The 72,089-nt window shown below is 45.2% G+C and overlaps 3 protein-coding genes across 8 annotated transcripts in view; 1 reads left to right on the top strand and 2 right to left on the bottom strand.

The window, feature by feature from the left end:
* IQCC (IQ motif containing C) overlaps positions 1-7,713 on the bottom strand; it is a 10,151-nt gene extending 2,438 nt beyond the window's left edge. Inside the window, exons 1-5 of one of the 3 annotated variants that reach the window (XM_083173709.1) lie at positions 7,568-7,713; positions 3,701-3,878; positions 3,400-3,546; positions 2,832-3,324; positions 1,172-1,269 (exon numbers count right to left, since the gene is read on the bottom strand). In XM_083173709.1, the coding sequence (XP_083029835.1) occupies positions 1,172-1,269; positions 2,832-3,324; positions 3,400-3,546; positions 3,701-3,739 (777 nt within the window). In that variant the 5' untranslated portion in view covers positions 3,740-3,878; positions 7,568-7,713. Of the gene's footprint in view, positions 1-1,171; positions 1,270-2,831; positions 3,325-3,399; positions 3,547-3,700; positions 3,879-7,522 lie in introns of all 3 variants that reach the window. The other 2 variants (XM_083173711.1, XM_083173710.1) reach the window with 2 other exon arrangements.
* Positions 7,714-23,800: 16,087 nt separating this feature from the next.
* On the bottom strand, positions 23,801-54,330 carry TXLNA (taxilin alpha). 4 transcript variants are annotated; one of them, XM_083173713.1, is made up of 11 exons: positions 54,173-54,330; positions 49,276-49,456; positions 48,490-48,786; positions 45,645-45,736; positions 45,387-45,557; positions 34,624-34,818; positions 34,408-34,527; positions 33,235-33,309; positions 32,941-33,033; positions 32,574-32,669; positions 23,801-24,544 (listed from the first exon to the last, which is right to left on the bottom strand). In XM_083173713.1, the coding sequence occupies exons 2-11, from the start codon at positions 49,430-49,432 to the stop codon at positions 24,263-24,265; spliced, it is 1,578 nt and encodes a 525-aa protein (XP_083029839.1). In that variant the 5' UTR covers positions 49,433-49,456; positions 54,173-54,330; the 3' UTR covers positions 23,801-24,262. The 4 variants fall into 4 exon arrangements, with proteins under 4 accessions (XP_083029839.1, XP_083029841.1, XP_083029838.1 ...); XM_083173715.1 differs by lacking the exon at positions 54,173-54,330 and adding an exon at positions 53,915-54,160 and having other exon boundaries at positions 48,490-48,693; XM_083173712.1 differs by lacking the exon at positions 54,173-54,330 and adding an exon at positions 53,915-54,160.
* LOC146058975 (uncharacterized) lies at positions 40,887-43,060 on the top strand. Its single transcript, XM_083171151.1, has 2 exons — positions 40,887-40,952; positions 41,675-43,060. Exon 2 carries the CDS (start codon positions 41,676-41,678, stop codon positions 42,612-42,614), a length of 939 nt encoding a protein of 312 aa, XP_083027277.1. The 5' UTR covers positions 40,887-40,952; position 41,675; the 3' UTR covers positions 42,615-43,060.
* Positions 54,331-72,089: the final 17,759 nt, after the last annotated feature.

Here is a 72,089-nt window from a genome sequence, read left to right on the forward strand (position 1 = left end):
CCCAGACACTTTCCTCTCTGCAAAAGGAAATGCATTCTCAAGATATCCCACCCAATCTCTACAGTTCTAAGCGGATTCAGGAGGTCATTATAATTTATACTCACCCTTGCGAATCCGCAACAGTGAGCGATGGTGCTGGACTGCACATGTGTGTGAGCGGACATAGCGACTTGAATAGTGGCCGGCCCGTTTGCACAGAGCAGTGCGGGTGGGGGGCTGCAGACAGAGTCGCGCCCATGGGAACACCCAGCGTTACATGGGCATCCCCATAGTAATTCGCCTGTGATGCGGGTGCTGGGGGTTGGCAGCTGACATCAGCAGATGTCATCAAGCTGTCCACCCTCTTTCCGTACCAAGTTCCCACATAACTAAGTTATCAGAGAGTGACTTAGATATGCAAACGCCTTGGAAATCATTTGATGACCGGTGACCATTGAATAATTTTGTCCTGGCACGCAAGCTGCGAATGGAGGTTTATGCACAACATTCAAAATCTGCGTGCAGCATTTAGTTGACTCGCAAAGCTGCAAATTTCACAGTTTTGAGGGTAAATCAGAATGACCTCTTCATTCAACATTTTCTACAAGCACACAAACATGACACAATTAAGTCTGAGGACGGGAGGAATAAAACTCCTGAAACGTTGCTTACAACTATGGCTTCTTGGCTGTTGATTTGAGCATTGAGATGACACCCGAGAGTGCGGTACTATGGAATACATGTTTGATTAACTCCTACCAGCACCTGGGAAACTACTACAGGAGAGGTGTGTGCCGGCATATATATATATATATAGAACCCAGCAGAAACAGGCAGCGGCGCTCCACAAATTTATCAATATAAAGGCGCTTTTATTGATAAATTTGTGGAGTGCCGCTGTTTATTTCTACACATTTCTCCAGAAGGCACCCACGTCCATATGCACTTTATTAAAAGTGAGTGCCGGGATAAAATATATATATTTTAATTAAACATAGATCTGAATTTTAATTAGCACTTTCTAAATTCTCCTATGTAGAACTGTATTCTCTACTCCTTAGCATGCCTGCTCTCCTCCCAGCAATAAAAGCTGGATACTGGATCTAACAGCACTGCATCTATCAGACCCAGTTTACTTGGATGTAGCTTCATCTAGGCAGAAGGCGGCAGCAGGTCTGCAGAATGGACTCACATTTTTCCTACTGGCAATTGCTTGCTGCACCCACAACATCTCCATAGCTAAATGGCTCCTATGCTTTCGAAGCTCATTCACATTCTTCAAAGACAATTCTAGGAAAAAGTAAATAAAATGGCACAGAATTAATATAAAACAAACATTAGCATGTGGTTTATATATAGATAGATCCGATGCAATAAAAATGATGTGAGGTTGGAAGGCATTTTAGGGGAAGATGTGTAATGTCACCTCCAGCCCCTATCCGACGAACGATATCTATCACAGCCGCTGGGTAAGTCCTGGGCTATGCACACACTACAAAAATCATTCAGTGGTGAGCACCTTGTGAATGGATTTGCAGCTAATCGCTGATTCAATTACTGCATGCTTGCACGGGGTGGGGGTGGGAGTTTCTGGCAGGTCCCTGTGCTGACATAAATCAGTTGCTGGCACCGCTGGGTGAGTCTGGGGTGGGGTGGGCCATGGCATCTTGAGCCCAAACCTCACCCTCAGCACCGGCAACTGTGCGCCCCATGTCCCACTTGCAGCACCCCTGAGGCCCCTCCCTACTGTCTAGCAGCGACAGAAAGCCCGGAGTCTGATGGAGCCCACATCTGTGGACAGCAGTGCAGCTATTAACCCTGTACACAGGACTTTACAGAACATCCAAATAGTTTTTCCCCATTTTTGTATATCTTAAAGTCCAAGCCAAGTTTGACTTCTAAAATGTGTCTGTTAAACTGGGCATAACCATTTTATTCACTGGAGGAACTAAATGTTACTAGGCTTTTTATATAGAACAAAAAGCCTATTATTAAGGACTATTGCTTCTCCCTTGAAGCAATATAATGACCTTAAATGTTCCTAGATCCAGCACAGAGAGCTACTGGTAAACAGATGTACTAATAGAACAATTGGCTATTGTCTGTTATAGCTGATGTATACTATAGTGTCTAATTTCTTGCAGCATTATAGAGTTATTACTTTTTTATTTAAAAGTACAAGACCAGCCACAAAACCAACCAAGATGAATGTTCTAGGAAAAGGGTAGTTAACCTATGGCACTCCAGCTATTGTGGGACTACACATCTCAGAAAGCCCTGCCAGTGTGTTGCTGTTAGGGCATGATTAAATGTGCAGTTCTACAGCTGGAGTGCTAGAGGTGATCTAGCTCCAGGAGATGGCATAAGTTATGTGCATGGAGAAGAAGCTACGATCAAACTAAATGGCCATAATCGAAGGAGCATGCTCCTGTCACCATTAAGGGCTGGCTGCAGGAGCGTGCTCCTAGCGATTTATCGCCCCCACAACACAAAAAAAAACAAAAAAAAAACACTGGCAATATGGTCCCTCAGCAACCATTTTGCCAGCGATAATGGCTTAAAATCGCAAGGTTGTGGACGGCAGCGGGGAGCTCCGTCGGAACGGGGCGCGCGAGCGTCTCATGCGCGCACGCCCCCTTCCGACGGATGGCGATTCTATTGCTAGCTCTATCTGTAAAAATAGGAAGGAATTTAAAAAAAAAACAAAAAAAACACACACGTGCCTATTGCTAGAGGGAATCAGGAAGTACTTACTGCTTACCTGACCTGGACCAGACTGCTCTGTACCCCTTCTTATGGACTCTTGTAATTACATACATATAATATATAGCCTTAGCTCTGTTCTTGCTCACCTGTAGATAAACGTTTGTCACTCCATAACAGGTTGTCTCTTGTCCATTGCACATTTTTATCTGTAATCAATGACATTTCAGAAAGTGGGCATGGCTCCCTTTCAGGGCTAACAGGCTGTGGATTGTGATGCTCCCTCATCAGGTCGACAGTGTCTAGAAAGCCGTGTTCCCTTTCGGTGCCAATAGTCTCTGGAGTGTTATGCTCACTCTCCAGGCCAACAGTCTCTTGAGGGCATCCTTCCAATTCTGAGCCAAAAGACTCTGGAGGGCAGTGCTTAGATAACAGGCTCTGTACATCTTTTTCTTCTTCATGCAAAGACATAGGGATTTGTGTGCTTTTGGCCTGGAGACAGCCATGATCTTCACACCCTCCGAAAGTCACACTGACAGGTGCTTCTCTGTTTTTTAATTCTACAGAGTCTGCAGATCTTGTAAGCATGTGGTGTGGGCAACCACACTGTTTACATCCACAGGACTTTTCGTGGACTCCATTCTGAAGAACAAACACTTGAATTCTTAAAGCGAGTTAGGTCAAATAGAAGAACCTTAAACATATAATACTACTCACCACTAGCGCTGTGAATTTTGGGGAGGATAGGAGCCATTTGCCCCAGTGCAGTACAAACTCCTCCCCCTCTATCTGACACACCACCTCCACATAGTTCCGCAGCAGCCTCCGCAGCCTCTGTCGGGTCAGCAGACCGCGTATGTGTTTCTGGGGGTGGAAGAAAGCAGTAGGGTCAGTCACACAAGTACAGTATGGCAGAGACAGCAGTACAGCTACAGATCTCATGGCTGCCGCTGCCATCCGCCTGGCTATAGGGCGCTTTCATGAATCACCGTCCCCAATACGGATGCCCCACTATTACCTGCAGGAGCCTGGCAGCTGCTTCTGCCTCCTCCATCATACACTGTTGTTCCCTTGGCAGCTGTCCCAGCCACAGTAGGATGATCTAGTCAATAACTGAGTTTCCAATGAAGGAGCGAAACCTTATTTAAATGAGTGTCACAGATGGTGCAGCCATTTTGTAGCAGATCAATGCAAAACTAGAACAAAAATACAGTAGTACAGTGATTGGTCTGTGGTTCTCATGAAATATTTGGTGCAGCTTTAGAAATATCAGTGGTTATTGTGCTCCCATTTATTTTAATACTTCAGTTTAGGTTTTTTTTGTCTGGCTTAAGAAAGTTAGATGCTAGAACTGGAAATTGTTTTGTTCCAAAACATTTGACATTAAAATATATAAAAAAAGAAAAAGGGGGAGGGGCTTTAATATAAGAAGTGGGTGATCTCTTTATATAAGCTATGCTCCCAGCATCTAAACACTGCAGGGAGTTGTTCAAGGTTCAGTGAGGAGAATAATATGCAAACATTTTTAAATTGTGCATTATACACATAGCAACCCCGATGCATAATACCTGTACTGTGCATTTTTCTTTCTGGTTCTTATAGCATTTGTAAACTATTTCAAGCAAAAATTGCAATAAAGGCAATATTGTTCACTAAAATCAGGAAGAACATATAGAATTAGTACTTAAGTAGTATGTTACAAATACATCCTCTAGATCAGTGGGGGTACACTGCAGACCAATTAGGGGTACTGCAAATAATATTGGTAATGGCAAAAGGCAGTTACCATAGAGATGAACCACATTACATCACTTCCGGTTCGGTCTGCAGCATCTCCTCATGCTTTTGCCCAACCAGCAATCCACTGGGAGCGGACACAAGTGAAGGAAGCAGCATTAATCCTACAGGTGTTAGCGGGAACCCTGGAGACAGTGCACAGTCAGAGGCTGGACACAGAGGGACTAGATTCCCAGTCGCACACTACTCCTTAATATTAATAGTACTGTGAATATTTTAAATTGTGAGAAGGGTTACTCAAATGAAAATCCTAATCAAGGAGTATGGGAGAGAAAAAAAAGGTTGGGATCAGTACTTTTTATATAATGAAAAATTATAGAGAAGAAAACAAATGAAGTACAAATGAAGTACCATATTATTTTACCTAACATCCATCATGTTCATTTTAGGAGAAGACCCATTAGTGGTCTGTTCTCTTTAATGGCTCATACTGGGAGATTATGATCTGAAAGCAGCTCACTTTTGCTTTATGAGCTGCTTTCAGCGCAAAAAACACCCAATGTGTACTGGGCAGCGGTGAGTGCTGATGCGCGCACCTGCATCATCACCAGCCACTGCCATTTATCTGTTGGTGTTACCAGCAGATGAGCGACGGGGTGAAAGGTTTTTCATAGCATCCTGCTGTGGAAAGCCGTCCAACCCTTGAAAAATCACTTAGATGGGTGAAAATCACTCAGTGTGTATGCACCTTTACTCTCCAAAACTACTGGGACCTGGCAGCAGATTATTACTGGAGAGATTATGCAAATTTCCACACATCTTGCCATGCAGTAATAACTGCCATTACCAATCTCATGGATAAACTGGACACTTGGAATTGCAGGCTAAACGTAATTAATTGACAATCATACTGTACACAACAGAAAGAATACCACAGACAAGCACATGTAACATTTGGCAACTATTACATCATGCTCAATGTACATAGATGCTGCTCCGACAGTGGGGATCCTGACAGTCAGTATCCCGACTGCCGGAGCTCCGACAGGGGGGGGGGGGGGGGGTGACCGCAAAGAAGCCCCTAGCGGGCTTCGCTGCGCTGTGGGCCGGTGTTTTGCTACGCTGGCCACAGGTTCTATTCTCCCTCTATGGGGGTTGTTGACCCCCACAAGGAAGAATAGTCCCTGTGAGTCTGGATCCAGATGTCGGGATACTGACTGTTGGGATCCCGACTGTTGGGATCCCTACTGTTGGAGCGTCATCCGGCACCCATGCTGCACTACCCCCTTTTGGCTTCTTTGTATATAGAAGGCAACGATGACAGGAACAAGTCTCCAGACTGTCCATCATATCTAATGGGACAGGAATAGGTCGCCACTATGCTGCCCCTGTAATCATTTATATATATATATATATATATATATATATATATATATATATATATATATATACATATACATATACACACATATACATATACACACACACACATACATACACACACACACACACACACACACGCAATTTCAGAGATATTGTTTTGTATTGTTTTCTCTTGTACCAGTTATCTCTGCTAAACTATGCCTATCATTAAGGATAGATCTAGTAGGACACAAAAATGCCGTTCTATATTTTTAGATGAAATTACAAATAATATCGAACTGATGGAGGGAACAACGGAGGAATATTACGACTTATTAAACCAAATGGAGAAATTGGCCACCAGAGAACTAAAAGGGTGGTACGAATTAATCACATTAGAGAAGTACCTAGAGCAGTGGTGGCCAACCTGTGGCTCTTGAGCCTCATGCGGCTCTCCCCCTTGTAAAGTGCGGCTCCTGCTCCCACTGCTGCTCGCCGCCCACCGTCTGTCCCAGTCACCCCTGCTGCCGGTTCCCTGAATCCCTTCTCCTTCTGAGGGGAGGAGAGCACGCATCGCGCATCTCTCCTACCCCTTACTGTGCATCCTTGTGACTGGGCCATCCGCCAATCAGAGCTCGTGGTCCAGCAGCCAATCAGGAGTCGGCCAGTGAGCTTTGATTGGTGGGTGGCCCAGTCACAGGGAAGTGAGGGGGAAGGAGATGCGCGGTGTGCTGTGCTCTCCTCCCATCTCTGACATGACAGGACTGCAGGAGGACACCAGACTGTCCTTTCCCCGCCTGGCAGCAGCAGCAACAACAGTGAGTGCTGCTGATGGGAAATTTGCACTGTGGGGTCATAGCAGTTTGTGGCACTGTGGGGGCATACCAGCTTTTTGACACCGTGGGGGGCATATGTGTATCTGGCACTATTGGGGGCATATGTATATATGGCACTGCACTATTGGAGGCATATTTTTTTGGGCGCATGCGCCTTCGGTGCGCGCATGATGTCGGCTCTTTAGCTTGACTACCGATATTTTTCGGCTCTTTACCTCTGACCGGTTGGCCACCCCTGACCTAGAGGGATCCCTGAGAAGGGAAACTATGGTACGAAACATGTTGGATTCTCAATAAACCACGCTTTTGAATTTTGAAATCCGAGAGTGCCGCCTGATTCCGATAACCTGTTTAAAAGGACCATTTGGCCCATGCTGGAGGGCACCAGGTTAGAAAATTGTTGTTTCCAATAAGGAGTGCCGGACGTCATCTGTAATATATATATATATATATATATATATATATATATATATATATGTTTTGCACTACTGGTTCTCAGGTCTTGATAAAAGGGTTAAATCCCCTGAAACGTTGGCTATCAGTCTGTTGTGCTGTTGCTTTATTTGTTATTCTCTGAGTGACATCCACCAAAGGACATATTACATATATACTCCGGAACGCAGAGTGATGGGCGTTCCGGGGTCTTGTGTGGTCCGGTTTTTACTTAGTCCCGCAGATGAGTAAGAGCACCTAGCTCCCATCACAGGCAGCGCTTTCCTCCTCCTCCCGTGTAATCAGGTCGCAGGGGCTCGGGCGGAACATGAGACCGCACAGCTACAGACACCACCCAACACAGGAGGAGGGATACCTAGTGAAGGTGAAAGCCTAGGGGCTCGGGAGTAACCGGGTCATCAGCACGAACCGGAGATCCCCCTCCGGAAACATGGCTGCGGCTAGCGTCATACCCACTGGTGGAGTGTCTCGCTCTGTGACTCGTAGTCGGTACTCACAGACGTGCTGTTTATTGAAGTCCGGCTGTCAGGGTGCTGGAGCTGCTCTACGTACGCTCCAATCCCTCTACGTGGTCTCTGACGGTTCCGGCCGCTATGCCATTTCTGACACAGCGCACCTCCTGGCACCGCCCACTCATGTGCGAAGCCAATCAAAGGCCGGGAACAAGTATCTCAATTGGCTATACTTTGAGGAGGCGGGGAAAAATGTATCTCCTCCTCCCGCTACCAACAAATAGGAAACGTCTGTGAAAGCGCGAGTCCAACGCGCCAAGGATAAAGCTAAAGGATAAAGATAATTTTGTGACATAAAGGATGGCATTCGTTGTTTTCGCCATCGATGGTTGACATTGTTGGTGCAAATGGCCATCGATGACAGCTAAGTTTGTAAACTGGGGAAAATATAAATATTAATCATTATAAAAAAAATTAGGTACTTCCTCATCTTTGTGGCCACAGCTTACATACAGATACATTAGCAGCTTTCAGAATAGCACCATTGTCCTCTTGCCGGCTCAGTTCGCTCGGCACGCTTCGGGCTCGTGTCTCGCTTTGCTTGCCACAACTTTACTAAAAGTAATAGATGGTGGTGTAGACACAAGAGGGTGGCGTGGACCCAGGATGGTGTGGGTTACGCTATGTAAGTTCCGTAGCGTAAGCTGTGGCCACAAAGATGAGGAAGTACCAAAATTTAAGTTACCAGAAATTAAGTTATGCTGTTCCATCGATGTAATGAAACCATCAGGGTATCCACCATCGATGGATTCATATCGATCGACAAAACCGTATTGTACATCGTCCATAAACCGTTGATGGTCATTTGGTCATCCCTGACTAGGGCTGGACATCTGAACACCACCATCTTGATGACAAAGCATCCACCATCGCATCAAAATATTTATATATTTTAAAAAATTATGCTCTTCACATGTGCAAATAAACTCTTTTTGGCATGCGCAAATGTCAAATGTTTACCATCTGAATTTTTTTTTTTTTATGGTTGAGAACCATTTTCCTTTGCTAATTGTGATGCACTGGTCATGTTATCACTGACATCTTCTCAGTGCTACCTTATACCCCTTTTACACCCCCGCAAAACGCGGGTCAGTGGCAGTGTAAATGGGACACGCTGTGTCCCTTTACATGGGACTTCTACCTAGGTCCTGATCTGGGTAGAACACAGCTAGGACCAGGGTAGAGGGTGGTGTAAATGGGTATGCCGGGTCCTCTGACCGGGCTCCCATTTACATCAATGGGGGACGTGCAACCTGCGAACCACAGCGTCCACAGGTTGGACGGGGGGGGGGGCACAGACAGCCTGCGCTGCTGTCTGCTATACTCTGCAGACAGCAGAGGAGGAGGTGAATGGAAGCCTGCGTGTGGCATCCATTCGCCTCACGGACAATGGCTGGGGGTGTACGGGGGCTGGGGCAGCCCAGTAGCTTACCTTGGTGCTGGGCTACCCCCATGCAGAGTGGGAGGGGGACGCAGGATCAGTGTTTCCAGCGGGGATCACCGTGGTCCCGGCACTTGGAAATGATGTCATCTCCAAGTGCCGCCTCCGTCTAAACTACGGGTGAGCACCACAGTGTAAACGGTGTAAATCCTGGATCCTACCCGGCTTGGATCCTTCTTCCGAATGTCGTGCCGGATCCGGGATTTTTGGTGTAAAAGGGCTATTAGTTATAAGACTTTTATAAATGACTTCCCTGTAGGGACAGCCATCGCATATTTATTTATTTACATTTATATAGCGCATACATATTTCACAGCGATTTACAGTGAATATTTGAACATTCACATCTCTTCCTGCCCCAGTGGAGCTTACAATCTATGTTCTCTACTACCTGTACACAAAAACACACAGGCATTCTAGGGTTAATTTGTTGGGAGCCAGTTAACCTACCAGTATATTTTTGGACTGTGGAAGGAAACCGGAGTACCTGCTGAAACCCACACATGCACAGGGAGAACATACAAACTCTGCACAGTTTGTATATCATTGTGATTAGCATTGATAGTTTCCATTGGTAGGGATAGCACAAACGGTCATCGATGGCAGTATATTATGGATAATGCATGACCATTGATGGTTTTAACTATCGATGGTGATCCATTTTCTTTGACTGACTGGCCTGTGGGCCAATCAGAAACAGGGGTTGGGGTTTCATGGGTGTTGGGGCGGAGCTATGCTTTAGGATAAAAAACTATTCAGTTATGCTGTGCCATTGATGGAGGGGAACCATCTGGTTCTCCCCATCAATGTCAAAACTATTTTTTATCGGCCATAAACCATATCAATCAATGATTATGAAACATCCTTACTGTGTAGTAGTCTTACAGCACTTTTCTGGCTCCTCTTAAAGGGGCCCATACACCTGCAATAAATTATGGCAATCCTTCATTCTGGAGATGATTGTCACAATAAATCGTTAGTGTGGCTACCCCTACTGCCAATCTCAATCAAAAATGAATTGTGATTGCCAGATCAGATTTTCAAACATGTTCAAAATTCTGATTGATCAGGGTTTTGTTTTGCTGGGGTATGGTGAGGATTGGCTGATAGGTCGCCCACTTTGCAATACACAGGCTGGGGCTTACTGAGCAGAATGGCAGAGGGGAGCAGGGGTGGTGCGAGGGGGGCCAGTGACATCATCTACGGCTTCTGAATACCAAGAGTTTAATTGTGATGGTAGTTCAAGAGTAGAATAGGAGCACGTAGTAATAATAGTACCACCCACTAATTAAATCTTCTCCCTGTGATTAGGAAATGGCGATTGATTGAGGTGTTGTATGGGCATTTTATAGAGGTAACTAGATAATCGGGCGCATTCAGTATAAAATATATAGCACACTAATATAGTAACTTGGGAATTACACCTTTAGTATAGCTGCTCCCATATAATATAGTCAAATAAAAACACACCAGTTAAGCATAAGCATATAAATTAAGCAAATACAGGTTGAGTATCCCGTATCCAAAATGCTCGGGACCAGGAGAATTTTGGATAACGGATTATTCCGTATTTTGGAATATTTTAATATTTCAATGATGTATTTTGAAGTATCTTGCATTTATGCTGTATAAACACATAAAATAAACACAAATATATTTTATTACCACATAAAATACACACAAATATATTTTATTTGTTCAAAAAACAAGGTTTCAAAACATGAAACAAAATTTGTGTACTATCTCAGATATTGAATTTGAATGCCAAGCAATCATTGCCTTGTACATATATAGTGCCAGTTACATATCATGTCCTCAGTAGTGCTGTTACATATGTCCCCAGTGAGTTTTTAGCTAAACAATTTTTTTTTTCCACTTTCTGGAAAGTATGGTTTTCGGAATAATTCGGATAACGGATATTCGGATACGGGATACTCAACCTGTATATATTTAATAACCTGAACAGGTTCATTCAGTAGTTCATATACAATAGAATATAATTTGAAACTTTAAAATAAAACAATTCTTATATAGAGGAAATAATGACCATATATCATGCATCTGTATTAAGGGTCCATTTACTTTGTGGATGAAAAATAGGGGGGTGTGTGTGTGTGTGTGTGTGTGTGTGTGTGTGTGTGTGTGTGTGTGTGCTGATTAACCAATAGGCTCATTCAGCTGCAGCCTGGGGCACTGGGTCCTTGGGGGGCACAGCGCCAGTATAATAGATTGTGCTGCTATGGGAGTACTTCCTGGTGCTGCTGGAGTTGAGACCGAGCAGGGTCTCATGAGAACTCCCCCGGGAACTGCCGGAGTCACCGAGGTAGGGATGCCAGGAAGAGGAGATTCAGTTAGAGCCATTGCTGGCTACGCCGCCAAGGCTGTGATTGATACCTTGGCCACAATTGCCTGCACTGCTAGAGAAGGGGTAGGATACAAATAATGGAGTTTTTGAACTTTTGTAAGCTGGACTGAACATGAACTGTCACCACATTTCTCCAATATATATGCTAATAGAAAGTTTGAACAATCCAAATATCATCAAGGCACAGAATATGACAACAATAAAAATAAATCTTTGATAAAAGATGTGATGTACCACTCCTTTTAGAGTCAGGTTTCAGGATGGAAATTTTGACGTGCTGGATAATTATCCATATGAGTGTTCAGAACATGTAAAACAAAAACAAAGTGCAACCAATGTGAAGTATAATATATTCAAACAAATGAATGTATGTGTTCTAGTTGTTTTGCATACCAAACTCTCACAACTTTGAAGAGTTAGTACATTTATCTCGGTTTCTTTAAGTCCTTATAACGTAGTGCTGATTACTTCAGTGACGTACCCAACTTACAATTTTATGTGTTGGAGTAAAGTCCATAAAGGTTTCTTTGTGGATGATGCGAGGGACAGCTGGATCTCTTCCCTTCTTCAGCAATGTGCTCAGTTTCGGGACGTTAAGATAAAGTAAAAAATAGAAAATTAAAAAGTGTTTTTGCTTGTGGTGTTAATGGTGCAAATGTGCAATAAACAAAAAGAGGTGCAGGAGTTGGGCGGAGCGCTATGCAAAGCCGTCCTGAAAGCTGCTCATCTGCTGGTATAACCAGCAGACGAGCAGCTTTCCCGACGATGTGGCGGAAGCGCGCAGCAGCGCTTATCGCCGGGCCATACAAACTGGGCGGCTTTGAGCTGAAAGCCGCTAAAACATGCTGTTTTGAGCGACTTTCAGCTCAAAGTCGCCCAGTGTGTATGGGCCTTAAGTTATTGTAATGCATAAAAATGATCTTTCCTGAACAATCCGTGTTTTTACAGTTTGCAGAATAGCTGGTTAAAAGCTGACCAATGCTGCATATACCATTTTGTGCTTGTACCCAGGGCCGGTGCTAGGCAGCTGCCTAGGTCGCAGAGATCTAGGGGCCACCAACAAGTCTCCCGATCATAAACTTTTGAGGAAGACATCCTTGTTGTACTAAATGCAGTGGCAGCTGTGGAATTTCCAATTCTGAGAACGGCTGTGGATTGTCGCGCTCCCGGCCATATCTCGATCATCCACGGCTGTATCTCGTGGCCATGCCCCCTTTTCGGTGTTCGGCAGGTGGGACATTGAATCCCGCCTGCCAAGATGCAGTCGAGTGGGCCAAGAACGGGACCGGGTCACTACTGTTGGGCCGGCCCGACAGTCGTGACCCTGTATTGAATAGTTCAACCCAGTATTGCCTTATGAGGAATAATGTTCAACTGAGACTTAATGTACTAAAGTCAATGTAAAACTTTACTTAAATACTTATTTAAATGTACTTTTTGCAGGTAAAATCATTTTACTCTCAAACTGAGAATGTCTCCCTGGTCTTTCCAGGTCTGAATTGTAATGTACTGTATGAAAGAATTTACATAATCACAGAGAAAATGTTCTGCTAAAAACAAACAGAATAAATATCAGGTTGTAACATTTGTACCTTAAATCATACTTGCCAACTTTTGGTATTTATTTATTTATTATTTATTTATTCCACAGCGCTTTACAGAGAATATTTGAACAATCACATCAGTCCCTGCCCCAGTGGAGCTTACAGTCTATATACCCTACCACATGTACACACAGATATTCTAGGGATAATTTTTGTTAGGAGCCAAATAACCTACCAGTATATTTTTGGAATGTGGGAGGAGTACCCGGAGGAAACCCACTCAAGTAAAGTATTTTGCACATTTTTGCTCGGCTGCAAATCCTTCACTAGCCATACACATCTATTCCGATAGCGTGCACATTAATTCGGAAAGTGGGATTTAAGTATAGCGGGTCGGCATCTACCTGTTCACTGGCCGCTGCATATTGGCTCAGTGGTGATCAGGTCTGAATTACCCCCATTACCTCGTCTCCTCTTTAAAAAAAAAATATATATATATTACTGGAATGAAATTACTGGCAGTAGGCAAACCAGCAATTTGGGCATATGGTTCCTCATTCTTTCATTTGAGGAACATAGTCAGAATTAAACACTTATGGGGTTATTCTGATTCACTCGGAAAGGCTCAATCACTCTCTAATGGACAAAACCATATGCACTGCAGGTGCAGTAACCATAAAAAGGACTCAATACACAAGTCTGACTAAATACTACAAGTCTGTATGAAGGACAAGTCAGACTAAATTCCCCTTGAGCTTCCCGTCAGCTCCCCGGGAAGCTCACATCATTTGGCACTTGATGTACCATTTCTACATGTGATTTATCACATGTAAAACTCACAGGGAGCTGCAGCAGCAGCGGGGGGCAGGAGAGCCAGGCAGCGATGATTGGTGGGGCGGGCAGGGGCAGGTGTCGGGCAGCTGGCAGCAGCAGGTGCTGGACGGCAGAGTAAGAAGCGGTAGCAGAATTGAAAAATAAAAACACTTCAAAAGACATTTGACCATTGATTAGCTGAGCTCAATCAATTGGCCATTGATTAGCTGAGCTCAATCTCAGCCAATCAGCGGCCTCGATCTGGGTCACTGCTGATTGACTGAGAGCAGCACCTGCCGCTGTCTGCACCTGCACATAGGTGTGTGCCGGGGGTGCTTCACCCCTGGCACACACCTAAGGAATCCGGTAGATTTTATGTGCAGGCGGTTTAATCTCCAGGGTCCGACCTGATGTGGTCAGATGGAATGTCAAACATATCCGATTTGGGCCAAATCTTTCAGAATCGTAATCCTATTAGTGTATGGGCACCTTAACTCCCATTCTCTACTTCCTTCACTGGAAATTCATCTTCAAGATTAATTGTTACTTGTGTAATAGCACGGCACCCGTTACATAGTTAGCGTAGTGTCCCTTTCATAATCAGCGTAGTGTTTGCGCGGCCAGCGTAGTTAGCGTATTCAGTCAGAAGTAGCGTAGTGTTGCCGCTAGCGTAGTAAGAGTAGTCAGCGTCCCTCTCAGAAGTAGCGCTTCGGGCTGGCGTGGATAGTGGGAGTTTGAAAAGGAGATTCTCCCTGAAGTGGACACAGGCAGGGTTGCCGTACCCTGCCACCATAATACTGAGACGCAGGAGTGTCTGAGATGCACCTGCGTCTCAGATAGATGGATCACCTCTCCGCCAGCGCCCGCATGATCCCCTCTTCGCCAGTGTCCGCCAGCGCAGGGTATCTGACGGTTACCGGCGCTGTGTGAGAGGTGCTCACTAGGCTTGCCATGGACAGAGCTGGGCTGTCACGGAGTCACTACGCTAACTACGGGATCCCGACAGTCATTTACCCGACGTCGGGATCCCGACTGTTAAAACACCGACAGACGGGTTCCTGACCGCCACTGGCTATTCTCCCTCTATTCTCCCTGCATAGAGGGAGAATAGAATAGGTGGCCAGTGTAGTGAGCCACTGTGCCCGCAAGGGGTTTTGTTGCGCTCACCATGCTGTCTGAGTGCGGCCAGTCAGGATCCCGACGTCGGGCTAATGACGGTCGGGCTCCCGACTGTCGGAACCCTATACCACACCCCTCTGGAATCCTTCAAAGACTTTTATGTTTACTCAAGCATTTTTCGTAAATACCTTAAATATAATTTATGAAAAGCTTTTCTGTACTTCATTGATTCTGTACTGTATTACATTCATTCTATCTGTTAAGCACCTTCAGCCCTATCGGAGAAAGAGCCCTATATAAATAAAATTATTATTATTATATTATTATGAACTCTCTCTGCCTGTGCATTTCTTTGGGGGACAAGTAAGTAACTGCTAATGATAAAAATAGTTTCTTTCTCTTTATCAGGAGATTTAATATTAACACTGTGAGGAAAATTAGAGTTAAGGCCCATACACACTGGGCGATTCTAAGCTGAAATATCTCACTTCAATCATTTGAGCTGCTTTCAGCTCGAAAGCCACCCAGTGTGTACGGCCTGGCAATGAGCGGTGAGCGATGATGCACACTCCCGCATCATTGCCGGCTGCTGCTCATCTGCTGGTATTACCAGCAGATGAGCAACGGGTTGGACGGCTTTCCATAGAGTGGAAAGTCGTCCACCCCTGGGAAAATCGCTTGGGCAGGCGAAAATCGCTCATTGTCTATGTACTGAGTGATTTTCAATCCAGTATTTATTTTTCCCCATCATCGGGGTGCATACACGCTGGGCAAAAAAGCCCAGTGGGTATGCACCTTTAGAGTTTTTTTTTTTTTTTTAAGTTTGTTTATTGGTAGATCACAGTACAATAAACAAATAACTGAAAAATTCAGATTTCCCCTAAAGTGTCAGACCTCGTCACATGCAACTATCTCCCATTATTAAACAAACTCTCTCACGTGACTAATGATTGGATGCTACTTGACTTGACTCTCCACCAGTCTCCAAACTTTCAAGCGTTCCCCGAAAACTCACCTCTTCAGGCAAGCCTATCATATTTAAGTTCTACATGCATAACCCTCCGAGGCACTTATGTATTATATAGCTTCCCTTCTGGACTTGTAACTGCTATGCTATTACTGGTGCCTGTACCTTGTGTTTCCCCCTATAGGAAGCTTGCAGCAGGGCCCTCCTACCTCCAGGTCTGTCTGTTGTTGCCCAGTTTGTCTTATCACTGTCTACTATTGTAAATCGCAACGGAATCTGCTGCGCTATATAAGAAACTGTAAATAAATAAATAATAAATAAATAGGTCAAATATCCGCCCTAAAGATGGTTCTACTTCCTAAATTGCTATATCTATTTAGGACTATCCCTATACTCCTCCCGAGCTATTTGCTGGCCAAATTTTATTCTAGGTTTATACATTACATCTGGAAGAGGCAAGAAGCCCAGACTTGCTAGAAGTAAAATGTCACTCCCGAATTCAGATGGTGGCTTGTCCTTCCGTGACTTACACTCCTCCGACCAGGTAGCATGTAACCTAGTACCCCTAGGAGCCTGGTTCGTGTAGGACAACATTAAATCATGGATCCACCAGGAACAAGGGTTACTTTCGCCTCTCCCTCTAATTACTATATTATGGCTACCCGTCCCGAAAGACCGAAATCCATCTTATCCATCATGGTTGTCATTCGTGTTGTGAATCACAAGATCTCTCTCCCATCATTAGAATTTTCCTTGAAAGGGTTAGCGTTCTTAATTCCTGACCTATCATTAGAATTTTGGACTTCTCAGGGAATCACTTCATTGAAAGAAATTACGATAGAGGGCATCCAAGTTACTTTCGCTAATATTCAATCTAAATTTGCTATACCTACCAAAGATTTCTATAATACCGCTAGTTAAGACAAAGGCTGCAGAATGTCTGTAAGCCAAAGCATACGTTGTCGCCGATGCCGAAATATAAATTTTACAAACTTACTAGAACAGACTCTAGAGGTGCCATCTCTTGGTGGTATAATTTATTGGTTGGATCTCAAAAAACCCACTAAATTTAGATCCCAAACTAAATTGGAATTAGATTTAGCTTGTATCTTTACAATGAAGGAATGGCATTGTCCCAAATCTCTGTCCAATCTTCTTGTTAGTGAATTGTTTAGGTCTCGGCTCGCTGGTCATGCTGAGTTATGGATCTATCATCAAGCAAGATATAAAGAAGAGAAATCAGTCCTCTAGTGCCAGACCGTCTAAGGCACAATGCCTCAAAAGTAGAAAAACCTTAAGAGTTTTTTTAAGTATGAAATGCATTCATTGCATTTCCATGATGTGGACACTAGATGGCACTATAATCTCTTCCTAAATGTAATATAAAGGGAAAATGATTGCCACAATAATATACAGCACTCCCTCTTTTTACAAATCCAGATCTTAAAATGGATTTAAGCCACTGTTTTGAATCACGGCGCCTTATATTATCAGATTTTTTTTTTCTTTAACTCCACTGAGGTCAAAAGTTTGTTACTGAGAAATTCAGAAAAAAAAAGATGTTGTACTTATATATCATTCTTAAGCTGCCTACAGTGGCGTAACTACTGTAAGGCAGCCCCAGCGGCCGCTTGGGGGAGCAAGCAGCAGTGGGGTCTGTGTGGGTGCTGGCACCCGCTCGACGCATTGACATGCTGCTGCCTGCCGCTTCCCACTGACTGAGCACTGGAGGCGAGCAGCACGGGTGCGGCCATGGCAGAGACGACAAATCCCCCCACTGATTCAGTTGACTGTACACAGAGCTGGCTATTGGCTACTGTGTGCAGGATGGGTGTACAGACGGGCATGCTAGGGCGGACTAGGATACATTGGAGCTAAGGGAAGCAGCAGTGTCTGCTGGTCTCTCTTCCTCTCTCCTGCTTCAGCTTCTCCATTATACATGTGACACCATCATGTCCAGAGCCGGCCCTAGCCTAATTTACACCCTAGGCAAGATTTTGGCTGGTGACCCTGCTCCCCTTTCCCAGCACCATCAACCCTCATCATAGAAGTCATCATTTTGGTGCTCCTACCCGCAATATTTTAAATAGAAACAGAGCACATTCAGTGTGCAGCCCAAACAGGGGTGTGTTCTTGCTGGGTAGGGGCATGGCCACACAATAGTACCCCCAATTCAAATTATGCCACACAGTAGTGCAACTTTATTTACATTATATCATGCGATGGTATCCCTTATTCACGTTACATCACACAGTAGTACCTCTTTACCTTATATACATTACTCCTCACATTATTCACATTATACACTTAGAAAAAAATCCTGAGAAATGATTGTATTTTAAGCACCCTCCATGGCCACACTGCAACCCAGCACAAAGCAGTGTGCTGGGCAGAGAAAAGCTGCAGCTGCTGCTGCCAACAGACTTTGGCCTGGGTAATTTGTACCCCCTACCCCTTTCTCTCAGCACCCCTGATAATACCACACAGTAATGCCCCTTACACATGACACACATTATAAAGTCCTTATAACCATAATGCCCCTTACACATTATGCCAACATTTATTAATGCCCTTCATACACATAATGACACCCATAATGCCCCTTACACATATGTTGCACATTATTAATGCCCTTATACACATGACACACATAATGCCTGTTACACATGTCGCACATTATTAATGCCCTTATACACATGACACACATTGTGCCCATTACACATATGTTGCACATTATTAATGCCCTTAAACACGACACACATAATGCCCCTTACACATATGTCGCACATTATTAATGCCCTTATACACGACACGCATAATGCCTGTTACACATATGTCGCACATTATTAATGCATTTATACATGACACACATAATGCCCCTTATACATATGCCGAACACTATTGCACAACCAACCCACCCGTAGACAGCACTTGCACAGCCACTAACACTATGATCCTCTGCCTCTGCTTGGATACAGATGTTTCCTCATCCATCTTGCCTCAATAGGCCATGCAGCTCCTGGCCAGTTCTGCTAACATTGGGTGCCTTTTTTGCTGAAAATTTGTCTTATTTGCATTGTTATGTGACCAGGACACACAAGGAGCTTCCTATGAATAAAATGATATGTGGCATGCCTATATTCTGTGTGCGACTGTCCTGCATACGGAATGCTATGTTACAGTGATTTCCATGAATACACTATTTCATATGCAGATACAGCCTCACTCACACACAGAATATAGGCATGCTGCATATCATTTTAATCAGCAGAAGCTGCTGGTGCCCCTAGGCATTCCAAATGCCCTAGGCAATTGCCTAGTTTGCCTATGGCCGGCTCTGATCATGTCACACACTGGGAAACACGCTGGGGAGGAGCCTTGGGGGGGGGGGGGGGTTGGGGCAGCGGCACCACAAACTCTTTGGCAGGGGGGAGCAAAATTTATAGTTACGCCACTGGCTGCCTACACACTAGCCGACTCCCTGCCAACACTTATATTGGCAGCGGAGGGGGACCCAGCGGGGTGCCAGCATCGGCCATTGCATACACACTTGCCAATGCCACGAGGAAGGGAGCAATGGCGGGGGTCAGCGAAAGCCATGCTGCCGCCTGCGAATGGCCTTCGTTATTGAGGAGGACCTCCCTCATCTGAACATGCAAGATGAGGCAGGGGGGTTGTTAACGATGCGAGGGAGTGCTATTGAGAATACACACTAGACAATAACATGAACAATATCATTTAGAAAGCTCCTTTCTAAACGATATAGTTCACAATATTGCGTAGTGCAGCGGTTCTCAAACTGAGGGTCCTGACTCCAACGTGGCTCGTGACCATCTCAGCATGGGGTCCTGACTCCACATTGCTGACCATCAGGCTGATGACTTCTCTAATTTCTCAGTTAGTGATCCAAGGAGTCGGAATTGTCTGTTGCTTCAGACTCCTCACATCATTTTGTTATGCATGCACAGTCTACTGACCAACCGTGTGGTGGCCATTCTTGCTGAGGTCCTGTAACAATTTTTATTGTCTGAAGGGGTCCCAGAGCAAAGTAGTTTGGGAACCCCTTGCCTAGTGTGTAAAGGCTTTAGGTTCAGTTATGTGGACAGGATTTGCTTCTGTTTGTCCACAATCGTTACGATATGAAGCCACAAGCACCAAGCATAGGTTTTGCCTATCACATTGACCATAACCAATATGATGAAAATTAAGAGTAACTTGAATACTGCACCTGGAATGTGTAAAGCAGCTCTGTGAGGTTGCCGCGGATGAGCACAGAGTTGAGGCCACATTTAAAGAGTGAAGCCACACTGAGGGAAAAAAAACGCTGACCTGCAATAATAATAAGGGATCGATAGGACTTCCTCATAACACGGGCCACTGCCGCTACACTACGGCAAACTAAATTTTTGACAAAGAACTTTTCCGTTTACCCGGACACCACAAAAATTACATAAGAGCTTTACTTGGTATTACATGTTTTTATTTTAATGTGTTTTATTTTCTTTCTAACATAACTAATATGAATTGGTCTAGGACCACCAATCTAGGGCACCTCTGTAAGTGCCTCAAGGCATCCAGCTAGGGAACCACTCAGAAGCGTTTTAAGAGAGGAGGGCTGTGTGCAGCCTTCTCTGTTCGGGTCCCCTCTTGTCTGCTGGCCACAGTGCCCTACCACCCAACGCAATAGAGTCTGGGCACTAGAGCGCTCAGACTCTATTGCATATGAGCAGAACTCCGCAAAAAATGGCACGGCAGCTATTTTTCTGGTAACTCCAGGAGTGCTGCAGCCTTCCTTATGGGAGTATTAAAAAACTGGTGCAGTCTGTATGGTGCTGCCCCCCCTGGGATTATGGGGCCCATAAGGCAAACCTGGGCACAGTGGCAAACCTATAATGGGAACAGTGTGAGTGCTGTACATGGGCCCTGGGGTTCAGGGAGCTCACACATCCTGCACACATCTTTTTTCTACTAACCTCTCTCTGGAGTCCCCCGTCAGAAGCAGATTCTTTTCACAAATAAAAGGGAATATGTCATGGTGGACATTTTCCTGGTGTTCTGTGCAGGGATACAGTCATTGGTTCACCAGCATGATGGTCGACAAGCATTAGCTTGACATGCATTTAGATCGACATTCAGGAAAGCCAACATGACTTAGGGTCGACATTTTTTTTTAGCCAAAATGTGCCAACAGATTGCATGCCCTACCATTCACTACGGCTTGGTGGGAGAATAAAATAGTGTGCCCGAAGCAAGGCAAGTGCAGCGAGCAGACTCGGTGCTACGTTTTAGCGTTTGTTCACTGTGTTGACAAAAAAAAGAACGGGGGGGATTTTTGGTCCTTACCTGTAAAATCCTTTTTTGTAGGCCATGGTGGATGCTGGGAAAATGGGTATACCTGTCAGGAGGACCGGGCACCAAGGAGTACTATGTCTTTGGGATAGCTCAGCCTGTAGCTCCTCCCCCTTATACCTCCTTCCTGTCCTCAGAGACCAGTTTTAACTTAACAAGCCAAGGAATAGGGCTAGGAGAAGAACAGCCATTCAACAGAACTCACAACTTACACAGAAAATACTGTCAGTTTTTCATGCGCTCCTTTAGTGTCCCTCCTTCAAGTGTATCACTGAGGGTTACTCGTATGACATAAAGGGAGAGAAACAACAATACAGTGTAGTACCATCAGACAATGGAGGGTTATAATAATGACACTTTATGATGGGAATCGTACCCTCTCTGATTGTCCATAGAAAAGTAGACAAAAATTGCTTGTAATTTGGAATTTTGGAACTCACAACTTATTCAACAGAATACCTAACTAAGGCAGGGAACAACTGCCAACATAATAACTGCTGATCTGGAGCGCAAGGGTGGGCACCCAGCATTTACAGTACCTTGGGCCTACGAATAAAGGATTTTACAGGCAAGGACCAAAAATCCCCATTTTTTCTACCGGCCTTGGTGGATGCTGGAAAAATGGGACGTCCTAAAGCTGTGTCCCCTAAGGGTGGAAACGCTCCCAAGCTGCACTAAGTTCTGCCAAAGGCCGCATCAGCCGAGGTGAAGGTGCCAAAACAATAGAATTTTATAAACGTGTGAGCAGAACACCACATGGCCGCCCTGCAGATGCACTCAGCCGAGACACCCACCCGCACGGCCCAGGAGGTCCCAACCGACCTGGTGGAATGTGCCCGCACTGAAAGAGGGACCTGCTCACCTGCTAACAAATACGCCTGACGCATTGCAGCCCTTAACCAACGGGCTAAGATTCGTTTCGAAGCCGGCCAGCCAAACTTCTGAATATCATAAAGAATAAACAGATAATCAGTTTTCCTGACGGTTACCATCCTAGACACGTAAAAGGCGCAAAGCCCTAACAACATCCAAGGACTCATCCACTCCTAAAAGGTTATCCTCGCCTGATGAAGAAGGAGAATAAACCGGAACCACAATTTCCTGGTTTATGTGGAACCTGGAAACTACCTTAGGTAGGTAGTCCAGTCTTGTACGATGTACTGCTCTATCCTCATGGAAAATCAGAAAGGGTGATCTACATGAGAGAGCACTTAAATCTGACGCAATAGCCAATAAGAAAAGGGTCAAAATTAAAACTGAAATGTAGTAAGGTAGCAGCGGTGCACTGTTTAACATTATCTGCGTTTATTATAGAATAGTGAAGTAATACCTTTAAAGAAAGGTTTTAAACCAGAGTCTTTGGAAGTGGTTATATTTCTAGTGAGCATTAGTAAGTCTGCTTTGAATGGGATACTTTTTGCACAATTGCTCTCCTGATTAGGATGTGGCATCTCATTGCAAGGCACAACGTGTCCTGTTCAATTGTGAATGGTTACTAGTACCAGTATTCAATTTCATAAATAGGTATTCTACAAACCATGTGTTCTTTAAAAATGTAAGCAAAAGTCCAATATTTGTTGGGGACTGGAAGTAAAGAGGTTACACTGACGTACGTTTGTGTGTCTGTGTGTGTGTGTGTGTGTGTGTGTAAATGTCCATAGCAACAACTTAGCAGAAAGCATAGTTGTTACAAAACCTTTCCATTTACAAATAAAATGGATTATACAGTAGGTGTACATGGTGTGTAACGCCACAAAGCAATGCTTGGCCTAGATGCAGTCAGTGAAAGGGAGTACCACAATATATACTGGTGCAACCCAGAATGTTTCTCTCAAAAGAATTCAGTGTGCTGATATTTGCAGCAGAGAACCATGATGAGTCAGGGGAATAGTACATAATACATAAACAGGCCAAACTCTGTACAAGGCTAGAGTAAAACATTGCCTATCAATACTGATTTAGTGTGCAGTCCAGTGATTGCCTGTGTGATAGTAAAGTAAAATGTAGTTTCATTGGGAGTAAAATGCTAAAAATACCATCTCTAATTCATAATAGACAGCAACCCATTGTAACGGCACCAGCAGAAGCGGAACCATCATTGGTGCAGCAAGTGCAGTGCACCAGGGCCCCTGAGGACCACTGCTGCCCCTGACACCCCCTCTGCAGTGTTACATATCATGAGCTTGGATTGGGGTGGAGGAGGTAGTTTCAATTTATATTTTTGCACCTGGGCTCACCGCCCACAAGTTCTGCCACTGGGCACCAGTCATCTATCTTACATTGAAGACCATCCTTTTGTGCCTCAGGGATATCAATGTAACCTCACTTCTGTAGGCAAGAGATACACATCAGCTATTATCATATTTAAGTCACTTCCATGACAAGTAGAAACTGGATTCTTTTTAAGCCCCTTTATTGCTGAGCATTAACAGTCAAACTGAGAACCACCTACATTGAGCCCGTGCATGCAATGGTAACAGAAGGTCAATACTGAACTGCAATGGGGTCTTAAAATTTGGAACACCTCTCTCTTTCTATGGAACATCAAACATTGCAACCTGCTCCTCCTTCAGCAAAATGTATTCTCATTCATTTCAAATAAAACTCCTGACACATCAAATTCACTTGTAGTATATGGTTTTACTGTGCTCTGCTAACGTGGGTAAGACATTAGGCTGGAAACCCAGTTGAAGAACTGAAATGTCTACAAAACAAATGTATGCAATGCTCGCATAGTGTAAATATTTTACACAAAACATTAAAACCTTATTTTTTTTTATTAAATTCTTTAAAATAAACTAGGGTAAATGAGAGCCTGACAACACCAAGTGAAATGTCTGCCTGCATGAGCTGACTGCAGAACCGGTGTTTCACTAGAAGTGTGGAGAGACCATAGGACACAACCTTTTATTTGTAATGAAGCCATAACAGAGTGCTCATTTTCTCTCCTTGTACAGGGAAGGTTGCAAAAATCAAATAATAGTAGAAGCGGAGTATGGGTGTGTAAGTTGGATATAAAAGTGGAAGTCCTTGTACAAAAGCAATGAGGACATTAGATACAAAGCATTCACCCCTGCCTGTACTATTCGGTAGCAGCAGATGGAAGAGGCGGGGGTGTTGCAGTCTGTGGTATATTCTGCACACACACATCACTGCTGCTCAGTTCTACATTCTCACTACTGGTGGCTGCTGTACAGCTGATACAATCATCTGGCGTGGCCTCTGCAGAGGTGGCTGGAGGGCCACTTAGACCTTGCACCTTCTTGTTCAGATCATTCCGTTCGGTCTGTAATGCCCGGCAGAGTTTCTCTAACCTTTGTATTTTGGCCTGCAAAGCATCTTGCTCTTTGTCACGTAGGGTTTTCTGAAAGAATTCCAAAATAAAATGTATGGTATAATTTATAGCTCAGAAACAATAGCAATAATGCATGGTAGAGCCTTTTTACAAAGCTGACATGATAATAGTTTACATTGTATGGAAAACAATTTACATTTTCAATGAACTATTGCGTCATAGTGAACTAAGCCATAGCTCATTCGCAATGTCCAAATTCATGAAATCTAATAGGAAACAATAATAAAAGATGTTGTGGCGTTTGAACCATCAGGACATTTACAGTCTGCTTTATAGGTAGAAGCAAATCCAGCTACTAATGGGTGTAAAATTGCACCTGAAAAACCACAGTTGTGTTTCCAAAGGTTTTAACGCACTTGTAAGCGTGCAAATAATTTCCTTATTTTGTCTGTTTAGCTAAACCATGCTCCATATTCTACTACACATTAAATGGTAAACCAGTAAAATAACTTTATGTGAAGTTATTTATTAAAGGATTAATAACTAATACTTATTTTTATTTATTGTTGCTCCCCTCACCTACAACAGATCTTCTGTTTCTGTTGCACCAACCTGAACATAACTCCTGTAGCAAAAAGCAACCCTACTGGGAATATTAATTAGAGGTTAAAGTGGGAGTTAATCTAGAAATCAACAAAAAGCAGTGTCGAAATGTTAATAAATTATGTTAATAGTACTCTTTAGAAACCAATGTTTGTAGAATTTGTAATAAATTAGTTTAGCAAAACACATGGAACCCCCTCCATGTCTAAAGGTGTGTACACACGTATCGATTTTCTTTTTTTGCCTATTCCAACCCCTTTCGATTTGGCCTTTGTTTTTACATTCAATCTGCACTTTTGCATTCAAAATCGAATTCGATTTACATTCAATTTACTGGATCGAATTTGAAATTTCCTTGCCAGCACAGTCTATTATTCTTTTCAATATAGAAAAACGGGAGCATGCATCAAATCGAATGCTTCTCAAAAGCATCTTAAAAACCGTTCGATTTCAATTCGATTTTGCTTCTAGAAGCAAATCCGAATAGAAAACTGGTCAAAATCGAAGAGTGTTTATATCCATTAAACAACCTTTTTTTTTTTTTTTTACTAGAGGCAAGTTCTAGGTTTACAGCTGCAGGTAAGTTTGCAAGTGATGTGTTTATAAGCAATGATCTGGACAGTTTTATTAACATTAAATCTGCCATACATAGAAAATTTTCCATGCAATCAGAACTTCCTCTTAAAAGGTCTTTAATCCTATTAAGATCATGGACAATATACTCATTATTCATTATGGTGTGCAGTGAATAGAGCCAGGAGGGAACTCCCGCAGCTATTCTAATCAGCACGCCAATAACTCCAAACAGTGGATTTCTACTCGCATCCGACCTGGGTGGAGATGCTGTTTTAAGCCCTAGCATGGCGCAATTAGCATCACCGCAGGGCATTTAAGTCGGAAAATGCCGGTACTCGCGACTAAACTCCTGGCACTATCCCTGCGCACCATATTGAAATTGACCCCATGTAATACCTATAATTCATGTAAGGTCATCCCATAGATAACAGTCCATTTAACAATGGTACCAACAATTAATTTATATAGTTCTTAAGTTCTGTATATCAGGGAAAATAATTGCTACTATAAGTTCTCCAGGGATAATGCATCCTAATATAAGTATTTAGTTACCGACTCTGTGGTCAATATTAATGTGGATCCCCAATTAGGGTAATACGGATGGTGTAATGGTTAGCATTACTGCATCATAGCACTGAGGGTTCTAATCCCACTATGGCCCTAACTTTGTGGAGTATGTTAATTCCCCCCCGCGCTTGAGTGAGTTTACTCCAGATTCCTCCTGCAATCCCCCCAAAAATATACTGGTAGATAAATTGGCTCCCAACAAAAACTAAACCTAGAATGAGGGTGACGGACCTGGGTGGAGATGCTGTTTTAAGCCCTAGAATGGTGCAATTAGCATCACCGCGGGGCATTTAATTCGGAAAATGCATAAGGCGCTACGAAAAAGGGATTTTTGTAAGAACTTACCGTTCGAATCCCTTTCTCTGATATGGTCCTGGTGACACAGCTCAACACTGGGATGTAGGAGGGTCCGAAGGAGCCAGGCACCTATCCTAAAGTTTTAGAGGGTAGGCTCCTCCCCTACTGCATCCCTGGACTCTTCAGTTCATCTTTCAAAGCCACTGGAATACATTAACTCAGTACAAACGCCTGCACATATTATATGCACATTTTATAACAGAAAACTGTTAACTTTTAACCATTTTAACATGAACATCATGAAACTTCTGGCATACTTACTGAGCGTAAGGGAGGGATCGCTGTGTCACCAGGACCATATCAGAGAAAGGGATTCGAACGGTAAGTTCTTACAAAAATCCCTTTTTCTCTTTCAATGGTCCTGGTGACACAGCTCAACACTGGGACGTTCCAGAGCCGGTCCTTTGGGAGGGTACGCTCAGGTCTGCAGCTCTCAGCACTGCTCGCCCGAATGATGCGTCCTCCGACGCGAACTCATGGAATCTATAGAATTTGGCAAATGTGTGAACAGATGACCAAGTGGCAGCTCTGCAAACCTGCTCAGCTGTGGCCCCATGTCGAACCGCCCAAGAGGTGGCAACTGACCTGGTGGTATGCGCATTTATTTTGGCCGGTACTGGTCTACCCACTTTGGTGTATGCAAAGGCTATCACAGACCGCAACCACCTAGCAATAGTCTGCTTAGATGCAGGCCAACCAATCTTGTGTACGTCATACAATACCAACAATGTGTCAGTCTTCCTGACACTCTTCACTCTGTCCACATATATGCGTAAGGCACGCACAACATCCAAAGTTCTCAACTTGTCCCTTTTCTTAGAACCCTCTGGGGGTTGAAACACAGGTAGAACTATCTCCTGATTTAAATGGAAGGTAGATACCACCTTCGGTAAAAACTGAGGCACTGTTCTTAAAACAGCCCTGTCATCATGAAAAATTAAGAAAGGAGATTTACATGACAAAGCTCCCAATTCTGAAACTCTTTTAGCAGATGCTACTGCTAACAAAAACACTAGCTTCCACGTAAGAAACTTAAAGTCAGCCGACCTTAAAGGTTCAAAAGGTGCCTTTTGAAGGCATTCCAAAACCAGTGATAGATCCCAAGGTGCTACTGGTTGCTTGTATGGAGGTTTCAACCTGGATACTCCTTGTAAAAAGGTTTGAATTTCTGGCAAAATGGCTATCTTTTTCTGGAAATAGATGGACAAGGCCGAGATCTGCACCTTCAGTGACTGAAGGCTTAGGCCCGATGAAAAACCATCTTGTAAGAATTCCATCATTCTTGATAGCTTAAACTGAGATGTATGAGTCTTTCTTCTCTCACACCATCGAATGTAAGTCTTCCAGACTCTATAATAATTTGCCGAAGATACAGCTTTTCTGGCTTTTATCATAGTCTGTACTACTGCCTCAGAAAACCCTTTTCTTTTCAAAATGGTGGTTTCAATAGCCAGGCCGTCAAAATCAATCGATCTGAATCCAGGTGATTGAAAGGGCCTTGTCTTAGAAGGTCTGGTCTCAGAGGTAGACGCCATGAGTCCACAGACAACCTCTGAAGCCTCGAGTACCAGGATCTCCTTGGCCAATCTGGGGCCACTAAGATCACTGGAACCTTCTGCCCCTGTATTTTCTTCAGAAGTCTCGGTAACATTGGTACTGGTGGGAATGCATAAAGGAGATCTCCCTGCCAGTGAATAGTCATGGCATCCACTGCCTCCGCTAGTGGATCCCTTGTTCTGGCATAGAACCTGGGCACTTGATGGTTGATCCTGGATGCCATCAGGTCCACATCCGGAGTTCCCCACATCGAAGTGATTTGGTGAAACACCTGAGGGTGTAAGCTCCATTCCCCTTCCTTGAGCTCCTCCCTGCTCAGGAAGTCGGCTTCTATATTCTCTATTCCTGGGATGAATATAGCCGATACAGCTGGAACATTCTGTTCCGCCCATAGGAAGATTCTGGATACCTCCCACATGGCCAATCTGCTGCGTGTACCTCCCTGGTGATTCAGATACGCCACAGCTGTGGCATTGTCGGTCTGAATCCTCAAAGGGAGGTTCTGTAACCTGTCTCCCGCCAAGGAAATGACTTTCCAGACAGCTCTCAGCTCCAAGATGTTGATTGGTAACGCTGATTCCTCTGCCGTCCACAGGCCCTGAAGCCTGAGATCCAGGACTATTGCCCCCCAGCCCCTGAGACTGGCGTCGGTAGTTACTATCAACCAGTCCCAGGTCTGTAATGACCGACCCCACTGAAGGGAATCTACTTCTGTCCACCATTTCAAAGATTCTCGGGTGTCCGAAGACAGCACTATCATCTCGGATTTCATGGTCAAAGTGTTTCCTGACCAAGCTGACAAAATGTTCCATTGGAACCTCCGAGAGTGGAACCTGGCAAATTGAAGCGTCTCGAATGACGCCACCATCTTCCCCAGGAGCTTGAGGCACCTCCATACTGAAATGCTCTGAGCCCTGAGAATCTCCTGGACTAGGGTGACCAGATCCCTGGCCTTTACCTCCGGGAGGAATACCCGATGAAGATGGGTGTCCAGTATGACTCCCAAGAATTGGAGCCTTTGTGACGGTACCAACTGAGATTTTTGCAAATTTAAAATCCAGCCGTGAGCCTGCAAAAAACTGATGGCCTCTGCCAAGTGACTCTGCAGCATGGCTGCTGACTCTGCTTTGAACAGGAGATCGTCCAAATAGGGTATTACTGTGATTCCCCTGAGCCTCAGCACCGCCGCCATTACTGACATTATCTTTGTGAATACCCTTGGCGCGGTTGCTAGCCCAAAGGGTAACGCCCGGAATTGTAAATGCAGGTCTCCTATGGCAAACCTCAACAAGGTCTGATGTTCCGGGTGTATAGGAACGTGCAAATATGCGTCCTGGACATCCATGGACGCCAAAAATTCTCCCTGGTCCAGACTCAGGAGTACTGACCGTAGAGACTCCATTTTGAAATGGTCTACCCATAAATGAACATTTAGAGACTTCAAATTTAGTATTGGTCTGAAAGACCCGTCTGGTTTGGGCACCAGGAACAGCGTGGAGTAAAAGCCTTTCTTCCACTCTGTCTTGGGGACTAGTGTCACCACCCCTTTTTCCAAAAGGGAGTGCGCTGCTCTCACAAGAGCTGTACGCAGCCGTGCCTCCTTTGGTAAGGATGTGGGAATGAACCTCTTCGGAGGTGGCCCTCTGAAAGGGATTTTGTAACCCTGTGTTATGATGTCTAGCACCCAGGCATCCTGGTCTAGAGAAGCCCAAGCGTCCCTGAAGAGCGTGAGACGCCCGCCCACTTTTGTCACTGTCGGGCAAAGCCCCTGACAGTCATGCAGAGGGTTTATCCTCTCCTTTATTGGCAGGCTTCTTGTGAAAAGAGCCAAATTTTGACTTTTGTGTCTTGCCTCTAGAGGGCTGAAACCTTCCCCTGAAAGACTGTCCTCGAAAGGACGCACCACCTCTAGGGGAGGGCCGAAAGGACGGCTTAAAAGCAGAAAATCTGGACGTCTGCTTTGCTGAGGAGGCCGGCAGGAATGTACTTTTGCCGCCTGTGGCCTGTTTTATAATCTCCTCTAATTCGGTACCAAAGAGTACCTTTCCTTTGAAGGCTAATGTTTCCAGAGCCTTCTTGGACTCATTGTCTGCTTCCCAGGCTTTTAGCCAAAGCACTCTCCTGGCATTAATGGAGACTGTGGACACTCTGGTTGCCATTTTAATAGCTTCCTCCTCTGCTTCAACTGCATATTCTGCTGCTGCCTTAATCTTTTCTGCCAGCAGTAATGCACCCGGGTCAGCCTGCAGCATGGTGCATAATTCACCAGCCCACTCTATCATGGCCTTAGAAACCCAGGCTGAAGCAATAAGGGGTCGTAAGGTAAACCCCACCCCTTCAAAGATAGCCTTGAGGTTTCCCTCCAGCTTTTTATCCACAGAATCTTTAAAAGCTGCACCGCCCTGTACTGGTAATACAGTAGCCTTGGACAAACGTGCCACTGAAGCGTCCACAACTGGGACCTTTTCCCAGAGCTCCGCATGAGACTCTGGCATGGGGTACAGACTAAGGAATCGCTTAGGCATCTGAAGCCTCTTATCAGGAGTTTTCCAAGCCCCTTCTAACAATTCCTGTAACCCCTCATCTGAAGGAAAAGTAACAGCCTCCTTCCGCTGTCGCTTAAAAACACCTTTAACAGGAGTCTTATCCTCCACAGTCAGCTTTAAAGCCTGCTTCACAGCTATAATGAGATCCTCTATACCAGCAGCAGAGTTCTCTTCCAAATCATCACCCTGATCCCAGGGGATGTCAGTATACTCTCCTTCCTCTTCATCTACCACAGTAGTTAAGGCATAAGACCTTCTAGGGGTCCCTGCCACATCATCCATTTTGTCCAGCATTTCACTGAACCTGTTAATCCCTTTTGCAGTATCCTGCATCACCTGGATAAGTGCAGGATCTGCCTGGGTAAGAGGCAAGGAGCCAGACGACTGCTGAGATGATGGCATAGGTCTCTGTGATTCTACCAGCCCATCACTCTGCCTGTCCAAAAGCTGCACCAAAGCGTTTACTGACCTGCCTAGGGCCCTGGCCCACGCAGGTTCCATATGCTCTGCCCTATGGGGATCACTGCCCATGGGTCTCACATCAGCGCAAGTAATACATAAGCCCCCCTTGGCCATCTGCTCAGGGACAAATTTTTGTGTGCAAACATTGCACGCGCTCAGTGCATTAAGGGCTCCCTCCCCCAAAACCACAGCCTGATGCTCAGACATGACGCAAGTGATAAATGTATATCTATCAGTATACACAGTGCAAACAATGTACAAGCGTTTATACAGAGGCAATGCACCCAATCACTTATCTGTCTGTTGGTTTCAACTGCGGGGAAGCGATGCCCAGGAAATCCAAGTCACTCTGCCAGGATCAGTAAGCCAGCTCAGCTCCGCTGCAAGCGTTCTGAAAGGCGCCAAAGTCAGAGTGAAGGAAGAGACCACAGGTCCCTGCTGCTGCGGGGTCCGTGACCTTTTGGCGCCAACCACCCCCAGCAAGCCGCTCCTTAGGTAGGATTTCCTAGTTCCAGTGTCTCCCCCTCAAATGGGGATCACTTGGAACATGCCTGTCACAACGCTGCTGTCCTCTCATCTAGGAGCTCAGCGTGTAAGCTCCGCATAAAATGGCCGCCGCCATCACGGAGCGCCTGTCCCCCATGATCCCCACCTAAGCGTGGAGCCGGTTTCAGGGTACTCCGGAGCCCAGGCAGCCTTTTAGAAAAGGCTATAAGCGCTGCACAGGGGGACCAGACAGTGTCTCCCCTGTGCACAGTGAGCTGACAGGACGCGCTTCTGTCAGCTCCTGCTGCGCAAGCAGTGTGAGGATTCACTATGAGAATCCTCACACTGTGCCTACCTAGCTAGGGTAAAAGTTAATAAAATAATAAAAATCCCCTAACTACTCTAATTCTTCGGCTGCTCCTGCAGCCCTTTAGAATAGCACCCACTCCAGTGGGCACCTAACACGAACTGAAGAGTCCAGGGATGCAGTAGGGGAGGAGCCTACCCTCTAAAACTTTAGGATAGGTGCCTGGCTCCTTCGGACCCTCCTACATCCCAGTGTTGAGCTGTGTCACCAGGACCATTGAAAGAGAAATATGTGCGCTATATGAATAACTGGTAATAATTAGAAACATGCAGAGGAGTCCAACGCAAAACCACTGGTCTCCTTTTTTCCACAGTGTCTAAGTAATATTATTTGCCCCGATGTTGAAAACTAAAGAAATATATTACATTTTGGTATCATTTGTATATGGACTGTTATCTATGGTTGTCATTATGAATTATGGGTATTATAATAAACCATTTAAAAATATATATTTGTTTCTTTGGTCAAACAATGTAACAGTAGCACCTGATCACGATATACATATTTTGGAATATATTCGGGCAATGTTTGTAAATTTTCTTTAGGTTACAGATCCCAAATTGAACAAATGTCTCACCTCCTCGGCCATCACTAGTAAAGCCTTATTACTGCTCTCCCATCGGGACCGGTACATTGTTGTCTCCTTCTCCAACTTCTTTATCTTCTTTGTCATCTAAGTCAATGAGGAAATAAAGAAATTAAATTAAGCAGAAAAAAAACATCTTACACTAACAGAATAGAGAGCTGACAAATCTTCCACATTTCTTGGCCAATTAATATACCAAGAACCTCTATTATTGATTAATAATATGGAGTGTGCATCTGCACCATGTATTTTTCTTTGCAGAACTACAAGTCCCAGCATGATGGAACCTCACATATATAGGGTGTGCATTCTAAGATACCCCCTCATAAATTTCCCACAGTGGCTGACTAAAGTTCACCTTTTCCATTTCCTGTTTAAAGGTTGTGAAGACCTCATTGCTTTTAGAAAGTGTGTTTTGAAACTCCTCAAATTTTTCTGTGTACAGAGCCAGCTGAATGAAACAAAGAAAAAAAAAAAAAAATCAGGATGATGCAGATTTAAAACGACAAAACAGAAATGTAGGACATAGCCATATGGATTTCCTCTGATTACAACTATTCCAGAGGTGCTTTATGTGCTTGACAAATAAGTGTGGAACACTTTCCATGGGAAGCATGATTAAAGCTTAGAACATTGTAATTATAAGCATTACTTGCTGCTTGAGATGAGTCTCCTGTTGTTTCATGAGCTCACACATTCTCTGAGATTCCACGGCTTCTTTGAGGAGCTGTAGATGGAAATAAATGTGCTGATTAGTGAGAGAGGAGACCACTGATCAAATATTTTACAGTCAGCCGTTATACACACATCTATAGGTCAATATCGCTCATTCAACCAGCTGACCATCCCATAATAAACACAAAATTTCCATTCATTTCACACAGATGCTCTCAGCGGGATTACCTGTCTGCCTCTCCCCTTTTGTATGTAAGCTCTCACAAGCAGGGCCCTCTTCCCTCTCTTACTTAAACCATCTCCATACTTTCTTTGACAGCATGTATTCCCGTGGTTTTATGCCACCCTGATACTTATTTCAGTATCATCTGCTGACACGGATAGGTTTAAGACAAGTGGGTTTTGCTGGAGCAGGACAAAACCACCCCCCCCCCCCCCCCCCACCTACACTCAGGCAATCGTATGCTCCCCTGCCACTGCTCACAACGGGTGGCAGGCATGGGGATGTTCAGGGCGGCTCGGGAGGACTCGGGCGCCCAAACTCCCAAATCCCCCTGAGCTACGGCAGCGGGGGGCAGCAGCAGGGGAGAGGTGAGGGTGAGCGGCCACTGTGGGGGGTGCCCGGACAACACAGCTGCAGGCACCACTGGCGCTCACCTTCATATTGTTGGTATGCCCGGAAATTTTCCGAAACAGCCAACTGCCGAAGCGCAGATGAGCCCGGAAAATTTCATAACACATATAACTCAAGTTGTTCAGAGAGAAAAACAACAATACATTGACAAATTGATTCAATAGTTCTACAGATGAATTACAAAAGATAAATAAGGAAATACAAAGCAGCGCCCAGCAATATTCAATTGTACTGCAGATTAATTAAATGTTCCTCAGGGGTCCATTTGCACCAGGTTGAGAAGTGTAAAGGCAGCTAAACCCGTACAAAGTATTAGGCAAACTGACGAAATTAAAAGCCTGATATTTAATAGATTTCTGCTCACCATCAGAAACTATGAAAATGGTGAGAGCAGAAATTGTGTGATCCTGCAGTATTCATACCCATTAGCCCAAACAGCAGAATAGCTCCAGTCACAAGATCTGTGGGTACCAGAAAACAATTTAATTCCTTCCCAAATTTGAATGAATGACTTACAAAGTCCTTTTCCCTCTGGTGACGCTCCTCCACTTCCTTCAGCATCTCCTGAGCCTGCTGTAGTTTAGCGTCCACCAGCTGCTGCTGCAAATCCTTGTGTTTAAAAACTTTATCAATGTGCTACAGGTTGGAAAAGAATAGGATTAGCAAAACAAAGTAAGTAAACTGTATGTACTTCTGGTCAAAGTAAAACTTATCAATGTGTATTATGTTTACCTCTTCCCTCAGCTCATATTGCTCAATCAGCTTCTTCAGCCTGTCTGCCAGCTCCATATTCTCCTGGCGCAGCTTAGTATTGCGCTCATTGTGCTGCTCCATCTGTGATTGGATGTCATTGAGGGTCACCTGAAAGTGAGATGTGACCTCCTTGCGCTTCTCCTCTTCCTCACGGGCTCTTTGCACACCCTCCTCCTAAGGAGACAAAATGAGATGGCACTCAGTGGACATTCCAACCTTCTATTGTACAGTTTGGTACTTGTTTCCTAGCACGGCCACACCGATAGCAATCTTGAGAGTCTTGAGCATCGCGTCGCATCGGTGGTTTTTTTGTATGGTAACGATGCTCCCGACCGATAAGATACCCCCGATATAGTTATGTACTCACGATGTTTTTTTTTCGCGTCGGTTTTCATATCGGCATCTTGTTGATTGAGTCGTGGCCCTTTTAATTGTATACCCCCGACCGACGCGATACTACCGATTTACTTCTTTTCTCACGATCTCTCTATTAAATCGCGTCAGTCGCGTCGCATGTTTAAGTTAAACCCCCCAATGCTCACGATGCACACGATTTTCATCTGTCCCATTGGCCCAACGATTTTCCCGCTGTTTAGGCCCATTTTAATAGGCCCAATTAATCTATATAGTCCGACCCCCTATAAAATCTACCTAGTAACATATGTTTTAATGTGTTGGAGTGTGTGTTTCTATGTCAATATGAAATCTTCCCTCTGTAATCTGCTCAGTTACAGCATCAATGTCAATATTTATTGTGATAGTCCGGCCCCTTACTTTGACAGCCCCTTCTGTTCTTTTTTCCCCTACTGCCTTTGTGGGTTTGTCTCGGTAGGAGTGAGACGTGTATTCAGTTGCTGGTGATTTCTTGGCTGATTGATCCTTTGCTGGTGATATCTCCCTGATTGATCTTGTGCTTTGAATACTATTTGCTGTTGTTCGTGAGCCTTGTGCTGCGGATTGCTGCTGTTCCAGTGGATTATTGCTGATCCTGATTATTCTGCGATTGATTTCTGCTGATCCTGACCCTGAGCCGTGCTGATCGTTAGTCCTGAGCTGTGGATTGGTCTGCTGTGGAGTGCTCTGTGGGTGATTTCAAGACCTCTGAGATGGCTGAGGTGAATATGTTCTCACTGCCTACAAGTGAGGAGGAGGCAGTGGCGTTTCTGCAGCGCCATCATCTGCTGCCATCAGAGGCTACATGCGACAATGGTCATCCGATGCGGCTGAATTTGAAGGAGACCATGTGGCGCTGTAACGTGAGGGACTGCCGTTTGAAGAGGAGTCTGAGAGCAGGACTGTTCTTTCCTGGCTGTCGTTTGCCTTTCGCTACGCTGGTCCGCTTCATATTTTCCTGGGTGCAGGAATATACCAGCATTGACTACTGCGAGAAGAATTTGTCCCTCTCTAAGAAGACGGCTGTCCTGTACAACAAGTATATGAGGGAGGCCTGCCTGCTGGACCTCATGGCGCAGCCGCAGCGCCGGATCGGAGGTCCCGGCATGATTGTCGAGGTGGATGAGACCCTCTTCGTCAAAAGGCAAGCCAATGTTGGCCGAGTACTGCCCCAGCAATGGGTATTTGGTGGCATATGCAGAGAAACTGGCCAATGTTTCGCCACCAAGGTTGCCACTCGGGACGCCAACACCCTCATGCAAGCTATCCTGCAGTTTGTGGAGCCGGGCTCTCATGTGTACACTGACTGCTGGAGAGCCTACAGTACAGCCCAGCTGAATGCTGCAGGATATGAACATGCCCAGGTCAATCACCGTTATAACTTTGTAGACCCTACAACAGGGGTACATACCCAGAATGTTGAACGGATGTGGGGGGCATGTAAGTGGCGGAATAAACGCCACAGGGGCACCGCCAGGCATATGCTCCAGAGCTATCTGGAGGAGTTCATGTGGCGGAAGAGCCTGGGACAAGAGAATCCTTTTGCCCGCATACTAATTGCCCTGACTTTATTGCCCAAGGACTCTTGAGATTTACCCCCATTTCTGTGTCCCCCATTAATGCTGATGTCATATGTTTTGTTTGCCATTGAAGTTTTTCTATTTTCAATTCCAAAGTAAATTTTCAAAAATGCTTTTAAAACACTTGTGTTTCTTGTCTCAGGTGAATGATTTGTGATGGATGAATGCTATGGAGTCACACCACCACTATCCAAATAATTTTTGGAGCGCGGTGAGTGTAGTGGAGTACTAAGTTAAAATCGTGGTAAGCGCAGCAAACCCCAAGAAGCCTGTGTGGGTTATTAACATTATAATTGTCATAGGCTTCTGGGGCTTGGGGCCCTCACCATGGTTTGGACACAGAGAACCACTTTTTTTAAGCATACTAAGCATGCTCAACTTTAAGTTGACATGTTTAGTCGACATGTCAACATGATACACATGTTGACATGTTTAAAAGCATATCGCGTCGGCCGCAATGTACTGTGAGCTTAACAGCTCAATGCTGCCGACCGACGTGACATGTACTTGATTAAGCACTATATAGTGCTTAATCAAGATCTTAACATGTCCGTCGCGTCGGGGCCGTTTTACAACGGCTCCGAGCGACAAGACCGATCAGTATAAGCACTATACAGTGCTTAATACTGTTCTTAACATGTCCGTCGCGTCGGGAACATTTTACAATGGCTCCGACCGACGCGACCGATCAGTATAAGCACTATACAGTGCTTAATACTGTTCTTAACATGTCCGTCGCGTCGGGAGCATTTTACAATGGCTCCGACCGACGCGACCGATCAATTTTGAAGTAACTCCCTGTATTACGCGCGGTATTACGCGCTACACCGTCAATGTACAAAGAAATATCGCGTCGGTCGGTCTTATGCATTGTCGTGAGCGTAACATCACCGCCCGACCGACGCGATTTTTCTGCCTGCCGGAAAAAACGCGCCAAAAGCACTCTGGGGAAGGACATCAGCAGCCATTTTGATGCTAATCAGTGAGAGCACTACGCAGCAGCTGTGTCTGTCTCCCTGCCCCTGCACAAAACAGTAAGTAGATTTACAGACTTACTGAGCATAGGTGGGCCTTTGGGTTTGTGAACAATATATACAGGGTTAGAAGGGTGGGGGTGGGGGGGGGATTTGGAGAGGTAGGGGTGCTTACTGTGGTTATACATGTGTCCTTCATATATCATTTGTTTGAAGATTAGGGGTTTATCATTGGCTGTATAGAGTGGATAATGCTTATGTTCAAGGGGTAGTGCTTATCTAAATAGCTATAAAGTGTTTATGTGCAGTAGTTAATGAAGTGTATGACTTTAGTGTCAAGGAAATAATGATAATATGGATAACACAGGTTTATGTGCAGAGAATATGTGCCTGGAAATGATGTACTGTGTGTTATAATACATACAAAATAGTCTGTTGTTTCTGATAGTAATGCATGGTGACATAGACTGTAATGATTTCTTGGTACATATTTGTTAAATAGAGCAGTTTGAGGTGTGTTGTGCTTGTTATTGAAATGGTACAGCAGGCAGTATGCTGTGTCTACTTTATAGTAATTTGCATGTAAAGTGGTTGGTAATTGAAGTGTGAAATGGCCCCCACAATTGTTAACACCAGCCCCACTATCCACGTGAACCCGAAGCGTGGCGAGCGCAGCGAGCCCCGCGAGGGGCGGCGGTACGCGTCCTCCGACCTTTTCATGCCCTACTATCCACGTCGGCGTGGAGTTGAGAATATAATAGTGTGGCGAGCGCAGCGAGCCACCGAGCCCGAAGCGTGGCGAGCGCAGCGAGCCCCGCGAGGGGACGCGGATACCTTCACAGGTAAGCGCGTCCTCTCGCGGGCTTCACAGGTGTCCGTCGTGATGTGGACACCTGTGAAGCCCGCCAGGGGACGCGCTTACCTGTGAAGGTATCCGCGTCCGCTCGCCACGCTTCGGGCTCGGTGGCTCGCTGCGCTCGCCACACTATTATATTCTCAACTCCACGCCGACGTGGATAGTAGGGCATGAAAAGGTCGGAGGACGCGTACCGCCGCCCCTCGCGGGGCTCGCTGCGCTCGCCACGCTTCGGGTTCACGTGGATAGTGGGGGTGGATTTGAATGTCATTCCATTTTGATTATTGATGTTTTTTTTATCTGTTTTGTGGAATTGCAGTTGCGGTTATCGGTGAATTTGACCGACAAGATATTTTGAATATTTTGGAAGGCAATTCTACCTTTGAACAGAATAATGTAAGTTGTGCTTAAATTGTGCTTCTAATAAATTTGTTAATGTACCTAAAATGACTTTTTTTCACAGTGTACCACCCCCACTATCCACGTGAACCCGAAGCGTGGCGAGCGCAGCGAGCCCCGCGAGGGGCGGCGGTACGCGTCCTCCGACCTTTTCATGCCCTACTATCCACGTCGGCGTGGAGTTGAGAATATAATAGTGTGGCGAGCGCAGCGAGCCACCGAGCCCGAAGCGTGGCGAGCGCAGCGAGCCCCGCGAGGGGACGCGGATACCTTCACAGGTAAGCGCGTCCTCTCGCGGGCTTCACAGGTGTCCGTCGTGATGTGGACACCTGTGAAGCCCGCCAGGGGACGCGCTTACCTGTGAAGGTATCCGCGTCCCCTCGCGGGGCTCGCTGCGCTCGCCACGCTTCGGGCTCGGTGGCTCGCTGCGCTCGCCACACTATTATATTCTCAACTCCACGCCGACGTGGATAGTAGGGCATGAAAAGGTCGGAGGACGCGTACCGCCGCCCCTCGCGGGGCTCGCTGCGCTCGCCACGCTTCGGGTTCACGTGGATAGTGGGGGTGGATTTGAATGTCATTCCATTTTGATTATTGATGTTTTTTTTATCTGTTTTGTGGAATTGCAGTTGCGGTTATCGGTGAATTTGACCGACAAGATATTTTGAATATTTTGGAAGGCAATTCTACCTTTGAACAGAATAATGTAAGTTGTGCTTAAATTGTGCTTCTAATAAATTTGTTAATGTACCTAAAATGACTTTTTTTCACAGTGTACCACCCCCACTATCCACGTGAACCCGAAGCGTGGCGAGCGCAGCGAGCCCCGCGAGGGGCGGCGGTACGCGTCCTCCGACCTTTTCATGCCCTACTATCCACGTCGGCGTGGAGTTGAGAATATAATAGTGTGGCGAGCGCAGCGAGCCACCGAGCCCGAAGCGTGGCGAGCGCAGCGAGCCCCGCGAGGGGACGCGGATACCTTCACAGGTAAGCGCGTCCTGTCGCGGCCTTCACAGGTGTCCGTGGTGATGTGGACACCTGTGAAGCCCGCCAGGGGACGCGCTTACCTGTGAAGGTATCCGCGTCCCCTCGCGGGGCTCGCTGCGCTCGCCACGCTTCGGGCTCGGTGGCTCGCTGCGCTCGCCACACTATTATATTCTCAACTCCACGCCGACGTGGATAGTAGGGCATGAAAAGGTCGGAGGACGCGTACCGCCGCCGCTCGCCACGCTTCGGGTTCACGTGGATAGTGGGGGTGGATTTGAATGTCATTCCATTTTGATTATTGATGTTTTTTTTATCTGTTTTGTGGAATTGCAGTTGCGGTTATCGGTGAATTTGACCGACAAGATATTTTGAATATTTTGGAAGGCAATTCTACCTTTGAACAGAATAATGTAAGTTGTGCTTAAATTGTGCTTCTAATAAATTTGTTAATGTACCTAAAATGACTTTTTTTCACAGTGTACCACCCCCACTATCCACGTGAACCCGAAGCGTGGCGAGCGCAGCGAGCCCCGCGAGGGGCGGCGGTACGCGTCCTCCGACCTTTTCATGCCCTACTATCCACGTCGGCGTGGAGTTGAGAATATAATAGTGTGGCGAGCGCAGCGAGCCACCGAGCCCGAAGCGTGGCGAGCGCAGCGAGCCCCGCGAGGGGACGCGGATACCTTCACAGGTAAGCGCGTCCTGTCGCGGCCTTCACAGGTGTCCGTGGTGATGTGGACACCTGTGAAGCCCGCCAGGGGACGCGCTTACCTGTGAAGGTATCCGCGTCCCCTCGCGGGGCTCGCTGCGCTCGCCACGCTTCGGGCTCGGTGGCTCGCTGCGCTCGCCACACTATTATATTCTCAACTCCACGCCGACGTGGATAGTAGGGCATGAAAAGGTCGGAGGACGCGTACCGCCGCCCCTCGCGGGGCTCGCTGCGCTCGCCACGCTTCGGGTTCACGTGGATAGTGGGGGTGGATTTGAATGTCATTCCATTTTGATTATTGATGTTTTTTTTATCTGTTTTGTGGAATTGCAGTTGCGGTTATCGGTGAATTTGACCGACAAGATATTTTGAATATTTTGGAAGGCAATTCTACCTTTGAACAGAATAATGTAAGTTGTGCTTAAATTGTGCTTCTAATAAATTTGTTAATGTACCTAAAATGACTTTTTTTCACAGTGTACCACCCCCACTATCCACGTGAACCCGAAGCGTGGCGAGCGCAGCGAGCCCCGCGAGGGGCGGCGGTACGCGTCCTCCGACCTTTTCATGCCCTACTATCCACGTCGGCGTGGAGTTGAGAATATAATAGTGTGGCGAGCGCAGCGAGCCACCGAGCCCGAAGCGTGGCGAGCGCAGCGAGCCCCGCGAGGGGACGCGGATACCTTCACAGGTAAGCGCGTCCTGTCGCGGCCTTCACAGGTGTCCGTGGTGATGTGGACACCTGTGAAGCCCGCCAGGGGACGCGCTTACCTGTGAAGGTATCCGCGTCCCCTCGCGGGGCTCGCTGCGCTTGCAACGCTTTGGGTGCGTGTGTATAGTGGAGGGACACAAATATATAATTACTTCTGTTGTCAAATGTGGTGTAAATTGCATTTATTATATCATATGCTATCAATATCTCAGATAAAATTTTTTTTTTTTGCGGATTGTATTTCAGTTTGATTGTGTTTTTTTGGCCGTTTAAGGGAATTAGTTTAAAACTCTTTTTTTTTTTTACACCTGCTACTGACTGAGGTAAATGTTTTTTTTTTTTTTGTAGTGTGTTAATGAATAACAGTGCAGTGCGTTCATTTTAATAGTGTAAACCTAATTTTTTTTTTTTTTTTTACAGAATGGCCCGTGAGGTTGATAGAAACGTCATGAAGAAGTTGATCGATCTCTACAAAGAGAATAGATGTCTGTGGCGAAAAGATCACATGGATTTTCACAACCAGGCAAAGAGGAATGAGGCCTTTGGGAAGATCTCGGCCTACGCTTTGAGACGTGTCCCTAATGCAGACGTCACGTGGGTCCGAAAGAAGTTCACTAATATGCGGACAGTGCTGGTGAAGGAGCACAATCGGGTCCAGCAGTCGCGGTCTTCAGGAACTGACCCTGCAGATGTGTACCAGCCAAAGTTGTGGTACTACGACCGTATGCTCTTTATTGTGGAGGAGCAAGGAAGGAGGGAAGCAGAGGGAACTGCTACGGATGAAGACTCTTCATCCACTGCACAGGAGAGTGCTGACGTAGTAGTTCCCTCTGAGTCGTCGCAGCAGGGTGAGTCGTTGTCGGAGGTGGCGCCTCCTGCGGTGGCGAGCACCTCATCAGCTCCCCCCAGGAGGCGTAGAAGGAGACGTGCGACAAGACCTGCTGCTACCGGCCAGGAATATTGCTGCCCATACAAGGAGGAAGCAGTAAACAATCCCTCAGATGACTGCAAAATGTTCACGAATCATGTGTGCGCAGAAATGCGAAAGTGGAAGGGATCAACGCAACACCACTTTAAGCGTGTGCTGTATGGCCTGATGTTGCAGGCAGCAGAGGATGATATCTGTGCTGACTGCAACGGAACGTCATGCCGCAATGCGCACAGACAGCCACCACGCCCACACCCACATCACCCCCCCATGTTCAGTGCGCCGGTTGCTCCTCCGCCTGCCCCTTACTATGCGCCGGGACCCCCTATGCCACCTCCCACTGATCCCTCGACTTTGCCTGGTGCTGTGTACTCCGCATTGCGGAATGTGCAGCCCTCCACCCCAGGCGAAGAGCGTTATTCAAATTATTAATTCGGCTAATTCGGCTAATTTGACTTTTAATTTATAATTTGGCAGCAATGTTCTTGTTTCTCTTCCTTTCTGAGTACTCTACAATAATGAGTTTTTAGTCATGTACTACAATTTTGGTTGGTGAACGTTGCAGTGCGGTCTTCCTGAATTTTGCGATGGCTGTACTAGTTTTGCTCCTTCACTAACCACTGTTCTGCATATTTGTAACTTCTTTCGGATTCATGTGATTGTTTGCATTAGTGGGCACTGTTTTGGAGTGTGCCGTGATCTTCCCACGCCTCATTTCAATTTGCCTGGTTGTGATAGCCAGGCATCTATTCTCTTTGTACTGATCGATCAACTTCTTCTGATTTTGTATTTTGTGTGTCGACATGATATTTAAATTGTTAAAAAATTAAAAATTAAAAAAAGAAAAAAAAAAACAAAAAAAAAAAAGACAAAAAACATAATATTTGTATTTATTGAGATTTTGTATTTTGTGTGTCGACATTCGTATTGTTTAAAAATAAAAAAAAATGAACCTAAAGAAAAATGTCAAAAAATATTTTAAAAATGACATTTAAATTGTTAAAAAAAAAAAAATTAAAAAAAGAAAAAAAAATAAAAAAAATAAAAGACAAAAAACATAATATTTGTATTTATTGATTGTTTTCTATGTAATGTAATAAAATATGTTTCATTAAAAAAAAAAAAAGGAAAAAAATAATAAATTTTGAAATACGTTTAAAAAAAAGAAAGGTAAAAAAAATAACTTTTCAATAAAAGTGTTGAAATATATTATCATGTGTCGTGTTATTTATTATTTCGGGTGTAAATGTGTGTTTAAATTTGCGTCGCTCGCATCAGGGCCATTGAATAATGACATTCAGTGCTCCCGATGGGAACGATAGTTCAGGTGTAGTTTGAAATAGTGTGTAAATTGTAAATGGGTGTTTGCAATAAAACACATTTAATCGCTCGCGTCAGGGGTATTGAATACAGACATTCAGTGCTCCCGATGGGAGCGATAGTTCAGGTTTAGTTATAAATTGGGTGTAAACTGTAATTGTGGGTGTAAATGTGGGGTTCAATTGGAAGCAGCCATGTAAAACCATAAAATGGCTGCTTTTGATAAAAAAAATGTCGTAGCTCATGTCAGGGGCATTGAATAGTGACATTCAGTGCTCCCGATGGGACCGATAGTTGAGGTGGAGTAATGCTGGGTACACACCAGGACGACTAGGGCCCGATCAGCACAATCTAGATCCAATTCCGATCAATTGGATGTAGATTGTGTGTTGATTGGGCCCTTTTCTGACCTGGTGTGGAACGATTCCGATCCGATGCGCGGTCCCGCGGGTCGGTCGGTCGTTATTGAGCGGATCGGACCCGCTCACGGTGCACATCGTGAGCGGGTCGTGCCCTCCCGCGTCATCGTGAGCGCGTTGGACCAGACACTGACGACCCTGGTGTGTACCCCGCATTAAAAATAGGGTGCAACTTGTACATGTGGGTGTAAATGTGGGGTTGTATTGGAAGCAGCCATGTACAACCATAAAATGGCTGCTTTTGATAAAAAAATCGCGTCGGTCGCGTCGGGGGCATTGAATACTGACATTTAGTGCTCCCGATGGGACCGATATATGTTAAAACCCCCGATATCGGTGAATGCTTCAATTATCGCGTCGGTCGCGTCGGGGACAATAAATCCTGTCATTTAGTGTTCCCGATGGGACCGATATCTGGTAATCCACCCGATTTCAGGAAAATCTTCAATTATCGCGTCGGTCGTGTCGCGGTAATTGAAGCATGGTACACGATACACAGGATTAGCAAAAATCAAGAGAATCGCGTCCGTCGGGGGTGATCGCGGCCCTTAAAGTGCACTAAATAAGAGCCGCGACCGATCCCGATTGTGGCCGTGCTAGGAAACAAGTACCTACAGTTTAATATCAAAAACTTAAATATAAGTTTGTTATATTCATTTTACTTTCAGTCAAAACTGTAGCAGTGTTGTCCAATTGTTTAACAGTCACATATGCTCTGATGTTTGTAGAGGCAAACACAGATAGGACCTCATTCATCTTTGCTGCAGTCACAGCAAACGCCAGGGCATGGAACCTGGTAACCCACTCACACTAGGCATCTCGTACTGCTTAGCGTATTGGGGCTGGACATATGAGGATGTATCTGTATAGTGCGAGGTCATTATTTAGAACATGTCAACTTATCCTATTCAAAAATGGTGAATAGGATCAACACACCATGGGGGTTATTCTGATTAAATCGAATCTGCAGCCTTGCCAGTCCATCAAACTGGCAGGGTTTTGTGAATGGATGTTAACATTCATTCACAGGGCAGAGGGAACCTCCCACATCTTTTATTGGTCATCTACATATGCGTGCACGCTAAGAAGGAAATGGGCGGGCAGCTGACATCCAGTGAAGTCAGCTCCCCGCCCCCCTGCGCCACAGCCTCATTAGCATGAGAACGCCCATGAAATGCTGGGGGGTGCCCTATGCTAATGGGGCTGCACCACGCCCTTCTCTGCCCCGGGTGCGTGCACTCTGCATATGCGCAGTCCAAAAACATTGGTTCCCTGCTGCAAACAAGCCAGAATAAGGGCCTATGGCTGGGTCAGCAAGGACAGTATTAGGTTTGTAGAGAACCTTACACCAGTGTATACACCACCTGTACAGCAACTAAAGCTGCTACATTCTTATGCCTCTATTGCATATACAAACCTTTAGAATCAGCATTGATTGCCACCTTTAATAAAGACCTATACTTGCCTTTAGTGTGCGGTTGTGTCTCTGTAGCTCCCTGCAAAGACTCTCCAATTTACTGCGAGCTAGGATGGCTTTGCTATGCTCATTACGGAGCTGGTCCTTTTCTTGAATGAGCTGAGCCTGTTTTTTCTGCAGAATCCTCATCTGTTTTTGGGAAGTCCTATGTTCTTCTAGCTTTGGGGAGAAGACAGAAATGATTAAGAGGCATCACCGACTCTTACACGATTACATATTCCTCTCCAGATCTCTAGCTCGACTCACCAGTTCTGCATATTTCTTACACAGAGCAGTCAGTTTCTCTTCTGGGGTGCTGAGCGTGTTAAGAGTCTGCATCAGTAGCGTGATCTCCTTGCCTGGAAGAAAGAGGAGCTACATCAGAATAATCAGATAGCTACAATCCCACCATACATCAAGATTGTTTGCAACAAGATGCTTCACAATTTCCCTCAGACAATCCTTACAGAGGCTGGTGATGCAGAGTTACAAGCATACCTGATTTGTAATAATTGGCTTTTGGGTAGTTTTAGAGAGCGCATCTACAGGTGATGCAGAGCTATATGCAAATCAGTTAGAGCTCCACTTGCTGTCTGGGTGTAAACAGAGCATCTGTAAATAGGCAACATTAAACAATGGTGCGTAGTCTGCATCGTGTTCTATGCAGTCCCGTGCATACAGAGATGCCTGTTCGCAGAAGGATATATGGTACTTGTTTCCTAGAACGGCCACCATCGGGGGTAATCGTGTACCTTAACTTAAGGTACACGATTACCCCCGATGGACCCGATTTCCTTTGAAATCAGGTCCATTTTGCCGGCAAAGGCAAAATCGTGTCCATCGCGTCGGTCGGCTGCATTACCAACGTTAAAATATTTTTATCGGGAGATAAATTGGGAAATGGGCCAATATGGCCCATTCCTCATTGTATATGCCCCCCCTCCCCATTGTGAACGTCACCCCACGATTGACGCCAACCCGAAGCGTGGCGAGCGTAGCGAGCCTGCGAGGGGCGGCGGTACGCGTCCTCCGACCTTTTCATACCCTTACTATCCACGTCGGCGTGGAGTTCAGAATATAAAGTGTGGCGAGAGCAGCGAGCCACCGAGCCCGAAGTGTGGCGAGCCCCGCGAGGGGACGCGTATACCTGTGAAGTTATACGCGTGTGCTCGCCACGCTTCGGGCTCGGTAGCTCGCCACACTTTATATTCTCAACTCCACGCCGACGTGGATAGTAGGGGTATGAAAAGGTCGGAGGACGCGTACCGCCGCCCCTCGCGGGCTCGCTACGCTTCGGGTTGGCGTCAATCGTGGGGTGCCGTTGAGGGGGTTAAAATTGGGGTCTGGGGACACTTTTACATTGAATCCAATGTAAAATAGGGTCCCAGGGACCCTATTCACATTTCAATCAATGTAAAAATCGGGACCATCGCGTCGGTCGCATCACATGCGATTTGGTCGCATGCGATCAACCCGATCAACATCGGTGTGGCCGTTCTAGGAAACAAGTACCATATATATTGTACCAGGTGACAGTTATGAATGAAATTATGCAATGCACCATCATTTCCTGCACTGATACATACATGTTGGTCTACATGTAAATATCTGGATTTAGCTGATTATAGTGCATATAAAACTTGCTGTAAACATTTATAAACTACTATAAGTGTTTGGAAAGGTCCTCATAACTTATAAGGGAAATTAACTTATTCGGCATAATATGAGTAGCAATGGTGGGATACGGTCGGTTGGTCGACCTAAAGATGGTCGAGTCATTAGGTCGACATGGTCTAGGCAGACAGTGAAAGGTCGACATGGGATTTTTCACTTTTTTTGAGCCGACAGACCACCAGGGCGTGGTGGGAGAATAAAATTGTGCCTGAAGCATGGCGAGCGCAGCAAGACATGTGAGGGGACACAGTGCACTTATTCCTGTGTCCATGTTGACTGTGTCGACATTCGGGTAAAAAAAAAAAATACCATGAAAAACCCCATGTCGACCTAGACTATGTCTACCTAATGACTGGTCGACCTTGTCCCACTTTGACCTTGCAAATACACCTTACATGACTGGAGTGTTTCTAAGTGACTATGTAAAAACCTCTGGGGAAGATGTATGAAACATTGAGAAGGGAGAAGTTAGCAAGTGGAGAACTTGCCCATGGCAACCAATCAGCACTGAAGTAATATCTATAATTTGCATAATATAAAATACAAAGCAGAAGATTGGTTGCCATGGGCAACTTCTCCACTGCCTCACTTCTCCCTTATCACTGCTTCATACATCTACTCCTTTGCAAGGTCAAGACTTGGGAGGGACTTTTTAAAGTCATTAAACAAAATTTCAATGTTTGAGATGATGGGTACATATACATGGGTAACCCCAATGATGTCACAGTAACTTAATGACTGCATTCTCCACGTTTTAACAGATCTCATTACGACTCAATTCTAACCCTTCTGGAAATGTATTGTTTTCTAATTTATGCTTTACAGACACTTATGGAGACATTTACATGGAAATCCATTTTACCCACATTTCAAAACCTTGATTTAATGTAATGTGAGAAGATCTATATACAGTAACGCAAAACAAAGTGTATAATAAATTCAGTGGAGGCCAGATAAATCTGTCCCTTTAAAGTATTTCCACCAGGATGAGGACAGGGCATGGCACTGAGTGTTTTTATTGCTTGCACACAACCCAAAAGGGGCATGGATGGCTGTTCAGGGGGCACGGCCTGTGGGAGTCCCTCTATGGGGCATACCCAGTACTTACGGTGGTCCTTAGCTTCCCCCCAATGGGAATAGATGCCGTGTGTGTGTGCAATTGGAACAGGCTGTTTTAGAAGCCACATTTTGGCACCTTAAAATTAGGCAAGTGTATCCAAATGTTATTGCATCAGACTTTTTCAGCAAAAAATATGCCTGATGCATATATACGGTTCTCACAGGACCTGGTGCGCCGAGTAGCACATAAGCTCATAGTAGTTTCCGATTTACTTGTATCCCATATAACTGGGGTAGGCACAAATATACATACACATCAAGATAAACTAATTGAATTTGGGGAATCCATTAGCTATGCTGGACATACTAGATAACTCACCGAGTCCCTTTGCCTTCTTTTTGTCTTGCGCACGTTTCTGATCCTTCTCAGTTTCATTATATGTCCTATTATCTTCTACACGACGCAACACCTCCTTCTCGCCATTAACCTCTGGCACCACTGGTTCCGGTTCTCCATTCCTAGCCGTCTCTGCTGGACCTCTGTCTGTCTCCTCTGGTTCCGCCACCCCTTCTTGGCCAGCATCTACACAGTAAGTATTTAGTATGTCCTCCAGTTGCCTGCTAAGTTCCTCAGATACATCACTTGGAGCAGGAGGATTACAAGTGACTTTGTCACCTACAGAGATTACCAACACAGACAAGTCTTAAGTGTGTGTCTGTATGAGGGTTGCTAAGAAATACTAAATCTTTGTAACTACTACAGGATGTGCCACATTTTTTATCTGAAGGGTACACGTGTGTGCTATACATGTGCATTGGAACTAGAAGTCAACGTACACCCTTTTCACACAAGATTTAGACCAGGTAAATTGCTGGAGCAACCTGGCTCCTTTGTCTGTGTTAGAGGGTTCCACCCAGGTCAAACATGCAGAGTGGATCAAACCGGTTTGACCCTTTCAAACTGATTAAGTACCCAGGATAAGCCAGCTAGCTTCAACAAATTCATGGGTCCAATGGTTTTCCAAGGCATATTCATCTTGTGTGAAAAAGCGGGACCTGAACTGGGACAGTGATCTGTCTGAAAGCAGTATTAGATCATGTTTAACAACCTACTGGTCAGAAATACTTTTGCTTTCAAGCAATGTTATATATTAATTTTACTCACCTTGGCTACCAGGGGAGGCAGATTGGCATGCGTCAGATAGGACCTGGATCTCAGCAGCTGCTGGTGACTGATTTGTAGAGGAGACAGCAGGGAGGGATGGGATGGAGGACTGTGGTGTAAGCACAGAGTTTGAAGTTTGCATTTCCTGGTCCTTCATTGTCTAACTTCACCCACACAGGAACTGTAAAACCAGCAACAGACATACATTTGAGAGAGGGGGAGAGAGAGGGCTTGTGTGCTCACAGTGCTATGTATGTGCAGCTGGTAATGACACCAAGTCACAGTAGCTATGAGGATACTGTGTTACACTGTACGCTGGCAGGCTGGTAGGTATAACACCCTGTAGCTTAAGAGGGGTGTGTGCCTGGTGTGCAAGTAAAAAGCTACCATAGCTCATTTCTTACTGACATTTGGGGTAGTTGGTATATTAATTGCAATGGCATAACCGGGGAATGTGAAAGTGAATTGCCTGTAAATAAATGATTATATAAACGTATTGCCTGCTCAGGGTTTTTTCTCTTTAGATAAAATATAGGTCTCTTATTGCTGGTCTTTGTAGCCACCTAAATCGTTCCCACCCATGGCGTTAGAAGATCACGTCACAAAGCAAAACACCAAAAACTGTTCCGTGGATACTCCTTTGGAAACCAGCATACAGCTCCAAGTTACACCTGAGAGACCCTCCTGTGCCCTGCTGCACTTAACACCGCATACCATAACCCATCCGTTCTCTGAGGCCCCTGTAACTGGAAGTTATATCATCTAAACTCAATACAATTAGGGTGGGAGCTTTAAATATCCAGGCAATTCTAACATATTTAAACGTACATGAAGCCATATTTGATGCAAAATTATATTTATCCATCATCTTTCAGTATATTGTTATGGAGGGTTTCGTCTATAATTATATATGATAAATATAATCTTACTTATAATATATAAATCTATTTGCTTATATGTAATATAATAATTTTATAGATTTTTGGGGGACTATGTAAATTTATAAAGCTAAATGGCATATGCCCTGAATTTCCCCCTCATTTACACAAAAGGGCCAAAGTGGCTGCAATGGGGAGAAGCCCATAGTCCCAACCAAAGTGTCCCAAGAGCAGACAGGAGGATGGTGGATAAAGAGCACCCGGCCTCCGCTGTTTTATATTCTGCTATGCAGACAGCAGTGGTACCAGTGTGAAGGAGAACGGATGCCAGGTGCATGCATGCAGTGACCATTCACTGCACATATGTGGAGGTTGGGCTTGGCCCCAGTGCAGTGGAAACCGAGTAAATGACCCAGACTAGAACACTGTTCCAAATCCCAGGTCGGACCACGTATTTTTGGTTTAAAAGCAGGGTTATGCGTGGTACACACCAGGACGAACCGCTCACGATGCACATAGTGAGCGGGTCGTCAGTGTTTCTTCCGACCCGCAAACGATGTGCACCGTGAGCGGGTCTGATCCGATGGCGACCTGCACCCGGGAGTATGGTTGTTTCCAGATTCTACCTGCCTACCTGATCCTACCTGCTGACCATCGAATCGGTATCGGACCACACCAGGACAGAAAAGGGTCCAATCACCACACAATCTAAATCCAATCGGTCGGAATTGGACCTAGATTGATGGGATGGGACCCTTGTCGTCCTGGTGTGTACCCAGCATAAGTAACAGCTGCAAATTGGAACTACAAATCACCCAACACTGCTTACCAAGTTAAAATGAGAAAGCAAGCTTTCAATGTAAATATTTAGAAGCTATGTCAGGAAAAACTGTGGTACTGGAGATTCTAGTACAGCAGTGATTTTCAACCTTTTTACCTCGCGGCACACTAAATAAGATTTTAAAAATTTCCAAGGCACACCATGAGATCCCCACAGCGCAAAAACACTTTGGCCCCCACAGGAAAAAACAAACTTATTCGCCCTCATAAAAAAAAACTATCACACTGGTCTCACAGGTAACAAAAATAAAACACATTGGCCCTTCACATGAACAGAAGAGACCAGTAAATAACAGTTGAACGAGTGGTGGCTGTAAACTGGTTTGGGCATCTCTAGATTTAGGGGCACACTTGAGAACAGCTCAAGGCACACTAGTGTGCCACGGCACAGTGGTTGAAAAACACTGTAGTACAGGTTCACCACCAATAATCCGGCACCCTTTTATTATCTGGCAATGTGCCAGATATTCCATTTCAAATTAGATAAAAATAAAATTGTAAAGAGCATCTATGGGGGCAATTCAAATGTTTGCATCCCTCTATGGCAGGCATTCCCAACCACGGTCCTCAAGGCACAATAACAGTGCAGGTTTTAGTGATATCCAGGCTTCAGCACAGATGGTTTAATCAGAATCCCTCAGATACTAACTAATTAAGTCACCTGTGCTCAAGCCTGGATATCTACAAAACCTGCACTGTTGGTGTGCCTTGAGGACCGTGGTTGGGAATGCCTGCTCTATGGCCTTGATGGCTAACCTTGACACTCCAGATGTTGGTGAACCACACATCCCAGCATGCTCTGCTTCAGTTTTGCTATTTGGCCATGCTAAATCTTATGCAGAGCATGCTGGGATGTGTAGTTCAACAACAGCTGGAGTGGCAAGGTTAGCCATCAAGGCTCTATGGCAGTCATGTCCAAACTATGGCCCTCCAGCTGTTGTGAAACTACAAGTCCCATCATGCCTTGCCACAGTTTTGGTATTAGGAAATGCTAAAACTATGGCAAGGCATGCTGGGATGTGTAGTTTCACAACAGCTGGAGGGCCATAGTTCGGACATGCCTGCTCTATGGTATATTTGAGGAGGGGACACAATTTAAAAAAAAAAAATGTATACACTCTTGTGTCAAACATACAAGATATAGCTGTGTAAAGCAGCTAAAGCCATCCAAAGCAATGGTTAAATATCATCCAAAGCAATGGTTAAATATCGCCGGCAGAGGTTCCCTTTCATCAGCGACCTTCTCTGGTCGCTGAGGAAAAGGAGAAACTGAGCAATATATGTGCAGCCATATATTGCTAGCAATATATCTACCCCATGTGTACAGGGCTTAACAAACACAGTTGCACAGACACTATAGAGAAACAGGACGCCATTATTTACAAATATTTAAACTAGAACCTTATCTACAGCACAACTACTGGACAATACTTGAAAACTGCAACTATTTAAAGGTGGATATACAGGTATACCACTGATAATCCAGTTCCCTAAAGTCCAACACTGTGCCGGATTATTGGTGGTATCGGTAGCAGACCATTCACAGAGCGAAAAAAAAAATTAAAGCATCTCCAAACATACCACTATAATGGTGTCAGAATATGGATGATAGTTTTCAGGGTATGGAACATAGATAGGGTAGATAGGATATATCCTATGTCAGTTTGTGAGCTATTGAGCCACCGCAGCTACTTCTTCAGGCATTAGAAATAAGATGGGTACACACTGAGCGATATGCTGTCTGGTCAGGCAGACTGGCCAAATCGCTGTGTGTATGCACGATTTGCGCACTCCAATAATCGCTTGTGAGCTACACCATGCATTCTAATAAAACACAGAACTGTGAACCTTCGGTCCTTCATTAACATCGCTCCACTGTGTATTCAACTTCAAAAAGACTGTATTCAAATGTGTGTGCGGCATCCCCCGGGGGATGAGGTTCTAGTTAACTCGCCTGTGCTCAACTTTGGCTATCCTTAAAACCTGCTCTGAAGTCCACAATTGGGAAACACTAGTTTAGAGGCAGAAGCATCCAAGTCAGAATTTCCCATAATCTGCTATTACAGTCCAGATTTTAAGGCTATCCACGTAGGAGTACAGGCTACCAAATCAAATAGAACGAGGCATTAAATTAAAGTCACCTATGCCTAAGCAAGGATATCCTTAAAACCTGAAGTGTAAAGGAGGAGTTTGGGAAATTGAGTGCACAAGTCATAAGATGCACCATTCAACGTGGGAGATGTACTTTCAGCTATCCGAGAACATTTTGAATGATTCCTGCGGCCGCACAGCTCCATGCACCGCGCCGGTCTTCATCCATACTTGCCTACTTTTGAAAACTAGTTTCAGGGAGATTATAGTTGGTAGTAGAATTTTGCACAGTGCCCCATTTAGGGGGCGTGTCATGCTCCACCCAAAGGTTGTGTCTAGTTCCCTATATGGAGAGATTGTGAAAAGAAATTGTGAATGTGGCACCTAGAAGCATGGGTGTGTACTGCTACATCTGTGAGGAAGCTTGTAAATTACTTATATCCAATTGTAGATGAGCCCCAAAGCAGTTAGTAAGAGATACTATACTTGCTAATGTGCTGGGACATGGTTCTGATGATTCAATGTAAATGTATCAATCTCCCATTCCATTTTTCCCAAAAAATGTAACAGTGTAATGTGGGCAAGGTGAAATGAGGGAGATTGCTAGACTTATGAGGGAAAGAGGGAGATTGCTGCTATTTCAGGGAGTCTCCTGCAGAATGCAGGAGGGTAGGTAACTATGTCTTCATCACCCCCAGCACAGAAAGGTGGAAGCCCCGGAGCTTAGGAGAGTCGGGTCAGCAAGTACTGGAGATACCCTACAGAGACAAGGCTTCGGCTCGCGTCATACCCAGCACGGGCGTGTCTCCCCCTGTGGCCCCGGTACTCACAGACGAGCTGTTCGCTTAAGTCCGACTGTCAAGGTGCTGGGGCCGCTCTACCCTCCAATCTCCCCTCTTCGTTGCTGACGGTTTCCGGCCTTGCGCCTAGATCCCCTTCTCTGAAGAGACCTTCCCCATCATGCACTGGGTCAACGACATCTTCTATAGAATATAATGACCCGTGGCGAGCCACCTGATCCAAACAGTTGCACAGCTAGTCGATGAGGATACAACAACCTACATAAAACAAAATAATCTACAACTAACCTAGACCGGAGAGAAAACTAAAATCGCTGTAAGGGCATCAAGCAACTTCCGCCCTCGCCTGATGTCACATCCGGGTCATCTTTACAACGGCGCTGTAGTCAACCATGACACCATTGACAAAACGCAAAGCCTGGCACCGCCCACCGCTCTGCAAAGCCAATCAACGGACGGGAACAAGGGCGTCTCAGGGTATGTAACTCCTCCACCAGCTAGCAGCAAATAGGAAGCGTGAAAAAAAGGGGGGTGGCAGGGTAAACGAAAGCGCGAGTCAGTCAGGATCCGCGGCACGGCCAATCCTCCACAGCAGCAACAGCAGCACTGTCCTCTGTGGAAGCGCGAGTGCAACGCGCGAATGGTAGCGCCTCTCACGTGACTGGACACTGCGCGTGCAGTAACCCTATCGGTGCCGCAAGCAATTTTCTAAACATACTGTGCAATGGGACAACATAGTCTGCGTTTCAGACAATAGCATGTCAGGTTAGCTGAGGCCAACATTGTGAATCAAAGTTTGTATTCTGACTGCCTTTATGTAGATTGTGTGGGATATTTGCAACCATCAATGTTTTATTAGATGTTAGTGTTTTGCCGTTCGTTGGGGCGTTCCGATGTTTGCCCAGGGTTGCCTACTTATGAAAAATAATTTCAGGGAGAAAAGTAAAAGTCAGGGGCGGGCCTTGCGTCGCCAGAGGGCGGGCCTTGCAATATTTTGGTAAGCATGCAGCCCAAAAAAATGTATGATTTTAGTGGATGGGCAGAAGCCTGGCAGATGGACAGGGCTGGGGCAGCGAGAATCTGTACACTGTGTACAGCACATGAATACATTTTTCTGTAGCACAGTGGTAGATGGGTGGAAGCCTGGCAGATTGATGGCAGAATCAGATTGATGGCCGGGGCAGCAAGAGGCTGGACGGGACATGGTGCACTTGGACTGGAAGGTGACCACTGAGGCACTGAGTCTGACTGAGGTCGGTGGAGAGGGGCTTTGCATTGAACTATTTGGGGAGAGTGTCACAGATACTTCCCGCATGACGACTAGAGGACCCCTGAAGCTTTCTCCCACAGCAGACACTTTCTTCTCCTGCAGCCACCGGTCCGCTTCTCTCTTCCGGGATGGCTACTGCGCATGCGCTAGATAATGACGATGACGCCGCCAACATGATGACGCTGCATCATCTCGTCATTGCGTTGGCGGCGTCATTGTGGTTATCTAGCGCATGCGCAGTAGCCATTGCGGCAGGGGGAAGCGACTGCTCCGGGAGAAAGGGGGGCTCTTCCCAGGACTCTGTGAGATGACCCACAATTCCGGGAGTTTCACGGACATTCCAGGAGAGTCGGCAACGCTGTGTTTGCCACCAATGCGCCATTGAATGGTAAACCATCAGCATACCTCCCAGCATGACCCTCTCCAGGAGGGACACAACTGTACCATTTTTTTTATGGTCTGTAATGCCTAAAACTAATATTCCATTTTTGTACCATTTTCAGCCACCAGTCGCTTCCTGGCTGCTGCTCCGTTTGTCTAGCAGAGCTCGTAGAAAAGGGGACTAGGAATATGCAGAGCCGCAAGCTGCCTGCACCGTAAAGGTGCCCATACACGTTACAATTATTGTATACAATATCGCATCTCATCACATCTCGGTTTTGCGATGAGATGAGATCTAGTACAAAAAGTATGTGCTGCACAGACTCGTTGCTGGATCTGGTAAAATAAACACACCCCTTTACTCGTGGCCATGCCCTGTTTGTACTGATTTTTGAGCATGAAATTTTGGAGGGTATGGGGTTAGACTGGGTTCCACCCCCACTCCTATTCTTGACCCGCCACACTGAAGAGGATCTGCGCATGTACTTTTTTTTTCAAATGATTAGGTTTTTTTTTTTCTATTAATTTTTGTTAATGCAATGGTTAGTTACCATCTCATCAAACAATTCGATGGTGAAAGCCCAACCATAATTTGATGGTGGGATTCTCATGACCATTCCTATTGGAGAGAGCAAAATGTACATGACAACTTTTTGTGTCTCTTCAATGAGAGATTGTCAAGAGGAAATGTTGCTGACCACTTTGGGGGCCGGGCTCTAACGAAAAGTTGGCCATTGATGGTTAAGCTTCAATATTAGATGGTCTTGCCATCGATAACAGGAAACCAATGGCAACATATTAATTAATTATTAATTGGATGCCCTTTATTATAACTCACTTTTGTTGCTGCCAGTCCCAGAAAACAGATGACATGGCCAGCACTTGCGCTGTTCTCTGCATGGAGGGCTGTCTGCTTGCCGATTTCGCAGCCTTCCGAATGTCACTTAGATATGCATGCTCGTTCCACATCATTCGATGGTCAGTGACCATCAAATGATGTGGGTGTTTCCACATAGGGTGTGAATGGATGTTTAGGTGAAACATCCATTTGCAGGCTTTACGAATGAGGCTGGCATGCGAGGGGGGGGGGGGGGCATACCGCATTCGGCCCAGAATAAGGGCCTATGCATTTTAAGTATTTGGTGCATTTTTGACATTTACTGATAAACTAGTTGAAGTAGTAAGCATTTTCCCTGGATTTAATTCTTTGTTATTAATTTAAATATAACTGTCAACAGTTACATCCAACTCACCTATGAGGTGGCTGCCAAATATTTTTTTTTTATGAGGTGTGGCCAGTAGCCCTAATCCCCAACTTTCCTTTTATTTCTGTTCCTATTTCTGTTCGGTTTTATGTATTTTTATGCATTGCAAGATGGATTTAAACTTTTCCTTCTGTTATCAATGTTTCTATCCCAAGGCTTTTGGGTACATAATATTTTTTTGTCCTCCCACCTCCATTTCTGTCAGTTATTTTAGTTAATTGATTTATGGTTATTGCTGTCAGTTATTACACTTTATTAAAGTTTTCATCCAAACTCATCTAGTGGATGGCCCAGTACAGGCTCACAAGGTTAAAGTTCTGACTTGTGAACACTAACAGGAGGTCTGGCAAGGACCCCAACCCCCTAGTATGTCTTGTCTGGTCCAGTATTACAGTATACTCTGTGAAGTTTTTGCCCAAATTCAGACATTGGAGTGGCCAAAACACAATGACGTAATGATAAAACGAGCGCCCCCTGCCAGAAATGTCAGCCCCTAACATCAGACTGTTTTTGAGGATGCTAAAGGAGGCCGCCGCCTAACCCAACTTAAACCTGTCCAAGATCCAACTGGACCACCTTGTATTTGTTTTAAATCCAGTTGATGCAGGATGTCCGAATGCAGAACTGAATAGTCAAACAAACAGACCAGTGAATTGTACGATTATGCGACTCATTATTTGTTGTAGAGTATAAATGAAGTAATTGTAAATATGCTTTATTATTCCTGAATAACCCCTTTGTGAGTACTGTCATAAAAGCCTCAGAAGATACAAAGACAAGCACCATCATGTCCTGCCAACTGTGCGGTCTGGCAATGCAGAGGAGCGTTCTGCTTCATGTTTTTCCCTACATCAAAATTGATTTTTTTTCACAAGTGCTCCAATCATGTTCCAATTATATGACTCTTAAGGAGAGTTGGGAAATCAGGATGTTGGATGATATAGTTCCGCCATGCGTAACCATTTCTCTATAGCTGAAACTGGCACCACAATCCCCTTTAAATGCCAAATGATATGCAAGAACTATAGAAAAGATATTGAACAAAAGAAAACTGTTCGCACAGGCGTGAATCAATTTTTACTCACTTGCACAAAATATCATCCTGCTGCTTTCAGCCTTAGTTCTTCATGTAGAGAAGATATTGGAAATCAGCTTATGTATAACATTATTATTCTTATTAGTAAACCTTAGGGCTGGTGCAGGTTTGGGCATTGCGGAGTGCATGACTTTGCACTATGCATCCTCCAGAAAGGTCGCCCACATGTTTGGGCTGTTATGGGGTTTCTCATGCAGCACGATTCAGGGATAAATTTACTAAAGCTTCCAAAATGAAAAGATGTGATGATGTTGCCCATAGTAACCAATTAGATTATGTATAATTACTTTATTTATTCCTCAAATATAATAGAAAGAATCTCATTGGTTGCTATGGCAAATGTACACCTCAGTGTCAAATCCATTGTGGCTATGAGGAGTTAGAAGTTAGTTGGTGACTTGTTGAAAGCTTGGCGCAAGTGTAGAGTTGGTCACATCATGATGCATACAGTTCAGCATATAGGTGAGTATATCTTTTGGAGCAAAGAACACGCATACCCCTTTCATACCGCACAAATAACCCGGGTTCGACCCAGGGTTCTGCCGGGTTGACTGTGTCTCTGTGCAGTGTGAATGCACCATTTTAAAAGCCGGGTTAAAAGAAGGGTTTTATGCCGAGTGCGACCCGGCATTTGCAATCTGAAAGGACCATCATTTGTAGCATAACACCAGAAAGAACAAAACTTACCTGGATAGACTAAAAGATCTTAACATGTATAGTTTGGAGCAGAGAAGGGAAAGGGGGGACATGATAGAAATCTTCAAATATATCAAGGTTTTTAACATAGTACAGGTGGGAAATTTTCTTCAAAGGAAAACAAGTAATAAAACACGAGGACATGCACTGAAACTGGAGGGAGGTAGGTTCAGGGGAAATGTTAGAAAGAATTACTTCACAGAAAGGGTAGTGGATAAGTGGAATAGCCTCCCATCAGAGGTGGTAGAGGCTAAGACAGTAGAACAATTTAAACATGCTTGGGATAGGCATATGAATATCCTTACAAAGAAATAAGGATTAAAAAGGGTTGAGTTTACCTGAAGGGTAAAAAAAGGGGCAGACTAGATGGGCCAAATGGTTCTTATCTGCCATCAAATTCTATGTTTCTAAGAAGCGCCCAGGACTCTTTTTGTAACCCTCTTTTTTCAAGTACTAATGGTATCCTGGTTGTCACTTATGGCCTTTTTCCGATGGCAGAAGATGCAGTTTTTAGCCAACTTGGGAAGCCTCACAGCTGTGTGTGATCAGATGTCCATGATGGAATGGGCATAGGACTTCCAAAGGTTTATAGCTGGAATCAGATGAGTAAGCAGGTAGATAGTCTCTTGGTGAGAGGAAACAAGTCCTATCCACACTGGATCCAAGTAACATCAACACGTTTCGCAGTTCCAACTGACTGCTTTATCAAGGTCAGTTGAAAAGATCCACAGATGGAGGTCTTGAGGGCTGACTTTGTGTGAGGTCCTGAGGACTGACTTTGAGAACCTGTGGAATAGTTTAATCACACAGGTCCTTGTACGTGTGCATTGTAAAGTGCGACGGAATATGCTGCGCTATATAAGAAACTAAATAAATATAGGGGGTGAAATGATAAATTATTACCTGCTTCTTTATGTAAGCCTCTCTTCAGATGCCTGCAGAGAAGCCCTTTTATGGATGTGTGTAATGACAATAACTTTATAAAACTCTAAAGCCCTTTACATACTAGATGAGAATCTAAAGGTGCGTACACACGGGTGCAATTATGTATGAAATCGCTGGCAAAATGGTCGCTCAGCGACCATATTGCCAGTGATTTCATGTGCAGCCGGCGATAGATGGCTGGGAGCGCGCTCCCGCGGCCAGCCCTTCATGGTCGCAGGAGCATGCTCCTGCGACCAGCGGCTTCCCCCAGCGATCGCCGGGCAGGAGGTCAGCGCCGAAGAAATCAGCGCTGTTCTCCCATGCCCTGCAACACTGCTCCCTCCCTCCTCCCGTCACCTGCTTCTGCGCTCCGCCTCCGCCCCGTAGCAGTGTCTCCTTTTCATCGCTGACGAAAAGGAGACACTAGCAATATCATTGCTGGGGATATATTGCTAGCAATATATCCCCAGCAATCATATAGACCCGTGTGTACACAGCATTACTCTCTCTGCACATCACATTTACCCCACCTGCAGAGCAGCATGGTTTTGCCCATTAAAGAAAGAATTTGCTTTTGCTACCCTTGGCAAATCAGGCCCATAGTGCTATAGATTGTTTTAGGAAGGGGGGCCCAAATAAGGGTCTCTTGCTTAGGGCCCCATGAGGTCTACATTTGCTTCTGACTGGTAACAGCATAATGTTGCTGATACTGTAATGCCTAATTTTACCCCTTCTGTCACTATGCTCTATATTGCCAAACAGAGTAACTTGTTACCTATAGGTACTACATCCTGCATGCAACTACTGTATAGTCTATGCCAGTAAAATATAACCTGCAAGATTTTGGGCAGTCCTCTACACCTCAAAAGGCTCATACTTTAAACTCATTAATAAATTAAATAAATTTATTTAATCAATGTGGCCGACTTATAACCAGCAAACAAGTTATTAATCGGTCAGGGCCAATGTTCTCACCAGAGAACACTGCCCCTGACACATCGCTCAGCACACATCACTGTGCAGCGCTGTGTGCTGAAAGTTCTGTGCGATGTAGCATCACTCAGAACACTCATTCCCTCCTTGTGCCCCATGAGTAGGGCCCATTAATCTTCCCATCCCCCGACATGCAGGTTTCACTGTCTGGATGCAATGATCGGTTTGGTGCTGTGGTAGAGAGGATAGAGAGAGAGAGCAGAAAAGAAGCAAAAAAGTAACAGCAACAGGAAAGAGAGAGGACAGCCTAAGGAAAGAAGAATCCACTCTCTGTGCTATGGTGCTGAGCTGATCTCTCTGGGTGGGTGTCAGACTTGGACTATGTGGGGTCATTGAGGACAAAATTTCAGGGCAACTGCTTTAGTGATTTAATGTACTTGCTGTACTTTTGATAACTGGTTCCTAGGCCCACACACATAAAATGAGTACATACAAAATATTCCTTAAGCTCCACATTAAAGCAACCCTTCCAGACATTTACGTGTACATTTACTAAGATGGGAGTTCTATTGAAGATGGGATGTTGCACATCGCAACAAATCAGATTCTACTTCTTATTTAGCACCTGTATGTCTAGTGTCCATGTGTAACCAAAACACTGCCATCTGCAGGCAGAGCGCAAAACTATGGGGATGATTCTGGTTCACTCGCAAAGGCACAATTATTATTATTATTATATTTTTATTTATAAGGCGCCACAAGTAGTAGTAGTAGTAGTACGTTTATTTATAAGGCGCCGCAAAGTGTCCGCAGCGCCGTACATAGCAAACAAAAAAATTACGAGGTAACGTACAGGGTGTGTTGAAAAATACAGTATAAATAGGGGTATAGCTGGTAGAACTAAAATCAGCATCAGTTCAGAAGTAGGTGTCAAAATTGTCGAGGAGACTTGAAGATGAAGTAGAGGAAGGGAAGAACAGGACAGGAGCACAGGTGAGGTAAAGAGGTAGGGTGAGTATGTGAGGAAGGAGGGCCCTACTCATAAGAGTTAACATACTAAAAATAGGTGGGTGGACGAACGAAAAACAATAGGATAAGTAGGAACGGAGGGGAACGGAGGCAGGATAGGAGGATCAAAAGAGGTTAGGAGGAGGGATAGGCTAGTCGAAAAAAGTGGGTTTTAAGGGAGCGCTTGAAGGAGGTAAGGGAATCAGAAAGCCTGATGGGTGGCGGGAGGTTGTTCCAGTGCAGGGGGGCAGCGCGAGAGAAGTCTTGGACACGGGAGTGGGAGGAGGTGATTAGGTGAGAGGTCAGTCGGCGGTCAGTGATGGAGCAAAGAGGACGGGAGGGAGTGTGGATAGAGATCAGTGAAAAGAGGTAAGGAGCGGTGGAGGAGGAGAGAACCTTGTAGGTGGTGGTGAGGAGTTTAAAGAGAACTCGGAAAGGAATGGGGAGCCAGTGAAGAGATAGACAGAGGGGGGAGGCAGAGGTAGAGCGGCGGGAGAGGAAGATGAGCCTAGCAGCAGCGTTAAGAATGGATTGGAGAGGTGCGAGGCGGGTGAGAGGTAGCCCAGAGAGAAGGATGTTGCAGTAGTCAAGGCGGGAGATGACAAGAGAGTGAATGAGAATTTTGGTTGCGTCAGTGGAGAGGAATGGTCTGATGCGTGAAATGTTGCGTAGGTGAAAGCGGCAAGACAGTGAGAGAGCACGAATGTGGGGGGTGAAAGAGAGGGAGGAGTCAATGATGACACCGAGGCAGCGCGTTTGGTCGGTGGAGGTGATCTCGGTTTCACCAATACTGATGGAGATAGTGGGAGAAGAGGGGATGTTCGGGGGATGGAAGATTAGAAGTTCAGTTTTAGCCATGTTTAGCTTCAGGAAGCGTTGGGTCATCCAGGCTGAGATGGCCGTGAGGCATTCGGAGACCTTGGACAGGAGTGATGGGGATAGGTCGGGGGAAGAGAGATAGATTAGGGTATCATCAGCATAAAGGTGGTAATGAAAACCATAGGAGCTGATGAGGGTGCCCAGAGAGGTGGTGTACGCAGCACCGTACATATTAGAACAGAGAGAATGGACAAAGTAGCCATCTCCCTCCTCCTCTCCCCCCTCCACCTGCACCTTTGACCCCTAGCAGGCTTGCATTGTGGCCAATGCCACAACACACCCTGCTAGGGGGCAGAAAGCATACAGAGTGAATAGGTATAGCACAGGATTGAGAAACCATAGCTCTTTAATGGACAAAACCATGGACACAAATCACTCTGTAATGGACAAAACCATATGCACTGCAGGTGGGGCAGATGTAACATGTGCAGAGAGAGTTAGATTTGCACTAACTCTGTCTGCACATGTTACATCAGCCCCTCCTGCAGTGCATATGGTTTTGTCCATTACAGAGTGATTGTGCCTTTTTGAGTGAACCAGAATAACCCCCTATATCTCTTTCACACATACAGGAACACAGATGCAATCACAAGGTAGCAGAATAGCTTTCACAGCTTTTGCTTCGAGCAGGTTTACTAGTAATAGATATAATCTGATTGGTTGCTATGGGCAACATCTTATCTGCAATAGATCTCCCATTTTAGTAAATTTACCCCTGAGAAAGGAGTCTTATGATTCCATAAATTATGTTATTTCTGCAGGGATATCACTCAGGACCTTATTCTGGTCGATGCGTAATTTTCCAAATTCTTTCGGATGGCGTTTTTTAGCCATCTGCCCATGCGTGGGCAACGCTATGCGCATGTGCCACGAAAGGTCTCCGTACTCGTTCTCATACCGTACAGAAAAGTGCACCGCATTCACTCGGGAAATATGGGCGTAATATGGGCGTCATTCGGAAGTACACAGGGGCGTAGTTTCAAAGTGGGCTAAACTGGGCGTAAACATGGGCGGACACGAGGGAGTGCACTAATTCTGGTAGGCGTGCATTCGGACAGAACACCGACTGCAAACAAACCAAAAGGCAGAAAATATGCGGTCTCCATAAGCAAGTATTGCTTTGTGGACACCACTCGGTCATGCGCTAGGCATTCGGAACGCCCAATTAGTACGGCCGCACCTGAACCAATGTCAGCTGAACACAATACAATCCACTCCTCTACTCATTACTCATTAATTACACTCTTGTCATTGCTTCAATTGGAACCATTGCAGCTTAAATGGACCATTACAAAACACACAAATATATGCTGAAAGCACGGCTGCATTTTGTACACACATTTACATTGCAAGCAATGGACAGAACTTGCTATCACTAATATAAATATCCATGTCACTTTTACATTCACCAATAAAAGCACACATTTGGGGATCAAATGAAAAATGTAATTACTAACAAACACTTTTTAATGAGGTTGCCTAATTGCATAAGTGTGTCATGTGACCAAATTATGAGTTCAGATAATAGTCGTGAGTTTTGCGTTAATACACCGCATCGGTGCGTACGGGCAGGTTCCCGTCTGTTCTGACGCTGTAAGACGGTGCAGACGCTGTAAGACCGTGCAGAATATGTGTGTGTCCACCGGACATGCAAGGTTTGGATGTCGTCCGTAAACACGCCCTCTTCTTAAAGTGTGAGTCCGTCCGAATGCGGAGGACCGGTGGGCGTTTCTTCGTAAGATGTCCGCACAGCGTGGTGTGCAGTCCGCTCCGAAAGAATTCGGAAATTTACGCACCAACCAGAATAACCTCATCAGTTTGATACAGACAGAAAGATTACAAATTATAATTAAATCTATAAATCATTTCTCCCAACGTGACCCTCTTCAGGAGGGACACAATGCTCTGTTCCTAGAATTTCATGAACAATGACGGATGTCAAAAGCAACCTGCTCTCATATTACTATTATCATTTACATTTAATTTCAAGAGGCTAGACCACTGTCTTAATTTCTTGTTGGGTTTCCTTAAACAAACCTATTACCATCTTTAGTCAGTGAACTATCCAGTGCTGTGTAGTAATACAGTATTTGGTTTACAAAACTTGGAAATTGCTGTTTATTACATGGACAAGCCGACGGCTAAAATAAAGGCCCATCATTGTGCCGGATGTATGTAGTGCAGGCACTCCTAGATGAGATCCCAGCAAAAGTCTCCACCTTTCACTTCAGCATATATGGCTCATAGGCAAATGCAGGTGGGTTTCTGGTTGCCCGGAAACCCCCGTCCTCTTGGAAAGTGCCTTAAATTATGACAACAATAGCATTGGTATATAATATGATCAATAGAACTGACACCACATCGTGTAGTGTAAGGGACAGAGCAGAGCTGCTGCACATGCCTAGTGTACCAGCACTGTATGTGTGAATCTGAGCCCTCAAACATCGCAATGGACCAGAGAGCAGCTGCCAGGAGGAAGAGACAGGTGTCTTACCATGAAGTGGGAGATTGTGATAGAAAGTGCAGCACTGGGTCTATTTTATGTTTGTGTATTTATTTATTATAGGTTTAACCTTTGCCTACTTATCTTATTTAAATGTTTGAAACAGCCTATACTATAGACCAGGCATTCCCAACCATGGTCCTCAAGGCACACCAACAGTGCAGGTTTTAGTGATATCCAGGCTTGAGCACAGGTGAATTAATTAGTACCTGAGTGATTCTGTTTAAACCATCTGTGCTGAAGCCTGGATATCACTAAAACCTGCACTGTTGGTGTGCCTTGAGAACTGTGGTTGGGAATGCCTGCTATAGACCATATGTACTGTTAAATATTAATACTGTATTCCATACAGTATCCAGTGTATAAAAAGACCAATTATCAGGGCTGTTATTGCTTCCCCAGACTCCCGTACCTACTCCAATGCGTTGGAGAGTGGGAGATTATGGATTACATTTGAAAACCCCCCTCTAAAAATCCTGTATTTGCCACTGAGCCAGAAAACAATTGCAATAGTTGTGGAGACACACGTTAGTGGAAAAAGTGACATAGTTGTGGCTCCAGGCTGTTGATAAATACAGTGCTAGTTTCTGGCTGCAGGTGTTGGTAACCACAACAATATATCTAAAGTACAGTATGTACAGTAGCTTCTGCACACATTAGAACTCATGATTTGGAATTGCAACTACAGTATTTGTGCCCATGTTCTAGTTTCATTTAAACCAGTATTTTCAACCACTGTGCCATGGCAAACTAGTGTGCCTTGAGCTGTTCTCAAGTGTACCACCAGAGCTAGAGATGTCCACACCAGTGTATAGCCACCACCAAAACCAGTTGAACTGTTATTCACTGGTATCTTTGTGCTCCAGTCCTGTCTCTGTATGCTGGGAATATGAGACGACCCGTTCTGATGTCAGTGGGTCCAGATCTGGCTGCTTGCCCCTCCTCCTCATCCATTAATCATTATTGGCTGGCGGTGGCTGTTGTTGCTCACTCACAATGATGTGGTCAGTGTCAGTCTTGGGGTCTTAGGGGGTTATTCTGGTTCGGGCGGTTGGGCCGTACGTGTACGTTCCGGGATTTTTTTTGGTACTTGTTTCCTATCACGGCCACAATCGCGGGCATCGTGTGCCTTAACTTTAAGGCACACGATGCCCGCGATTTCCTTTGAAAAAAGCAGTACTCGGGTATATCGCGTCGGTCGTGTGCCTTAAGAAGGCACACGACGCGACCGACGCGATGCCCACGATTTCCCCATAGGCTTCAATGTTAAAATATTTTAACATTGAAGCCTATGCGCGCCCGACGCGATGCCCCCGATTTCTCCATAGGCTTCAATGTTAAAATATTTAATATTGAAGCCTATGCGATGGACCCGATTTGTCCATAGGCTTCAATGTTAAATTATTTTAACATTGAAACTGAGTCCATTTAACATAGGAAAAAATGGGAAAAGGCCGAATAAGGGCCATTTCTCATTGGGTATGGCCCCTTCATGTGTGTAAAAAATAATGTCCCCCCATTGTGGCCCCACCCCCACGATTGACGCGAACCCGAAGCGAGCCCGCGAGGGGCGGCGGTGCGCGTCCTCCGACCTTTTCATTCCCCTACTATCCACGTCGGCGTGGAGTTGAGAATAGATTAGTGTGGCGAGCCACCGAGCCCGAAGCGTGGCGAGCCACCGAGCCCGAAGCGTGGCGAGCCCCGCGAGGGGACGCTGATACCTGTGAAGCCCGCGAGGGGACGCAGGGATCTGTGAAGGTATCAGCGTCCGCTCGCCACGCTTCAGGCTCGGTGGCTCACTGCGCTCGCCACACTAATCTATTCTCAACTCCACGCCGACGTGGATAGTAGGGGAATGAAAAGGTCGGAGGACGCGCACCGCCGCCCCTCGCGGGCTCGCTGCGATCGCCACGCTTCGGGTTCGCGTCAATCGTGGAGGTGGCGGCCACAATGGGGGGCCATTATTTTTTACACACATGACGGGGCCATACCCAATGAGAAATGGCCCATATTGGCCCTTTTACCATTTTTTAGTATGTTAAATGGACTCAGTTTCAATGTTAAAAAAATTAAACATTGAAGCCTATGGACACGATGGACCCGATTTCTCCATAGGCTTCAATGTTAAAATAATTTAACATTGAAGCCTATGGACACGATGTACCCGATTTCTCCATAGGCTTCAATGTTAAATTATTTTAACATTGAAGCCTATGGAGAAATCGGGTACATCGCGTCGGTCGCGTCGTGGTGGCCGTGCTAGGAAACAAGTACCTTTTTTTTTTATCTGCGCATGCGTACCTTCCGCAATGCGCAGGCGCGGCGACTTCACAACGCTCACAGACAGGTCTTTCTGTGCGAAAAAACCTGTCCGCAAGAGTACGGTCATTGTGGGCGGCATAGGGGCGTGGCCGAAATAATGAGGGAAACTGGGCGTAAACATGGGCGTACACGGGGGTGTGCACAAAAAATGTACAGTGCTACTACCGCTCGATCGGCGAAAGCACCGTGCATTTCGGACACAAAACAGGCGGCCGCCACCTTCAGACCACCCCTACAGATACCGCATGAGAGCGGACGCCTGGGTCTGCTAATTAACGCTGATTACTACTCAAACACATACACCTGAATGTAATAAGCAATGCTGCAGTCTATTAAGTCCAAACCATTATTTCACTACCTGCAAGCCACACACAGCACTCAAAAACATTGGAAGCATATCTTTCTACACTTCTCTACATGTAAAGGTTGGTTTCATTTAAGGTAAGAATCATTTTAAGACCTGCCTATATATATGCCAAAGTAGTTATTTTGTAACCATTTATACACATTCAGTAAGTGTTTTCGTATACTTTAAACAGCAGGACACTCAATCTACACAAGTCGACATGTGTCAACGTTTTCACTCTAATACAAACATATTTTTTGTAATTATGATAAAAATACATAAACCACATCTAAGAGCTACAAGGATGTGCCAGCAATGTTCTAAGGCCATGGCCACTATTTTGCACACAATCTTTGTATTGTACCCAAAATACATAACTTTACCACTTTCTGATCTGCTATTTATTTATTTATTTATTTATTAACAGTTTCTTATATAGCGCACACAGATTCCGCAGCGCTTTACAGAGCATAGTTATAATCAAAAACACATAACAAATTACATTACAAGACAGTTTAGGACAAGTACATGGTTAATATGGATAGTTGCATCAGGGGACAGGACACTGAAGCAATCATCAGGGTGGCAGTGGTTTATATATTCTAAGAAAGGCACATGAGGAGAGAGGGCCCTGCTCGTGAGAGCTTACATTCTAAAAGGGGAGGGGCTTTCTCCGTAGCTTCTGTAGCGCTGTCCCAGTGCTACAGAGGCTGAGAGCGTGATTGGCTGAGCTACAGTATGCGTCTCCATGGAGACGCATAGCTCAGTCCTGATTGGCTGAGCTATGCGTCTCCATGGAGACGCATACTGTAGCTCAGCCAATCACGCTCTCAGCCTCTGTAGCACTGGGACAGCGCTACAGAAGCTACGGAGAAAGCCGGTGACAGGCAACGGAGAAAGCCGGTTCTCCCCGCTGCCTGTCAGTGCGGGGGGAGCCGGCTGTGAAGAAGCCAGACCAGCGCTGGATCCAGGAATGGTAAGTATGCTGGTGTAAAATTGAGGTGTGTGTGTGTAATAAACTTGTACTTCTCTGTGTGTGTGTTTTTTATAAACATTCTTTTTACAGGTGGACTACAAGTCCCAGCGGGCCCATTAATGCCCTGCATGCTGGGACTTGTGGTTCTCCAAGTCCCAGCATGCGGGGGAGGTCTGCTGGCACTTGTAGTTCGCCGGTAAAAAGCAATGTAATGATATGTATGATGGATTTAACCCTATCAGGCCGGCGTCCACTGGCCACGGACGCCGGTGACAGCCCCGGGCTTCAGCCCTGGACGGGTGAAGCCTGGGGGGGGGACCCCTTTATTGGGGGGGTCCCCACTCCTCCAGGTACCCCGTCCAAGGCTGACCAGCCACGGTGCTCATGTTTTGGCCGGGGGACCTTGTATAAAAAGTGTCCCCCGGCTGTGGCATGACACCGCGGGCTGTTGGAGCCCGGTGCTGGTTTCAAAATACGGGGGACAAAAAATCTGGGGGTCCCCCGTATTTTGAAACCAGCACCGGGCTCCAACAGCCCGCGGTGTCATGCCACAGCCGGGGGACACTTTTTATACAAGGTCCCCCGGCCAAAACATGAGCACCGTGGCTGGTCAGCCTTGGACGGGGTACCTGGAGGAGCAGGTACTATCAGGTAATATCAGCAGCAGATTGCACAAGGTTTTGCACAGGGCATCCACAGAGACTCTAAAAAGGATCCTGGAGCCTTGGAACATGGAGGACTGTGATTGGCTGCAAGCCGCAGCAGCAATTAAGTCCAGGAAGTACCTTATAATTTGTTCTAATTCTAAGTGAAGTACTTTCATATACTTAGTTCTTATAAATATATATATATATATACACAACAAAGATATAGAGTGCGCCTTTGTTTGTGTCACCACCACCACCATAAGACAGGTGTATAACTGACACTTTTTTGTAATTTCATACAATTTATTAAAATGAATAAAAAGATTTTTCAGCAAAATTTCATTCATATGCAGTCATATTTTCCATCATTCCAATAACCCGACGCGTTTCGTCACTTGGACTTCATCTTGGAATTCGTCTGTCCTCTCACAGCAGTGTATCTCTCCTATCGTGCCACTCCAATGTCTGCATCATTGGAGTGGCACGATAGGAGAGATACACTGCTGTGAGAGGACAGACGAATTCACCTCTCCACTCATCACCCTATTTTGCCCCATTTCAACATCGCTACCGAATTTTAAAACTTTAGTCGGTTCAAGAATTAAGGAAGAACCAGTCTTTTTTAAGTTGAAGCTTGATTCTATTGAGTCATTTTTTGTTATACCCCTGATGAAGTCCAAGTGACGAAACGCGTCGGGTTATTGGAATGATGGAAAACATGACTGCATATGAATGAAATTTTGCTGAAAAATCTTTTTATTCATTTTAATAAATTGTATGAAATTACAAAAAAGTGTCAGTTATACACCTGTCTTATGGTGGTGGTGGTGACACAAACAAAGGCGCACTCTATATCTTTGTTGTGTGTATATATATATATATATATATATATATATTTATCAGAACTAAGTATATGAAAGTACTTTACTTAGAATTAGAACAAATTATAAGGTACTTCCTGGACTTAATTGCTGCTGCGGCTTGCAGCCAATCACAGTCCTCCATGTTCCAAGGCTCCAGGATCCTTTTCAGAGTCTCTGTGGATGCCCTGTGCAAAACCTTGTGCAATCTGCTGCTGATATTAAAGCTCCCTGGCTCTCCTCACCTGCCAGGTTACCTTCCTCACTGTCTACCATCTCCAGCTCCCAAGGGAAGAGGATAGAGCACTACAGCATCCCTCAAAAAAGTGTCAGTTATACACCTGTCTTATGGTGGTGGTGACACAAACAAAGGCGCACTCTATATCTTTGTTGTATCTGTTGTTCTCCTTCCCCCACTAACAGGGGGGACTTATAGAGGTGCGGCCCACTATCTTAGCGCAGTGAAAGGGTTATCTTTTTGTCTATATATATATATATATATATATATATATAATATAATACATTGTTTGCTTTTACAGAAGGATGCATTATACACCACAGATTTGATAGTATATGTGGAGCTTGAAACGACATTAGGTAAGCTTTTATGCTTCCCTAAGAGGACAGGTTAGGTACTAAATGTTGACATTAATAATATTGACATTCAACATGCAATGTTAAAATTAGCTTGGTGACGCAGCTGCTCCTGGTGGCAACAATGACTTCCAGTTCCCGACGGTCATAATGACAGCAATTTGGGTCTTTGCTCCAATCCTTTGGAATTCCAGTAAGTATAACTCCACTACCTCTAACACCTAGCTATCCCTCTAGTACAGGCATGTCCAAACTGTGGCCCTCCAGCTGTTGTGAAATTAAAAATCCCATCATGCCTTGCCATAGTTTTAGCATTCCCTAATAGCAAAACTATGGCAAGGCATGGTGGGACCTGTAGTTTCACAACAGCTGGAGGGCCATAGTTTGGACATGCCTACTTTAGTACCTTGATGGCTAACCTTGACACTCCAGCTGTTGTTGAACTACACCTCCCAGCATGCTCTGCTTCAGTTTTGCTATTTGGCCATGCTAAATCTGATGCAGAGCATGCTGGGATGTGTAGTTCAACAACAGCTGGAGTGTCAAGGTTAGCCATCAAGGCTCTAGTACCTCACTCTAAACTCCAGTCCACCAACCTAATTATAATGTCAACATTTCACTGGTCGACATTATGAGCAGGTTGGCACATTGCCTGCCATCAACATTTTAACAATGTTGACAGAATATCTGTCAACATTATCAAGGTCAACATTGTTATTGACTTCCTTTAGAAGACACATCCAAGGAGTAAACATTTAACATAAAAAAATGTGTTTCCTTTTTATCACTTAAAGTTCTGGGTGGGGGCTACCGGTGAGCCAATTCATATGAAGCCGCTTCCTGAGATCCTACAGGCTGTACAGGCTGGTGGAGACTTGAAACCTGTGTGTGAAAAGTTTCACCATGCTCATATCTTGTGGATGTGGAAGGTAACTTGTACAGAAGCAATTGTGTGGATTTGCAAGCAGCTGAGCGGCCAATTCTACATGAGAATGTAGGGCAGTCTGTTGCTAGCTTGATTGTGGAGCCAGCTGCACCAAGGCAAATCAAGGAATTGAAAGGCCACAGGTAGTTCTACCAGAAAATGAGAACATAGAACAAAGGAGATGTTTGCATAATGTTAATCTTATGTATTTGGCCACACCTAGGGCCTGATTCAGCCCCGTTTCCGATTTTGTGGGTCTAGACGGACTTTTATTTGTGAACAAGAAAAAATCATTAGATGGTCAGCAACTAGGGTTACCACCTAGTCCCTTTAATTCCGGACACATATTAATTACACAGGTTCTGTGGCTGGCTGACTTCAAGACTCCACTTCACCTGATTTTAAACTGCCACAGAACCTGTGTAATTAACATGTGTCCGGAATTAAAGGTCCTAGGTGATAACCCTATCAGCAACCATTGAATGATTTTTCACACGCGCGGCAGCATGCGAGGGGATTTGTAAGCGTACACCTCTTCTTACATGCAAATGTGGAGATTTGTGTGGCGGCATTTGGTTGG

Source organism: Crinia signifera, chromosome 2 (assembly GCF_055691185.1).
Source record: "Crinia signifera chromosome 2, ASM5569118v1, whole genome shotgun sequence".
Taxonomy (NCBI): domain Eukaryota; kingdom Metazoa; phylum Chordata; class Amphibia; order Anura; family Myobatrachidae; genus Crinia; species Crinia signifera.

Excerpts from the sequence above, each read along its gene's own strand:
- LOC146058975 (XM_083171151.1), top strand. The coding sequence starts at position 41,676 with ATGGCCCGTGAGGTTGATAGAAACGTCATGAAGAAGTTGATCGATCTC.
- TXLNA (XM_083173713.1), bottom strand. The coding sequence starts at position 49,432 with ATGAAGGACCAGGAAATGCAAACTTCAAACTCTGTGCTTACACCACAG. Across the intron at positions 48,787-49,275 it reads TGCCTCCCCTGGTAGCCAAG|GTGACAAAGTCACTTGTAAT; the intron begins GTGAGTAAAATT and ends TAATCTCTGTAG. Across the intron at positions 32,670-32,940 it reads TTAAACAGGAAATGGAAAAG|ATGACAAAGAAGATAAAGAA; the intron begins GTGAACTTTAGT and ends TCATTGACTTAG.